At 41.0% G+C, this 72089-nt stretch overlaps 1 protein-coding gene and 1 pseudogene across 1 annotated transcript; one reads left to right on the top strand and one right to left on the bottom strand.

Annotated features, from left to right (window-relative positions):
• Positions 1–29689: 29689 nt before the first annotated feature.
• Positions 29690–40931, top strand: LOC103542893 (olfactory receptor 9I1-like; annotated as a pseudogene).
• A 17464-nt stretch (positions 40932–58395) lies between these two features.
• OR6Q1 (olfactory receptor family 6 subfamily Q member 1) lies at positions 58396–59349 on the bottom strand. Its single transcript, XM_008509819.1, has one exon. It carries the CDS (start codon positions 59347–59349, stop codon positions 58396–58398), a length of 954 nt encoding a protein of 317 aa, XP_008508041.1.
• Between the last annotated feature and the right edge of the window lie 12740 nt (positions 59350–72089).

Here is a 72089-nt window from a genome sequence, read left to right as displayed (position 1 = left end):
CATGTGTCCTTCTGTAGTGGCAAGGTTGTTCTTGCTGTAGGTGTCTAGAGAGGCTAGGCTGGCCCCATTGTAATGCTTAGCTGCATATGGCTGATATAGACCCTTTGGTCACTTTTTTGGGTGTTGGTAGCCCCAGCACAGTTGGCTACAAGGTCTAATAGCACATTCCTGTTGCAGTTGTTCTGTTAAGTGAGTAGGCACCCAGCATGGCTGGTTGCTAGGCTCAGGGGCTTACAATTGCTGTAGGCCTCAGACCTGCAAGGCTTTTGTCAACTCTCTCAAGGTTATAACTGAGTGCCACCAGCCTTAGGCATGGGAGCACCTAATTGTTTCAGGCTTTGGAAGATGGGGCTGGTCTCCTATGTGGCTTTTGATATTCACAAGTCTGCTGCAGCTGATAAGCCTCACAACTCATAGGGCTACATATCCCATCAACACAGTCCTTCCCCATGCATATGCCCCAACCTACTGAAGCAGACCCAGTCACCCCACTGCTGAGGCCCCACACACTCCACCAATGAGGCCTGTCCCTCACACACTCTTTGCCCTACAGAAGCAGATCCTCTTGCCCTCCTGCAGTTTCCATGCACCCACCCACATGGGCCCACAAGTTGCCTTAGGGATTGCTGTTGGGTAGGACCAGTCCCTAGGGTGGGCTGCTTGCTCTGAGTAAGCTGGATTAAATCTGTACTCCAGTGCATGGGACAGACCCCTGGGCCAACTAGCCAGGAAGAATTCCAATGACATCTGCCAGCATCTGTGTCAGCATGCCTGTACTAGGTCACAATAATGGCTATCACCAATGTCTCAGTCCCCAAAGAGGTCTCACTTCTCACCAAGATGCACCCAGAGCCTATCAAGAGAGGCTCTTTTCACCAAAGGACTGCGCATCTTTCTTTATGGTGATTTTAGGCTGCTTTCTGAATTGGGTGAATTTGTGTGGGGGCCCTTTAAGAGCTGGCTTCTTTTCCTTATGTCTGATAGCTTTTCTGGGGTTATTCTCCATTGTAGTTAATAACCACCAAAGCCAGATATTATGACACTTGTCTCAGTTGTGCTGAGTCCAAAAGCTGCTTATTGTGGTAACACTCCTGCACTCAGATTGCCCAGTCCTCCAGGGAAGGCTTCATACCTTAGGACAGCTCCTGGCCAGCTGTGAGGTGCCACAGCTTGAAGGTGGCTTTTTATTCTCTCCAGAAAGGAATTTTTGCCTCTTCTACCTCAGTCAGCACAGTCCCTTGCTGTGGGGGTTCTTTTTGTCCAGTTTTCAGTTCTCTCTCAGGGATAATTATTCCCAGAGTACTTGCAAATTTGTTGTGTCCACGGAAGGAGGTGAGTTCAGAGCCCATCTATGCCACCATCTTGACACTGTCTCCACACCTTTTTAAAGTGATTTTACTAAACTCTCCCCAAATTACCCAATTTGAATACACCATCTGTTGCCTATAGGGACCCTACCTGATACAGCCCTCTATCTCTCATCACACATAAAAATAAATTCAAAGTACAGTAAAGAATGAAATGTGAAAGGAAAGTAATAAAATCTTTATAAAATAATAAAGAATATTCTCATAATCTCTTTATATGGAAAAATTTCTTAAATGCAAAGCAAAAGTATTAATCACAAATTTTAATATCCCTAAGTGTGACATTCATAAAAGAGGTTCTGTTCATCAAAACTCATGATTAAGAAGATAAAAAGTCAAAACACAGAATGGAAGAAAGTATTTTTAAGACATACAATCAACAAGAATTTCTATCTTGTGTACGTGTTTGTGTGTGAACTTAAAAACCATTAAGAAAAGACAACACAGAGATTGAAACAGGTAATTCACAAAAAGAGTATCCAAATAGTCAATAAGCCTATGAAGAGATGCTTGCTCTCCTTAGTAATCTGAAAATGCAAATTAAAACCACAATATGCTCACTAGATAAGCAAAACTTAAAAAGTATGATACCACTGTGTTGTCAGGATATGAAAAATGAGTAGTAAAAATTAGTTTTCTAAAACAGTTTAGCATTATCCTTTAAAAATCAAAGATACACATAACCATCCAGCTATTCCAGTGACCTAGGTATACACAATGGAGAAATTCTTACCCATGCACAGCAGGATATGGGGGCAAGGATGTTCATAAAACATTGTTGTAATAACATAAAACTCAAAACACTTGCTTTTAGTTTTTTATTCTTCTTGTCTGGAGTGTTGATGTGATGGCTGGAGCCCTGGCAGCCATTGTGGGCCGTAAGTTGACCTTTAAGATGAAAGCCATGCACAGAAAGCAGCAGAGTAGAAAGAAAGAGAAGCCTAAGCCCCTGACGACATTTTTAATACACCATACCAGCCCTGGGTTGCCTATCTCCAGGCTTCTTTTATGAGGAAAAGAAATAAATGTTTATCTTATTAGAGAAAACAACTAGAAACAACTATACATATACAGTTTTATACATATATTTTCAAAAATAGGTTAAACTAAGCTATCCTGTTTAGGAATATAAAGACATATGACAAAACTTTAAATTAAACAAGTGATTAAAGCTATAGTCATTGGGGCCTGCCCACTGGCGCAGCGGTTAAGAGTACACATTCCGCTTAGGCGGTCCAGGGTTCACCGATTAGGATTCCGGTGTGGACATGGCACTGCTTGGCAAGCCATGCTATGGTAGACATCACACATACAAAGTAGAGGAAGATGGGCATGGATGTTAGCTCAGGGCCAGGCTTCCTCAGCAAAAAGAGGAGGATTAGCAGCAGTTAGCTCAGGGCTAATCTTCCTCAAAAACAAAAAACTACAGTCATGATAAAGGAGCAAAGGAGGGTTGTGATGAGGAAGGCCTCCACAGGAACTTCTGGAGAGAGGTAGTATTCCATTTATCTTGGTTATAGTGATTACCTGGGTGTTCGTTTTATAATTTTTTATTAAAATGTATCCATTTTTATGAACAGGTCTGTTTGTATATTATATTTCACAATAAAAATACACTAATATCTGAATCCCCACCCAACCCTAAGCTCACACGGAGGCTGGAGTCATGGCTTCTGTGCCCATATAAGACAGTGGGACCCCTCTCCTCTTTCCTTGACAACAACATAGTAGAATTTGAGGGGCTCTAGAGGTCTCTCCTCAGTAATGACTTTTCCCTGCTCTGTTGTTCTTGCTGGTTTTCCACCATTAAGCCGTCTTCCTTTATTTCAAAGTTGAACACTGTAGGACTGAATACCTCTCCCACAGAATATTCTAGGAGATGATTAAAGACTCTGCCACAATATAGAATAGAAAGGTAAGTGGTGTACGGCTCACTGAGGACAGAAGAACTTCTTCTGTGGGGTTCAGTCAGGCTCCCCAGAGTGGTGAGACTTGAAATGGGTCTAGAAGGAAGCAGAATCCTTGAGCAAAATAGGCTAATAGGTGAAACCAGCCTGATCAAACACACCATAGTGTGATATAGTCCCTCCTGATCTCCTGACCTCCTCCTCCTGACCATGGCCACCCTCCATCATCACTTCTTCTTTTTTTAATTGAGGTAACATTGGTTTATAACATTATATAAATTTCAGATGTACATGATTATATGTTGATTTCTGTGTAGATTACATCATGTTCACCCTCCAAAGACTAATTACCATCCCTCACTGTACACATGTGCCCAGTCACCCCTTTTGCCTTCCTTCCTCCTCCCTTCCCCTCTGGTAACCACCAATCTAATCTCTGTATCTGTGTGTTTATTTGTTGTTTCTATCTTCTACTTATGACTGATACTATACAGTATTGGATTTTCTCTGTCAGACTTATTTCACTCAGCATAACAGCCTTGCGATCCATCCATCTTGTCACAAATGGCAAGATTTCATCTCTTTTTATAGCTGAGTAGTACTCCATTGTATATGTATACCACATCTTTATCCATTTGTCCCTTTATGGACACTTAGGTTGTTCCAGTCTTGGCTATTGGGAATAATGCTACAATGAACATAGGGATGCATATATCTTTACGTGTTCCTGTCTTTGTGTTATTGGCATAAACACCCAAGAATGGAATAGCTGGGTCATATGATAGTTCTATTCTTAATTTTTTGAGGAATCTCTATACTGTTTTCCATAGTGGCTGCACCAATCTACATTCCCACCAGCAGTGTATGAAACCTGAAACCATAAAACTTCTTGGGGAAAACACAGGCAGTACACTCTTTGACATCAGTCTTAGCAGCATATTTTCAAAAACCATGTCTCACCAGGCAAGGGGAAAAAAAGAAAAAAGAAACAAATAAGACTACATCAAACTAAGAAGCTTCTAGACAGCAAAGGAAACCATCAACAAAACAAAAAGATAACCTCACAATTGAGAGAAGATATTTTCAAACTATATATGTAATAAGGGGTTAATATCCAAAATATATAAAGAACTGATGTATCAGAACAATGAAGAAACAAACAACCAATTAAAAAATGGGCAAAAGACCTTAACAGACATTTCTCCAAAGAAGATATACACATGGCCAACAGGCACATGAAAAGATGCTCAACATCACTAATTATTAGGGAAATGCAAATAAAGACTACAATGAGATATCATCTCATGGTTATAATTAATAAGACAAGAAAAGACAAGTGTTGGAGAGCATGTGGAGAAAAGGGAACTCTCCACCAACACTTCTGATCATCCCACAAACTTCAGCTGAGAAGCTACGTGATCTGATCTCGGGTGAGACACACGGCCCCTCTGGGACTGTTTCCTCATCTGTAATGTGTCAAAGTAGATCTGGATTCTCTCTAAGTTTCTTTCCAGCCATGGAGTAAGTGGCAGCAAGGTGACAATGTTAATTCCCTGAAAAGCACACAGAGGAACACGGGAAATGATATCATTCAGGGTCTGCCACTTGCCCTCCTGAGCCTTTTAATCCCCAGATCCACTGCTCTCTTAGCTAGATGGAGAGAGAGGAGCATATAATACCCCTGCAGTCAGCTCTAACTGAAGGGAGCTGGCTTCTGCCACAGATTTGAAACCTGGCTTCCTCATTTTGTGATTTTCAAGCAAGTCTGGGCTCACACAGTCCCCGCTGAAGGCAAGTAAATCATCACAGTGAATCGTAGAGAAAAAGAAAGAGTCTGTCTTTCATTTATCGTTATCATCTTCATACACAAGCATCATCTTAGTTGATATCTAGGAGATGTTAAAACCAGCAAAGGATTCAATTGGATTAGAAAACTCAATGATTCAGAAACAAGATGATCTTAATTGAGTTGTCTGAGCAAGCAGGCAAAAGACTTCACCACCTGGAGGACTTGTAGGTTGCAAGCTCTGAATTTCACCAGCAACACTAGATAAAACAGGGCACACAGTCTGGCCCTGCTACCTGCTGGGAGTGTATTCAAAGGTGCCTCCAGCATATGCATGAAATCAGCTCAAGGAAGATGAGGTAATTCCATTTTCTATGGTTTTCCAATCACCAAAGCAGTAATTTTCTCGGCCTACTCAGAAAACAAAAAATATCAACAGTGCTTCAAGAGCACAAGGACCAGCTCTTTTCCTATGAGCTAATGTAAATCCTGTAACTATGTTGGCAGATCGGATATATTCCAGAGACTATTAAATATGCTTTCCAAATTTTTTAACGCAATTTAAATTTTATCTGTGTGACCTTCAGGACAAGTTATCTTCTCAAAGCTGCAATTCTATCTTATATGACACAGACATATGACTATATAGCTCGCTGATAATTAAAGCAATTAATAACAAATATGTTGAGGGCAGGGAACAATAGTTGGCATTCAGATATTATTACTCCTCTGACACTCACACTGTTGAGTAACCAAGTATTTAGAGCATGGACCAAGAATGGGGAAAGTCTCTCTGAGGAGGGTGTCTCAGTTGTTGATGTCAGAGAGACAGTGGACTGAGAAGCTTTCGAGCAGATAATGTGAAAACCAATGTTACAGGCAGGGAAGTGCATTGAGGTAGGTGACAAGTCGGGAACTGCTGTGGCCTGGCCTCTGAGTGTCCCGGCTATGTGGTACAAATCCTCCCGTCCATGTGGCTCCATCCTGGACTTGTTAGTACTGGTTTGTTCTTTCATGACTCCGTGGCCTTTCCTGAGGCACCAAATAGGACGCTAGTGTTGAGGCCCCACTGAGATAGATAAATTCAGAAGTGTTTTCTGGCACACTGGGTTAAAGTTACATATTCTCTGGGCTTCAGTTTTCTTTTCTGCCAAATAAAGTGAACGTAGTAGAGCAGGTGCATTCAAATCTCTTTTTTACTTTGGAACTCCCTTTCTAAACAAAATGAAATGAAGCACCTGGTTGTTTACAAGAGTTGAAAGAATTGCTGCTTTGTTTGAAGCTGGGGCTGAGTTGGAAGCTCCCCACCGGCTCAGCCCCTCCTTTTCTTCCCACTGCTGTGACCCTTGAGGCATCTCCAAGGAGGCTGGGGCCTCTGAGGAGCAGAGCTGGAAAATCGCAGAACCACATCACAAGGTCCCTTCCACCTCCAGGGTTCTGTGTGTCTATAAAGTCAGGAGTCTCTGGTGAGGGTTGTGGGTAACTTTACCAAGTGTCAAGAGGAGCTTGTGAGCCACCGTTTTCAGGCTCTCAGATCTCACTGAGCCCATCCTGAGGACCAGGTACACAGTGACTCTGCAAATAGCAGAGAGAGAGAAACCAGCCACCCAGGTGCTCACCTGACATAATGCTACATTCAAATGACAGGCATCACAGAGACGTGGACACACAAACTAACAGACAACAGATAATAGTTCAGAGTTTCAAGGATGTTCTTATTGTGAAGTTCTCCCTTTGAGACAATCAATATCTTGAACAGATACAAGTTGTATCTGCCGCCATCCAGGAGAGAGCTGCCAGGTGAATGCATCTTTCTAGGATGATAACAAAGGCTAATTAGGGCATGACGGTGTTTGTTCTCAGGCTGTGAACTGTTATGCAAGTGTCATGAGACATGTCTAATGGCTGGACTGAAAGACCATGACCACTCTGGAAAAAAAGCTACAGTGATTGGCCAATCATGACAGCACAGTTCCTACTAAGCACAATCCTACTAAGATATTGCTAGAAGTTTACAGAGCATATGACTATTCAGAAATCTGAGTATACTGGTTATTTCATTCAAATATTGAGACATTCAGAGAAGTCTTTTAAGAGCCTCAAAGAAACTTAAATTTATAATCTTATGATTCAGGAGTAGATATAGCCTAAAAAGGGTCCTTGGAGAACATCTGGTTAATCCTGTTCTGAAGCATGGACTCCATATCTCTAAACTTCCATTTCTGTGGAAAGAAGAAAAAAAGTCTCTGTGGCTAAGTAAGGATGAAAATTCTGCCTTGAAAGAAGGCGTTATCAAGTCATAGAACAGAATAATAGATTTGAGTGCAAATTCAGGATGTCTGTACTAGAAATTTCCAATCCAAGTTATGAAAACAGTAAGAACAGATTTAGAAGAGATGTCACAATGCCAACTCCATCCACGGCCCAGCTAAAGGCGTGAAAGTTATGTTTTGTATCACATCCCTGTCCTTTTGGACACAGCAAATAGTTAATGTGTAGCCTGGCTACATATCTTCAATTTTTTATCTTTTCCTAGCCTCCAAAAAAAGGCAGCTGGGTAAATCAACCTCTCTTTTTGAAAAGAATTCTCTCTGCCATATGCCATTGTACACCTGGGCTACATAACAAGTTATTGCCGATACCCTACAAGAAAGGGACTCCAGATTGACGTCTTCCAGTCTTGATAGTTTAAGGTTCTCTGGTCTTGAAGAAAGCCCCAGATAATAAGCAAGTGATCCTTTTCATGCCCCAATTCCACCAACCTCATTTTCTCCAAAGCTACTAGTAGAATTTTATTAGGGTTAGATACAAATATGCCAAGATAGGTCAACTACAAATTCAAACAGAGAAAGAATTCTTACACATGAAATAATTAAAAAGCTCTATAAATTTATAACAATAAATGCCTTAGGGATCTAAATGAAAGAGCAAAGAACTTAGCTTTAAACTGAGCTAAATTTATTGGTAAGGGCCCTCATACCAAGACCTTTTATGAATCAACAGGAAATAATTGTGGCCATTTTTGCAATCTACCTTACAGAATATATACAATATCTTATCCACAAAGTCCAACACACAACAAAAAAATTACTAGATATGAAAAAGCAAGGAATTTGACCCAAAACCAAAAGAAAAATTGAAACAGATGCACAATGATCCAGAAGTAGAGATGAGAACTTTTCAATAACTGCTGTAAATGTTATTTTTTTAATTTTTTTTATTGCAGTTGCATTGATTAATAAGATTATATAAATTTAAGGTGTGCATCATAATATTTTAATTCCTGTGTAGATTACATCACATTCACCACCCAAAGACTAATTACAATCCATCACCACACATGTGCCTAATCACCACTTTCGCTCTCTCCCTCCTCCCCTTCCCCCCTGCTAACCACCAACCTAATCACTGTCTCTATGTAACTGTTTGTTGTTGTTTTTAATCTTCTGCTCATGAGTAAAATCACACAGTATTTAACTTTCTCCCTTTAACTTATTTCACTTAGCGTAATACCCTCAAGGTCCATCCATGTTGTCACAAATGGCCGGATTTTATCATTTCTTAGGGCTGAGTGGTATTCGGTTGTGTATATACCACATCTGCTTTATCCATTCGTCTGTTGATGCACAGTTAGGTTGCTTCCAAGTCTTGGCTTTGTGAATAATGCTGCAATGAACATAGGGGTGCGAGTATCTTTATGCTTTTGCGTTTTCAAGTTCTTTGGATAAATACCCAGCAGTGGGATAGCTGGATCATATGGTAGATCTATTCTTAGTTTTCTGAGTATACTCCATACTGTTTTCCATAGTGGCTGCACCAGTTTGCACTCCCACCAGCAGTGAACAAGGGTTCCCTTCTCTCCACACCCTCTCCAACACTTATTCTTTCCTGTCTTGTTAATTATAGCCATTCTGATGGGCATGAGATGATGTCTCGTTGTAGTTTTGACTTGCATTTCCCTGATAGTTAATGATGTTGAACATCCTCTCAGTGCCTGTTGGCCTTCTGTATATCTTCTTTGGAGAAATGTCTGTTCAAATCTATTGCCCATTTTTTAAATGGATTGTTAGTTGATTTGTTGTTGAGATGTATGAATTCCTTATATATTTTGGATATTAACCCCTTTTCAGATATATAGTTGGCAAATATCTTCTCCCAATTGTTTGGCCGTCTTTTCATTTTGTTAATGGTTTCCCTCGTTGTGCAGAAGCTTTTTAGTTTGATGTAGTCCCATTTGCTTATTCTTTCTATTGTTTCCCTTCCCAGTCAGACATGGTACTTGAAAATATGCTGCTAAGACTGATGTTGAAGAGTGTACTGCCTATGTTTTCTTCTAGAAGTTTCATCATTTCAGGTCTTTAAGCCATTATGAGTTAATTTTTGTGCTTGGCATAAGATAATGATCTCCTTTCATTCTTTTACATGTGGTTGTCCAGTTTTCCCAACACCATTTGTTGAAGAGACTTTCCTTTCCTCGTTGTATGTTCTTGGCTCTTTTGTTGGAAATTGGCTGTCCCACAGATGTGCGAGTTTACTACTGGGCTCTCAATTCTATTCCATTGATCTGTGTGTCTATTTCTGTGCCAGTACCTTGCTGTTTTGGTTACCATAACTTTGTAGTATATTTTTAAATCAGGGAGTGTGATATCTCTAGCTGTGTTCTTTTTTCTAAGGATTCCTTTGGCTATTCGAAGTCTTTTGTTGTTCCATGTAAATTTTTTTTTTTTTAAAGATTGGCACCTGGGCTAACAGCTGTTGCCAATCTTCCTTTTTTTTTTTTTTTTAAGGATGGGAAGCTAGGCTAACAACTGTTGCCAATCCTTTTTTTTTTTTCTGCTTTTATCTCCCCAAACGCCCCCCCTCCCCCCGCCGTACACAGTTGTATATCTTAGTTGCAGGTCCCTCTAGTTGTGGGATGTGGGACGCTGCCTCAACGTGGCCTGATGAGTGGCGCCATGTCCGCGCCCAGGATCCGAACCCTGGGCCACTGCAGCGGAGCGTGCGAACTTAACCACTCGGCCACGGAGCCGGCCCCTCCATGTAAATTTTAAGATTTGTTCTTTTTATGTGAAAAGTATTGTTGGAACTTTTATAGGGATTGCATTGAATCTGTAGATTGGTTTAAGAAGTATAGAGATTCTAGCCATGTTAATTCTTCCAAGTCAAGAGCACGGAATGGCTTTCCATTTTTTGTGTGTCTTCAATTTCTTTCAACAATGTTTCATAGTTTTCAGTGTACAGATCTTTCACCTCTTAAGTTTATTCCTAGGTATTTTATTCTTTATGTTGCAATTGTAAATGGGATTGTATTCTTAATTTCTCTTCCTGCTGCCTCATCGTTAGTGTATAGAAACATAACTGATTTTGTATGTTGATTTTGTAGCCTGCAACTTTACCGTATTCATTTATTATTTCTAAAAGTGTTTTGGTGGATTCTTTAGGGTTTTCTATATATAAAATCATGTCATCTGCAAATAGTGACAGTTTCACTTCTTCCTTTCCAATTTGTATCCCTTTTATTTATTTTTCTTGCCTGATTGCTCTGGCTATCAGTTCCAAAAGTGTGTTAAATAAGAGTGGTGAAAGTGTGCATCCTTGTGTGGTTCCTGTTTGTAGCAGGATAGCTTTCAGTTTTTCTCCATTTAGAATATTAGCTGTGGATTTGCCATATATGGCCTTTATTATGTTAAGGTACTTGCCTTCTATACCCATTTTATTCAGAGTTTTTATAATAAACGGATGCTGTATATTTTCAAATGCTTTCTCTGCATCTATTGAGATGATCATGTGATTTTTATTCTTCATATTGTTAATGTGGTGTATCATGTTGATAGATTTGCAGATGTTGAACCGTCCCTGCATCGCTGGAATAAATCCCACTTGATCATGGTGTGTGATCTTTTTAATGTATTGTTGTATTTGATTTGCTAGTATTTTGTTGAGGATTTTTGCATTGATGTTCATCAGAGATATTGGCCTTCTACTTTTCTTTTTTGTGTTGTCCTTGTCTAGTTTTGGTATCAAGGTAATGTCAGCCTCCTACATTGAGTTAGGAAGTTTCCTTTCCTCTTCAATTTTTTGCAAGAGTTTGAGAAGGATATGTATTAACTCTTCTTTGAATGTTTGGTAGAATTCACCAGGGAAGCCATCTGGTACTGGACTTTCATTTTTGGGGAAGTTTTTGATTACCATTTCAATCACCTTACTGGTGCTTGGTCTGTTCAAATTCTCTATTTCTTCTGCATTCAGTATTGGAAGGTTGTGTGATTCTAAGGATTTATCCATTTCTTCTAGATTATCCAATTTGTTGGCATATAGCTTTTCACAGTATTCTCTTATTCTTTTGTATTTCTGAGGTGTCCACTGTAATTTCTCCTCTTTCATTTCTGATTTTATTTATTTGAGCCTTCTCTATTTTTTTCTCAGTGGGTCTAGCTAAAGGTTTGTCAATTTTGTTTATTTTTCAAAGAACCAGCTCTTGATTTCATTGATTTTTTTCTATTTATTTTTAGTCTCTATTTCATTTATTTCTGCTCTGATTTTTATTATTTCCTGCCTTCTCCTGATTGTGCACTTTGTTTGTTCTTCCTTTTCCAGTTCCTTTAGGTGCACTATTAGATTGTTTATTTAAGATTTTTCTTGTTTGTTGAGGTAGGCCTATATTTCTCTAAATTTTCCTCTTAGAACCGCTTTTGCTGTATCCAAAAGATTTTGGCATGTGGTATTTTCATTTTCATTTGTCTCCAGGTATTTTTTTATTTCTCCTTGGATTTCTTTATTGACCCAATCATTGTACAGTAGCATTTCGTTCAATCTCCACATATTTGTGGCTTTTCTGATTTTCTTCCTGTAGTTGTTTTCTAGTTTCATACCTTTGTGGTCAGAAAAGATGCTTTGTATTATTTCAATTTTCTTAAATTTATTAAGGTTTGTTTTGTGGCCTAATATGTGATCAATCCCGGAGAATGTTCCATGTGCATTTGAAAAGAATGTGTATTCTGTGGGTTTTGGATGGAATGTTCTATATATATCTACTAAGTCCATCTTGTCTAATGTGTTGTTTAATGTTAAATTCCCCTACTATTATTGTGTTACTGTCTATTTCTCCTTTTATGTCTGTTATAATTGTTTTCTATGTTTAGGTTCTCCTATGTTGGGTTCATAGATATTTTTTACAAGTCTTATCTCCTCTTATAAATTGGGCTGTTCCTTTTATCATTATATAGTGCCCTTCTTTGTCTATTACAGTTTTTGTTTTAAAATCTATTTTGTCTGATATAAGTAATGCTACCTCAGCTTTCTTTTCATTGCCATTTGCATAGAGTATCTTTTTCCATCCCTTCATGAAAATATATTAAAGAATTTAGAAGAGAAAAGTAAAATGAGTGAATAGATGGTGAACTTCAATGGAGAAACAAAAAATCTAACAGAATGCAAGTTCTAGAACTAAACAACACAACACCTGAATGAAGCAGTTTGGATACGTTGAAACAAACACAAATACAGGTCAACAGAATTCATCCAAGCTGAAGCAGAAAGAGGAAAAGAAATTTTTTAAAAACGGAATGTCTGAAACATTTCAGAAAGTATCAGGTGGTCTAATATACACTTAATTAAAGGGAAACAAGAAGGCACAGAGGAAATGAGACAAAACAAATTTTTTTGATGTAATGACATTGTTAAAGTGCTAAAAACAAATATTAACCTAGAATTATATATCTAGTGAAACTATCATTCAACAATGAAAGCTAAATAGACATTTTGTGTAGAACTAGTCTTTCTTCCATGTACAAGTTTTGCCATATGTATACAATATTACCACAATCAATATAAAGAACATATCTGTTACCCCCAAATTTTCTTCATGTACTTTTGTAATTCATTTCTCCCAGCCTCCATCCCCACACAAACACTTATCTGCTTTGTGTCATTATTAGTTTTACATTTTCTAGAACTTTACATAAATTGATTTATAACATTTACTATTCCTTGACTGGCTTTATTCACCATAACTATTCTGAGATTCATCCTTGTTGCATTTACCATCAATTTCTATTTATTGCTGAGTAACATTCCATTAAATGGATACACCAGAATCTGTTTATCTATTCACTTGTTGATAAATTGTTTCCATTTTTGCCTAATACAAATAAAGCTGCTACAAACATTTGTGCACAAGTCTTTGTGTGTACACATTCATTTCATTTCTTTTGAAAAAATACCTGAGAGTGGAATGGCAGGGTTTTACGGTAGGTGTATGATTCAAGCTTTAAACAACTGCCAAACTGCTTTGGAAAATGATTTTCCATTTGACTTTCCTACCTGCAATGTATGAGAGTTCCAGTTTCTCTATACCCTTTTCAACACTTGGCATGATCAGAGTAAAATAATGTGACTTTGGAAAACTATTTGCCAACTTCTCATTAAATTAAATAAATACCTACCCTAGTCCTAGTAATTCTTTCTCTTTGGTATATACCCACAAATGCATATGTTTGCCCAAAACAACTTTTACATGAAAGTCCAGAGCAGTCTTATTCGCAACAGCTCAACATGGAAAACAACCCAAAAGTGTTCAGGAAGAATGGATAAACAGATTGTAGTATACACACACTCAGAAATTTAAAAACAAATGAACTATTTATACATGCAACAACATGGACAACTCTCAAAAAATATCAAATGAAAGATGGCAGACCAAATGATGTCCTTTATATGAAGTTCAAATAGACGAACTAACCTATGGCCATAGAAATCAGAATACTGGTTTCCTCTGGAGGAGAGGAGAGGAATGATGGTGAAGACAGAGACTGGAGGGGATTTTCTGGGGTATAGAAATCTTTTATATCTTGATCTGTGTGATGGTTATATATGTACATATATTTTATCAAAATTTATTGAGGTGTACACATAAGATTAATTTACTGTATTGAAATTATATCTCAATAAAGTGCTTTAGTATTAAAAAATCTGTATTTGGTGATCAGTTCTCCTGAAAGAAAAAATGACTTTAACGATTCAAAAAGAAAGAGAAAGGGAGAGAGAAAGAAAAGAAGTGAAGGGAGGAAGGAGGGAGAGGGCGAGAAAGGAGGGGAGGCAGGGAGGAAGAGTGGGAGCTAGGGAGGAGGGAAGGAAAGAAGAAAGGAGGGAAGGGAGGTAAATAAAAAAGGAAAGAAAAGTACATTTACAACTTCATGGTTTTCTCAAGACAGTTTCTATTTATACCTATTTTCCTGGCATCCTGGTCAATGCAGCGTTCGTCCCAGATTCTTCACTTTTTTATTATTAATAGTTCAATATACTTCCCATTTGTACTTCCAACTTCTGCCATGGTCAGACCAAGGAGTGTGTGGGACACAAATAAAGTGAATCAAGTTGTCGCTTTGACATATATTTAGATATGAAAGACAAATCAGTCATATCGTGTCTCTCTTTTCCTGATTCTTTCCAGAATGAAGTTTCTTGTCCAAGGGCAACACACAAGATGTCTCCTGTTTAAAAAAATAAGAAAAAAAATCACTTAGACACAAGGATATAGGGAGGGCTCATTTCTCTGGTCTAGGTTGATGGTGAGAGATGTATTCAACACTGCTGCCCCTGGCAGCCACAGTTGTACCAGCCAGCTGTATTGCAGCCCATGCCAAAGCACATGAAGCCAACAGGTGCCCATTAGCAGGCACTTAGGTATAAATGAAAAAGTGCAGAAAACAGGCACTAAGAAGTGCTGTGGCTGGGGGCCGGCCCCATGGCCAAGTGGTAAAGTTTGTGTGCTCTGCTTTGGCGGCCCAGGGTTTCACCAGTTCAAATCCTGGGCGCAGACATGTTACCGCTCATCGAACCATGCTGAGGCAGCATCCCACATGCCACAACTAGAAGGAGCCACAACTGAAAATACACAACTATGTACTGGGGGGCTTTGGGAGAAAAAGGAAAAATAAGATCTTTTTTAAAAAAAGAAGCGTTGTGGAACATTTAGAGAGTGGTATGAAAGGTTTCACTACAGTGATTTGGTGTATTTTTGTATGGTACAAAACCATAGCAATATATTTTGTTTGGTATCACTTTTATATTTTGCAATAAGCACTTCTGGCATCAATAAAATAAAAAAACAGAAATGCATGGTACTCAAAAAAGTTTATGATGAACGTATATTTTGCACAGGATGTTTCAGCACATTTATCATACATTGCGGGAGTCATGGTGATGTCCACGAAGATTCGAAAAGTAGAAGGTACAAATGTGATGAAGATGCATAACACACGCTTTCAAAGACTGTGCCTGACAATAATGATTTAAAATAGCAGGTGTGTTTACATTTCTCTCTGTGAAGTGTGACTTTTCATTCACATCAAAGGTAAGATAGCCCATTTATTTAATTCCAATATTTTGTGAACAAAGAAAAAGCAAAGCAATACTTGGTAATGCATCAGCTCCAATAGAAACAAACAGTCTTACACACAGTGAAATCGTGACAGCTTTATATCAGTGTCATTAAATGCTTCAAGAGGAAAATCATTTGTTATTCCAATAATTTGCTTTTTCACCCAATTCATCAAAGTAAAGCTGTTGAAAGTTCTTTCTATCAGCGAGGAGATATCTGACATTATTGGGAACGCTGTTGTAAATTCAGTATAAAACATCAGCCATGAAGACAACACTTCATGTTTTTGCAGTGATAATACAAATACAAATCTCAATGAAGTATAGCATCGTGATAAAAACAGTGTTCTTATTGAATTATGAAACCCATGGAACAGACATAGATTTGGAATCAGTTGTGGTACACATAATTTAGATTTGCATCCAAATAAGTTATGATAGCCTTTACATCAAAATAGAAGCCATAGCTGTTAAAATTTACAAATGTTTCTATATAGACACAATTAGAGAAATGGAGATACAACATTTTTTTGACCAAGATGAGAGTGAATACCAAAAACACAAAACAAACAAACAAAAATCTCTGCATGGCAGCTCATTTCTTTCTTGTTTCTTACCCACAGCTTTTGAAATGCTACTTTTTAATCAACTTAGGTGATCTACAATAATATTGAACTCATTTGTTAAAACTTTCTCAAACTTTTTATTGTATTTATTTAAAATCAGTTAAAAATCTTGTATCTTTCATCATAGCATGTAATGAATGGAATACAAAAGTCTTCAACTTTTGAAGGGTTTAGCAAGTTCCAAGAGATCTCGTCAAGAAGGCGGCATAAGCAGACTCTGAACTCATCTCCTCCCATGAACACAACCAGGTTACAACTATTTTTGGAAAAATTAGCCCGGATAGAAAACTGAAAACTGGATAAAAAGAACCCCCACAACAAGGGACAGTCCTAAGGCAGAAGAGGCAGAAATTCCTGCTGGAGAGGAAAAAAACCACCTTTGGGAGCAGCGGAGCTTCTCAGCTGGCCAGGCAGGATACACTCTAAGGTATGCAGCCCTCCCTGGAGAAGTGAGGTCCGGAACAGGGGCTGATACTACTATAAGCATCCTTCAGATTCACCCCAAGTGAAACGGGGGTCTTACTGTCTGGCATCACTGGCTATTAACTGCAACGAGGATAAGCTATCAGCCAAAAAAAAGCTAGAAAAGCTATCAGCCAAAAGCCAAAAAGATCTGGGTCTTAAAGGGCCTGTGAACAAACTCACTCATTGCAGCAACCTAAAATCACCAGAGAGAAGGCTGACAGCCCTTTGGTGAAACGAGACTCACCTGGCAGGCTCTGGGGGCATCTTGGTGAGAGGAGAGACCTCTCTGGAGACTGAGACATTGGTGGGGGCCATTGTTCTGACCTGGTCCAGACATGCTGACACAGACCCCGGTGGGCGCCACTGAGGTTCTTTCCCTTGGCCTGTTAGCCCAGGGGTCTGATACACACACTAGAGCACAGATCTAATCCAGTTCAGCCAGGGCAGGCAGCCCACCCTAGGGACCGGCCCCACTTAACAGCAACCCTCCGGCTACTTTTCAGCCTGCACTGACTGGGTGCCTTGATCCTCTACAGGCCAGCGAGTGTGTCCGCCTCTGTGGAGCAGGACCTGTGTGAGGACCAGGTGAACTGTGGGGGGCATTGGTGGAGGGGTGGGGACCTCTGCCGTGTGGCATCGGGGTATGCTCAAGGGGGTTGAGAAGTGTGCACGGACCAGGACTGTGTTGACAGTGTGTGTGGTCCTGTGGAGGATGAGGCTTATCAGCAGCGGAAGACCTGTGCTTCACAAATAGCCATAAAAAGGATCAGCCCCACCTTCCAAAGCCTGAAACAATTGAGTGCTCCTGTGCCTAGGGCCAGCCCCACTCAGCTGCACTCCTAAGAGAACTGACAACAGCCTTGTAGGCCTGAGGCCTATAGCAACTGTAAGCCCCTGAGCCTAGCAACCAGCTACACTGAGTACCAACCCAATTAAGAGGAAAACTGCAATAGGAGTGTGCTGATAGACTTTGTAGCCAACAGTGCTGAGGCTCCCCAAACCGGATTTACAAACAGCTGGCCAGGGAAGGAAAGACTCAACTCCCTGGGTACCTGCAATGGGAGCAACCCTGCCACAGCAGATGGACACAAATAGCCCACAAAGGGGTCACTGCTGGATCATTTGGACTGGTGACAAGAGGGAAGCACACTGTTGGACCTCATAAGACATCTCATACATAAGGCCACTTCTCCAAGATCAGGAGCCATAGCCGACTCACCTAATACATAGAAATAAGCACAGAGAAAACTGGTGCAGCCACTATAGAAAGCAGTATGGAGTATCCTCAGAAAATTAAGAATAGATCTACCATATGATCCAGCTATCCCACTGCTGGGTATTTATCCAAAGAACTTGAGAACACAAAGGCATAAAGATACCTGCACCCCTATGTTCATTACAGCATTATACACAATAGCCAAGACTGGGAAGCAACCTAGGTGCTCATCAAGGGACAAATGGATAAAGAAGATGTGGTATATATACATGATGGAATACTACTCAGCCATAAGAAATGATGAAATCTGGCCATTTGTGACAACACGGATGGACCTTGAGGGTATTATGCTGAGTCAAATAAGTCAGAGAGCAAAACTCAAATACTGTATGATCTCACTCATAAGTAGAAGATAAAAACAACATCAAACAAACACATAACAATGGAGAATGGATTGGTGGTTACCATGGGGGAGGGGGGGAAGAACAAAAGGGGTGATTAGGCTCACATGTGAGGGGATGGACTATAATTAGTTTTTGGGTAGTGGACATGATGAAATCTACACAGAATTCGAAATATATTATGATGTACATCCGAGAGCTATATAATGTTATAATCCAATGTTACTGCAATTGAAAAAAAATAAATTCTTAAATTAAATTTGAAAAAAAAAAAAGAAAGAAGCACAGAGAAAGAGGCATAATGAGGAGACAAAGGAATGCTTTCCGAGTAAGGGAACAGGACAAAACCCCAGAAAAGGGACTAAATGAAACAGAAGCAAGCAACCTACTCGACAAAGCATTCAAACAAAATATCATAAGGATGCTCACAGATATTGGGAGAAGACTGGATGAACACAGTGAGCTCATCAGCAAAGAACTGGATGATATAAAAAAGAACAAATCAGAAATGAAGACTACAATACTGGAAATGAAAAATTCATTAGAGGGACTCAATAGCAGAGTAGAGGAAGCAGAAGAACGGGTCAGCAAGCTAGATGAAAGACTGGAGGAAATCACCCAAGCTGAACAGAAAAGAGAAAGAAGAATCAGACAGAATGAGAACAGTCTAAGGAAACTCTGGGAAAATATCAAACGTGCTAACATTCAGATTATAGGTATCCCAGAAAGAGAAGAGAGAGACAAAGGGGCAGAAAATTTATTTGAAGAAATAATAGATGAAAATTTTCCTAACCTTAGGAAGGAAACAGACATCTAAGTACAGGAAGCACAGACAGCTCCAAACAAGATAAACCCAAAGAGGCCCACATCAAGACATATTATAATTAAAATTAAGGTTTTAGCAAGTTCCAAGTATTGAAAACAAATCTTGTAAACTGGAAGGCATTGAAATTTATTCCTTCCACTGGAAGGGAAAAACTAAACAAAATAAATGAACAAAAACAGTGTACAAGATGTAATTCTGAACTTAGATAATTGTGGCTTGGAATATATTGCCTTGTGGCAAGCCTCTTTCAGTGAAGCTCTTAATGCTAATTGGATAAAATTATATTCTGAGCTGGAACAAAATAACTGATAAAGTCATTTTTCAGCCTTTACATTTTTTATTGAGATCTAATATAAAAAATATAACATAAGTGGCCTGCCCCGTGGCCGAGCAGTTAAGTTCACATGCTCCACTTCAGTGACCCAGGGTTTTGCTGGTTTGGATCCTGAGCACAGAGATGGCACTCCCCATCAAGCCTTGCTGACATGGCATCCCACATAGCACAACCACAAGGACCTACAACTAGAATATACAACTATGTACTGGGAGGCTTTGAGGAGAAGAAAAAGAAAAAAAGATTGGCAACAGATGCCAGCTCAGGTGTCAATCTTTAAAATATGTATATATATATATATATATATATATATATATATATATATACACACACACATACATACAATAAAACATTATATTAGGTGTACAACATAATGATTTGATATTTGTATATATTGTAATCATTTAAATTTGATGAAACATTCCAAAACATCATCACTTTTTGATTTTTTCTTTTTTTATTTATTTGTTTATTTTCAGATGTACATCATAATATATTTCGAATTCTGTGTAGATTACATCATGTTCACCACCTGAAATATGATTTTTTTCTTATAAAAATTTGTCAGAGAATGATATTCTAACTGGAGGCAAAAAAATGCACATGGGCTGAAATATTTATACAGTTCAATGTGAAAAATGTTAGAATGCAAACTGGTGTAGACACTATGGAAAACAGTATAGAGAATTCTCAAAAAAATTGAAAATAGAAATACCATACAACACAGCTATCCCACTACTGAATATTTATCCAAACAACTTGAAATCAACAATTCAAAGAGACTTATGCATCCCTATATTCATTGCAGCACTATTCAAAATAGCCAAGAAGTGGAAGCAACCCAAGTGCCCATTGACTGATGAATGGATAAAGAAGTTGTGGTGTGTACATATATGTGTGTGTGTGTGTTTGCATATGTGTGTGTAAAGAATTGAATACTACTCAACTGTAAAAAAAAAAAAGACAAAATCATAACATTTACAACAACATGGATGGAACTTGAGGGTATTATGTTAGGCAAAATAAGTCAGAGAAAGACAAATACCATATGATTTCACTCATGTGTGGAAGATAAACAAATACACGAACAAAGAGAACAAAATTAGTGGTTACCAGAGTGGAAGGGGGTTGGGTGGTGGGCATAAGGGGTAAAGGGGAACATATGTATGGTGATTGACAAATAACAGTGTACAACTGAAATTTCATAATGTTATAAAATAGAAAAAGAGAACAAACAAAGCCCAAAGTCAATAGAAGGAAGGAATCATGAGAATTAGAGCAGAAATAAATGAAATAGAGACTAAAAAATCAATAGAAAGGATCCATGAAACTAGGAGCTGATCCTTTGGAAAGATAAACAAAATTGACAAGTCCTTAGCCAGACCCACTAAGAAAAAAAGAGAGAAGCATCAAATAAATAAAATTAGAAATGAAGCAGGAGAAACTAAAACGGATATGACAGAAATACAAAGAATTTTAAGAGAATACTATGAAAAACTACATGCCAACAAATCAAATAACCTAGAAGAAGTAGATAAATTCTTAAGACTCACACAACCTCTGAAAACTGAATAAAGAAGAAATAGAGACTCTTAATAGACCAATCACAAGTAAAGAGATTGGAACAGTAATCAAAAACATCCCAAAAACAAAAGTCCATGACCAGATGGCTTCTCTGGAGATTTCTACCAAACTTTCAAAGAAGATTTAATACCTATCCTTCTCAAACTATTTCAAAAAATTGAAGAAGATGTAACACTTCCTAACACATTTTATGAGGCCAACATCACCCCAATCCCAAAGCCAGACAAGGACAACACAAAGAAGAAAAATTACGGGCAAATATCACTGAAAAACATAAATGCAAAAATCCTCAGCAAAACATTGGCAAACCGAATACAGCAATACATTAAAAGGAATCTACACCATGATTAAGTGGGATTTATATCAGGCATGCAGGGATGGTTCAGCATCTGCAAATCAATCAATGTGATATATCACATTAACAAAATGAGGAGCAAAAATCACATGATCATCTCAAAAGATGCAGAGAAAGCATTTGACAAGAGCCAACATCCATTTATGTTAAAAATTCTCAACAATATGAGTATAGAAGGAAAGTACCTTGACATAATAAAGGCCATATAGGACAAACCCACTGCCAACATCATACTTAATGGTAAAAAATTGAAAGCCATCCCTCTGAGAACAGGACAAGACAAGGGTGCCCACTCTTGCCACTCTTATTCAACATAGTACTGGAGGTTTGAGCCAAAGTAATCAGGCAAGAAAAAGAAATAAAAGGTTTCCAAACTGGAAAGGAAGAAGTGAAACTCTAGCTGTTGGCAAACTACAGGATCCCATATACAGAAAACTCTAAGGAACCTACCAAAAATCTATTAGAAATAATCAACTACCACAAAGTTGTAGGATACAAAATTAACTCACAAAAATAAATTGCATTTCTATACACTAATAACTAACTAGCAGAAAGAGAAGTCAAGAAAACAATCCCATTTACAATCACGACAGAAAGAATAAAATATCTAGGAATAAATTTAACCAAGAAGGTGAAACACCTATACACTGAAAACTTTAAGACTGAAAGAAATCAAAGATGACATAAAGAAATGAAAAGATAGTCCATACTCATGGATTGAAAGAATAAACACAGTTGAAATGTTCATAATAACTAAAGTAATCTACAGATTCAATGCAATCTCAATTAGAATCCCAATGACTTTCTTCATAGAAATAGAACAAAGAATCCTAAAATTTACATGAAACAACAAAAGACCCTGCATAACTAAAATAATCCTGAGGAAAAAGGACAAAGCTAGAGGCATCAAAACCTCTGACTTGAAAATATACCACAAAGCTGTAGCAAGTGAAACAGCATGACACTGGCACAAAAGTATACATGCAGATCAATGGGAAAGACTTGAAAGCCCAGAAATAAAGCCACACATCTATGGACAGTTAATCTTCAACAAAGAAGCAAAGAATATACAATGGCAAAAGGAATGTTTCTTCAGCAGGGTTGGAAGACTGAAAAACCACATGCAAAAGAATGAATGTAGACCATTATCTTACACTGTGCACAAAAATTAACTCAAAATGGATTAACATTTGAATGTAAGACCTGAAATCATAAAACTCCTAGAGAAAATTATACGCAGTACACTCTTTGACATCAGTCTTAGCATCATATTTTCAAATACCATGTCTACTCAGGCAAGGGAAACAAAAGAAAAAATAAACAAATGGGACTTCATCAGACTAAAAAACTTCTGTAAGGCAAAGGAAACCATGAACAAAATGAAAATAAAATCCAATTGGGAAAAAAATTTGCAAATCATATAACTGACACGAGGTGAATCTCCAAAATATATAAAGAACTCATACAACTCCCTGACAAAAATCAAACAACCCAATCAAAAAAAGGGCAGAAGATTTGAACAGACATTTTTCCAAAGAAGGTATACAGATGGCAAACAGGCACATGAAAAGATGTTCAACATCACTAATTATTAGGGACATGCAAAACAAAACTACGCTGAGATATCACCTTACAACTGTCAGAATGACTATAGTTACCAAGACAAAAAACAGCAAATGTTGAAGAGGATGGGGAGAAAAAAGAATTCTCGTATACTGCTGGTGGGAAAGCAAACTGGTACAGCCACTATGGAAAACAGCATGGAGAGTTCTCAAAAAATTAAAAATGGAAATTCCATATGATCCTGCTATCCCACTACTGAGTATTCATCCAAAGAGATTTATGCACCCCTATGTTCACAATATTTGCAGCTTGTTCACAATAGCCAAGATGTGGAAGCAATCCAAATGCCCTTATATGGATGAATAGATAAAGAATATGTGGTATGTGTATATACAATAGGGAATACCACTCAGCTCATAAGAAAATACAAAATTGTCCGATTTGCAACAACACGGGTGGAACTTAAGGGTATTATGTTAGGCGAAATAAGCTAGATTATAAAAGGATACTATGAAAAGTTATACACTAACAAATTGGATAACCTAGAAGAAATGGATAAATACACAGAATCATACAACCTCCCAAAACTGAATCAAGAAGAAACAGAGAATCTGAATAGAGCAGTCACAAGTAAAGAGATTGAAATGGTAATCAAAAACCTCCTAAAAAAACAGAAGTCCCCAACCAGATGCCTTCTCTGGAGAATTCTACCAAACGTTCAAAGAAGATTTAATATATATCCTTCCTAAACTCTTCCAAAAAGTTGAAGAAGATGAATCACTTCCTAACTCATATTATGAGGCCAACATTACCCTGATACCAAACCCAGACAAGGACAGCACAAAAAAGGAAAATTACAGGCTGGTATCACTGATGAACATAGGTGCAAAAATCCACAACAAAGCATTGGCAAACCAAACATAGCAACACATTAAAATCTCATACACCATGATCAAGTGGAATTTATTCCAGGGATTCAAGGATGGTTCAACATCCACAAATCTATCAATGTGATACACCACATTAACAAAAAGAACAATAAAAATTACATGGTCATCTCAATAGATGTAAAAAAAGCATTTCACAAGATCCTACATCCATTTATGATAAAGAAAAAACTTTCAATAAAATGAGTATAGAAGGACAGTGCCTCAACATGATAGAGGCCATATATGACAAACCTACAGCCAACATCATACTCAATGAAAAACTGAAAGCTATTTCTCTGAGAACAAGAACAGACAAGGATGCCCACTCTCCACTCTTATTCAACATAGTGTTAGAAGTTTTGGCAAGAGCAATTAGGCAAGAAAAAGAAATAAAAGGGATCCAAATTGGAAAAGAAGAAGTGAAACTCTATTTGTGGATTACATGATTCTATATATAAAAAACCCTAAAGAATCCACCATAAAAACTATTAGAAATAATAAGTGAATACAGTTAAGTTGCAGGGTACAAAATTAACATACAAAAATCAGTTGCATTTCCATATACTAATAACGAACTAGCAGAAAGAAAAGTTGAGAATACGATTCTACTTATGGTCACAACAAAAGAATAAAATGTCTATGGATAAATTTAACCAAGGAGGTGAAAGATGTATACACTGAAAACTATAAGACATTATTGAAAGAAATAAAAGAAGACATAAGGAAACAGAAAGCTATTCCATGCTAATGGATTGGAAAAATAAACATAGTTAAAATGTTCATATTACCTAAAGCCATCTAGAGATTCAATGCAACCCCAATCAGAATCTGAATGACATTCTTCATGGAAATAAAAGAAAGAACACTAAGATTTATACGGAACAACAAAAGACTCTGAATAGCCAAAGCAACCTTGAGAAAAACGAACAAAGTTGGAGGTATCACTCTCTCTGACTTCAAAATATACTACAAGCCTATAGTAAGCAAAACAGCATGGTGTTGGCACAAAAGCAGACACATAGATCAATGGAACAAAACTGAGAACCCAGAAATAAAACCACACACCTATAAACAGCTAATCTGTGACATAGGAGTCAAGAACATACAATGGAGAAAGGAAAGTCCCTTCAATAACTGGTGTTGGGAAAACTGAACAGCCACACGCAAAAGAATGAAAGGAGAACATTATCTTACACAATACACAAAAATTAACTCAAAATGGATTAAAGATTTCAATGTAAGACCTGAAACTATAAAACTCCTAGAAGAAAATATAGGCACTACACTCTTTGACATTGGCCTTACTAGTATCTTTTCCAATACCATGTCTATTCAGGCAAGGGAAACAAAAGAGAAAATAAACAAATGGTACTACATCAGACTAAAAACCTTCTGCAAAGCAAAGGAAGCCATCAACAAAACAAAAAGACAACTCATAAACTAGGAGAAAATATTTGCAAATCATATATCCGAAAAGGGGTTAATTTCCAAAGTATGTGAATAACTCATACAATTCAATAACAATAAAATGAACAACCTGATCAAAAATGGGCAGAAGGTATGAGCAGACATTTTTCCAAAGAAGCTATGCAGATGGCGAACTGGCACATGAAAAGATGTTCAACGTCACTAATTGTTAGGGAAATGCAAATCAAAACTATAATGAGATATCACCTCACACACATAAGAATAACTATAATTAACAAGACAAGAAATAACAAGTTGATCTCAATAAAATAATTATCAAAAAAATTAAAAATAGAAATACCAGGGGCCAGCCTGGTGGCATAGTAGTTAAGTTCACGTGCTCTGCTTCAGCAGGCCTGGGTTCGTGGGTTTGGATCCCAGGTGTGGACCTACACACTGCTCATCAAGCCATGCTGTGGAGGCCTCCCACATACAAACTAAAGGAAGACTGGCACAGAAGTTAGCTCAGGGACAATCTTCCTCAAGGAAAAACAGGAAGATTGGCAACAGATGTTAGCTCAGGGTCAATCTTACTCACCAAAAAAAAAAAAAATTGAAATACCAAATGATCCAGCTATTCCATTACTGGGAATTTATCCACAAAACAAGAGATCAATAATTCAAAAAGAAATATGCACCCATATGTTCATCACAACATTATTCACAAGAGCCAGGACTTGGAATCAACCCGAGTTCCCATCTACAGATGAATGGATAAAGAAGATATGGTATGTATATCTATACAATGGAATACCTCTCAGGTATAAAAAAAAGACAAAATCGTGCCATTTGCAGCAACATGGATGGAGCTGGAGGGTTCAGTCAGGCTCCCCAGAGTGATGAGATCTGAACCGGGTCTAGAAGGAAGCAGAATCCTTGAGCAAAACAGGCTAATAGGTGAAATCAGCCTGATGAAACACACCATAGTGTGATAGTCCCAGTCTCCTCCTCCTGACCACAACCACCCTCCACCAACACTTCTGATCATCCTACACAATCTCAGCTGGCAGCTGAGAAGCTATGTGACCTCAGGTGAGACACGCAACCGCTCTGGATCTGTTTCCTCATCTGTAAGTTGTCAAAGTAGATCTGGATTCTCGCTCAGTTTCTTTCCAGCCTTGGAGGAAGTGGCAGCAAGGTGACATTGTTAATTCCCTAAAGAGCATACAGAGGAACATGGGAAATGATGTCATTCAGGGTCTGCCACTTGCCCTCCTGAGCCTTTTAATCCCCAGAACCACTGCTCTCTTAGCTAGATGGAGAGAGAGGAGCATATAATACCCCTGCAGTCAGCTCTAACTGAAGGGAGCTGGCTTCTTCCAGAAATCTGAAACCCTGTCCTCCTCATTTTGTGATTTTCAAGCAAGTCTGGGCTCACACAGTCCCCACTGAAGGCAAGTAAATCATCACAGTGAATCAGAGAAAAAGAAAGGGTCTGTCTTTCATTTATCATTATCATCTTCATACACAAGCATTATCTTAGATGATACCTACAAGATGTTAAAACCAGCAAAAGATTCAATTGGATCAGAAAACTCAATGATTCGGAAACAAGAGATCCTAACTGGGTTGTCAGAGCAAGAAGGCAAAAGAATTCGCCACCTGGAGGACCTGTAGGTTGCAAACTATGAATTTCACCAGCAATGGTCTATAAAACAGGGCGCCCAGGCTGGCCCTGCTACCTGCTAGGACTGTATTCAAAGGTGCGTTCCAGCATATACATAAAATTGCGCCGAAGAAGATGAGGTAATTGCATTTTCTCTGGTTTTCAGATCACCAAAGCAATAATCTTCTTTGGCCTGCTCAGAAAACAAAGAAACCTCAGCAGTGCTTCACAGAAATCGCTCACAGGAGCACAAGGACCAGCTCTTTCCCTATGAGCTAATGTAAATCCTGTGACTACGTTGGCAGATCAGATATATTCCAGAGACTATTAAATGTGCTTTCCAAATTTTCAAATGCCATTTAATCTGTGTGACCTTTAGAACAAGTTATCTTCTCAAAGCTGCAATTCTATCTTATATAACATGGACATAAGAGTACATATCTTGCTGATGATTACAGTAATTAGTAACAAATATGTCAAGGGCAGGGAACAATAGCTGGCATTAAGATATTATTACTCCCTTGACACTCACACTGTTGAGTAACCAAGTGTTCAGAGTGTGACTGAGAATGGGCCCAGGTCTCTCTGAGGAGGTTGTCTCAACTGGTGAGGTCAGAGAGACAGGGCAATGAGAAGCTTTTGAGAAGATAATGTGGAAATGGATGTTACAGGCAGAGATGCATTGAGGTAGGTGACAAGTTGGGAACTGCTGTGGCCTGGCCTCTGAGTGTCCCGGCTATGTGGTACAAATCCTCCCAACCATGTGGCTCCATCTGGACTTATTAGTGCTGGTTGTTCCTTCATGACTCCGTGGCCTTTCCTGAGGCACCAAATAGGACACTAGGGTTGAGGCCCCACTGAGATAAATTCGCGAGGAGTATTTTCTGGCACACTGGATTAAAGTTACTTCTTCTCTGGGCTTCAATTTCCTCTTCTGCCAAGTGAAGAGAATGGAGTAGACCAAGTGCATTCAAATCTCTTTTTAACGTTAGAACCCCCTTTGCAAACAAAATGAAATGAAGCACCTGGTTGTTTACAAGAGCTAAAAGAATTGCTGCTTTGTTTGAAGCTGGGGCTGAGTTGGCAGCTCCCCGCCGGCTCAGCCCCTCCTTTACTTCCCGCTGCTGTGACCCTTGAGGCATCTCCAAGAAGGCTGGGGCCCCTGAGAAGCAGAGCTAGAAAATTGCAGAACCACATCGCAAGGTCCCTTCCAGCTCCAGGGTTCTGTGTGTCTATAAAGTCTGGAGTCTCTGGTGAGGGTTGTGGGCATTTTCACCAAGTGTAGAGTGGAGCTTGTGAGCCACCATTTTCAGGGTTTCAGCCCTCACGGAGACCATCCTGAGGGCTGTGTGCACAGTGACCCCCTAAATACTGGAGAAAGAGAGAAATCAGTCACTCATATGCTCACCTGACATAATGCTACATTCAAATGACAGAAATCACACAGCCATGTGGACACACAAACTAACAGACAACAGCTAACAGTTCAGAGTTTCAAGGGTTTTGCTATTGTTAGGTTTTTCCATTGGTGCAATCAATGTCTTGAATAGATGCAAGTTTGTTGCCACCATCCAGGAGAGAGCTGCCAGATGAATGCATCCCTCTAGGCAAAAAGGTCAATTAGAGCATGATGGTATCTGTTCTCAGGTTGTGAACGAAGTTATGCAAGTGTCATGGGACATGTCCAATGGCTGGACTGAAAACTTATGACCACTCTGGAAAAAAAAGATGCTATAATTGGCCAGTCATGATAGTACAGATCCTACTAAGCACAATCCTACCTAGTTATTGCTGTAAGTCTACAAAGCGTATGATTATTTAGAAATCTGAATATACTGGTTATTTCGTTCAAATATTGAGGCATTCAGATTAGTCTTTTAAGAGCCTCAAAGAAACTTAAATTTATAATCCTATCATTCAGAGATAGATGTAGCAAGAAAAGAATCCTTGGAGAACACCTAGTTAAGCCTCTCCTAAAACACGGACTCCATATCTCTAAATTTCCATTTCTGTAGAAAAAAGCAAAAAAAAGACCCTGTGGCTAAACAAGGATGATAACGGCAGCCTTGAAAGAAGGAGATATTGAGTCATAGAGCAGAAAAATAGATTTGAGTGCAAATTCAGGATTTCTGTACTGGAAATTTCCAAACTGAGTTACGAAAACAGTAAGGAAAGATCTAGAAGAGATGTCACAATGCCAGCTCCATCCACAGCCCCGCTGAAGGCATGAAACCTGTGTGTTGTATCACATACCTGTCTCTTTGGACAGAGCAGACAGTTAATGTGTAGGTTGGCTACATATCTTCAATTTTTTTATTTTGTCCTGGCCTTAAAAAAAGGCAACTGGATAAATCAAATTCTCTTTTCAAAGAGAATTCTCTCTGGCATATGAGGCAGTCCCAGTGTACGCGTAGGCTATGTAACAATTTATTGGAGATATTCTAGAAGAAAGGACTCTAGATTGATCTCTTACAGTTTGATATTCTAAGGTTCTCTGGCCTTTAAGAAAGCCCCAGACAATAAGCAAGTGAACTTGAAGAAACGCTGGCCCAAAGTCTAGTTTCAGGAGACACACAGAGAAAAGTAAAAGCTCTCCATAGTAACTGCCAGTTGTGGATTCTTAAGATGGTAAACATCTTCTTCTCTCTCTGAGCAGAAAATATCTGAGATAGTCACTTAACATCTGACTCTGAAGAAAACAAAGGCCTTCATTTTAGAATCTCTAATTCCATTCCCCACCTTAGGCTACCCAGCTACACTGAGTCTATAGGCAAAAGAAATCTCATCACGGTGATAAAGTTCACAGATCACCCTGAACTGATGGTTCTACTCTTCCTAATGTTTCCCAGTTTACATCTAGTCACCCTTCTGCTAAATATGGGGATGTTTATTCTAACCCAAGTGGACACCCAATTCCACACCCCAATGTATTTCTTCCTGAGCTATCTTGCCCTGCAGCGTGTCTGCTGTGCCTTGATCGTTGCCCCTCAGATCCTGGCCACACTGACCACAGGCAAGACAGTCATTTCCTATGGCCAATGGGCTGCCCAGTTCTTTTTCTTCACCATCTCTGCAGGCTCAGAATGTTACCTGCTGTCAGTGATGACCTATGACTGCTTTGTCGCTAGTAGCAATCCACTGCACTATAAGGTGACTATGACTTCAAGGACCTCCAGGAGCTTGTTGTCCAGCGCCTATGTCTGTAGGGTATTAGGGGGCATCCTGAATACCACATGCACCTTCACCCTTTCCTTCTGTGATGACAATCAGATCAACTTCTTCTTCTTCTGTAATCCCCCACCCCTGCTGGAGCATGCCTGCCACAGCTCGCCTGCCACAGCATGACACAAAGTGAGATTGACATCCTCTTTTTTGCCAAATTCATGTTCCTGGCCAATGTCATAATCATCCTGATCTTCTGCATGTTCATCATCAGAGCCCCCCCGAGGGTGATGTCTGCTGGTGGGCAAGCCAAGACCTTCTCCACCTGCAACTCCCACCTCACCACTGTTGTTCTATTCTTTGGGACACTTGCCTTCATGTACCAGAGAAGTAACTCAGACAAATCCGAGAGGAAAACAAGACCATGCCTGTATTTTACACAGTAGTCATCCCTATGCTGAACCCTTTGATTTACAGTCTGAAGAACAAAGATATAAAAACTACATTCAGAAAAGTCATTAGTAAACTCCAATTCCCAAGGGATGTCGCTTTAGGTGAGTGTCCTTCATCCTGATCCATCTTCTCCCCAGATCTTCACGCTCTGATAAGCATCAAAACCATTTGGTACTTGCCCTCAAGAATGGACAGTAGGTGGCTTTCACTAGCTAGCACTTGGGAAATGGACAAGAAGGAAATCATGAGACTTCTCAGCCTCCGTAATTATGTGAGCCAATTCCCTATAATCAATAAATAAATATATACATATATAGATAAGATATGTGTATAAGAGATATAAATATATAAGGTAAGAGACGTAAATATATATAATAATATATATCCTTTTATCTCTTTGCTCATTGATATTGACTTTTAGTCTGCATGGAGGGTTATAGCTGAGAATCATACTGATGGGAGAATAAGGGGAGTTTTTCTTTTATGGTGTGGGTTACCTGCCAACTCTTTATGAGGAAGTTCATGAAAAGAACCATAAGCCCAGTGGAATTTCCCATTGGTACAGATTAAAATAGTAGAGGAAGAGTGCTTCCTTTAGGCTAGTCTTCTACTTATGTCTTCCCAAATGGTTCCCAATATCTCCAGGACTTTAATACCCGCCTTTCAAGTGGAAATTCTCTACATTCTGAATCTTCAATTCCTTTGTTTCTCCTCCTCCTAAACAGAGTGCCTGACTTGTGACAATTACTGCTGTCAATAAACTCATTCCCAGCATCTGCAGTCATAATGATGGACCTATAGCAAACAGTTGTAAATGGTATTACCTTCTCAGGTAATATCTCACCCTCTTAGAACATCAGTTTGCTCAAATCAAAAAAAGATTAATATTTCCTACTTGAAAGAATTCCTTTAAGGATTAAAGAAGATGCTGACAATCAATTTGGAATTTGGGATTAGTCAGAAGAGGCTAGATTTGCTGTGGTAACAATCTGGAATGGCAACATTAGGGAAGATTTGGGTGGCTCTAAGTACCCCAAATCTCAACCCCATAGAGCATCCCTTGCAAGCATCATCTCTTTCTCTGTCTAAAAGAGCTTCTTGTCTCTATCTCTGCTGGTACTTACCTTGCAATGCAAAGCTGATCCTCTTCATACCCCAATTCTCCCAACCTCATTTTCTCCAAAGCTACTAGTAGAATGTTATTAGCATTAGATACAAATATGCCAAGATAGGTCAACCACAAATTCAAATAAAGAGAATTCTTACACGCAAAATAATTTAAAAGGCCTATAAATTTATAACAGGAAATACCTTACAGTTCTAAATGAAAGAGTAAAGAACTTAGCTTTAAACTGAGTTAAATTTATTGTTAAGAGCCCTTAGACTGAGACCTTTTATGAATCAACAGAAGAATAAAAAAACAGGAAATGTGGCTATTTTTGCAATCTACCTTATAGAATATCTACAATACGTTATCCACAAAGTACAGCACACAACAAAAAAATTACTAGATATGAAAAAAAGCAATGAATTTAAGCCAAAACCAAAAGAAAAATTCAAACAGATGCATAATTAGAATTAGAGACAATGATTTTACAATAACTGCTGAAAATATGTTAAAGAATTTAGAATAAAAGAATAAAATGGATGAACAGATGGGGAACTTCATCAGAGAAACAAAAAATCTAACAGAATGCAAGTTCTAGAACTAAACAACACAATATGTGAAATGAAGCAGATTGGATACAGCAAAATAAACACAAATACAGGTCAATAGAAATCATCCAAACTGAAGCAGAGAGAGGAAAAGAAATTTTTTTTAACTGAATGTCTGAGACATTTGGTAAAATATCAAATGGTCAAACATATGTGTAATTGGGGGGACACAAGAAGGCACAGAGAAAATGGAACAAAAGAAATTTTTGAAGGTAACGACATCGTTAAAGTGCTAAAAACAAATATTACCCTAGAATTCTATATCAGTGAAAATATCATTCAGCAATGAAGGCTAAATAGACATTTTCAGAGAAATTAAACCACAAATAATGGTTGCCAGCAGACCCAAACTACAAGAAAGGAAAGAAAAGCACATTTACAACTTCATGGTTTTCTCAGGACAGTCTCTATTTACACCTGTTGTCCTGGCATCCTAGTCAATGTGGCATTTGTCCCAGATTTTTTACTTTTTCATGATTAATTTACTTATTTATTTTTGATATTTTTGGTAGACTTCCATTTGCACTGCCAGTTTTGCCATGGTCAGACCTAGTAGTGTGTGAGACACATATAGAGTGAACATAGTTGTCACTTTGACATACATTTAAATCTGAAAGACATCAGCCATATCTTGTCTCTCTTTTCCTGATTACTTCCAGAATGAAATCTCTTGTCCAAGGATAGCTTACAAGGTACCTCCTGTTTAAAAAAAAAAGAATAAAGAATCACTCAGACATAAGGATGTAGGGAGGGCTCATTTCTCTGATCTAGGGTGATGGTGAGAGAAATATTTGACACTGCTGCCTCTGGCAGCCACAGTTGTACCAGCCAGCTGTATTGCAGCCCATGCCAAAGCACATGAAGCCACAGGTGTCCCTTGACAGGCACTTAGGTATAAACAAAAAATGTGCAGAACAAAGGGACTAAGAAGTGCTGTGGAGCATATAAAGAGTAGTCTGAAAGCTTTTGCTACAGTGGTTTGGTCTATTTTTGAATGATGCAAAACCACAGCAATATTTTGTTTGGTATCACTTTTATATTTTGCAATAAGCACTTTTGGTATTAATAAAATCAAAAACCAGAAGGGCATGTTACTCCAGGAAGTTGATGATGAACATGTATTTTGCACAAGATGTTTGAGCACATTTATCATCCATTGAGGGAGTCACGGCGATGTCCATGAGGACTTGAAAAGTAGAAGGTGCGAATGTGCTGAAGATGCATAACGCTTGCTTTCAAAGACTATGCCTGACAGTAATGATTTAAAATAGCAGGTGTGTTTGTTTACATTTCATTCTGTGCAGCATGACTTTTCGTTCACATCAAAGGTAATTGAGCACATTTATTTAATTCTAATTTTTCGTGCATGAAGAAAAAGTAAAGCAGTACTTGGTAATGCATCAGCTCCAATAGAAAAGAACAGTTTTACGCACAGTGGAATGATGACAGTTTTATATCAGTGTCATTAAATGCTTCAACTGGAAAATCATTTGTTGTTCCAATAATTTGATTTTTTCACCTAAGTCATCAGAGTAAAGCTGTCAAAAGTTCTTTCTGTCAGTGACAAGATGACATTATTGGGAATGCTGCTGTAAATTCAGCATAGAATATCAACCATGAAGGCAACACTTCTTGTTTTTGTGGTAATAATACAAAAACAAATTTAGGTGAAGCACGGCATCATAATAACAATCATGTCCTTATTGAATTTTGAAACCCATGGAACAGACATATATTTGGAATCAGTTGTGGTACACATAATTTAGATTTGCATCCAAACAAGTTATGATGGTCTTTCCATCACAACAGAAGCCATAGTTGTTGATATTTACAAATGTTTCCATACAGACACAATTAGAGAAATGGGGTTACAACATTTTTTGACCAAGATGGGATGGAATACCAAAAAATTTTAAAAAACAAACAAAACTCTGCATGGCAGCTTCTTTCTTTCCTGCTTCTTATCCATAGTGTTGTAGAAGTATGTAAGCCTTGAAAAGCCTTTGAAATCAGCCTGGGTGATTTACGATAATATTGAACTCATTTGTTAAAATGTTCTCAAAATTTTTATTATGTTTATTTAAAATCTGTTAGAAATCTTGTATCTTTCATCAAAGTATGTAATGAATGGAGGACAAAAACCTTCATTTTGAAGGCTTTAGCAAGTTCCAAGTAATGAAAACAAATCTTGCAAACTGGAAGGCGTTGAAATTTATTCCTTCCATAGGAAGGGAAAAGCTAAACAAAATAAACAGCAAAAACTGTACAAGGTGTAGTTCTGAAACTACATAATTGTGGCTTAGAATATATTATCTTGTGGCAAGGCTTTTGATGAAGCTCCTAATTTTAATTAGTTAAAATTATATTCTGATCTGGAGTGAAATAACCAACAAAGTCAATCATTTTTCAGTATGCACATTTTTTATTGAGATATAATTGACATGTAACATTATGTAGTGTCAGGTGTACAACATAATGATTTGATATTTGTCTATACTGTGATCATCACTTAAATTTCATGAAACATTCCAAAAAATCATAATTTTATGATTTTGTCTTATAAAATTTGTCAGAGAAAGATACTCTAACTAGAGGAGGCAAAAAAGGCACATGTGAAAATACAGGGGCTGAAATATATATACAGTACAATGTAAAAAAATTACAATTGAGAATATCTTCCATTTAGCAAAATTTTCTCATAGCTTATTAAATATGTCTATGAAGAGAAAATACTGTTCCATCAAAAGTATTATAGTTTACTGTAACGATCTGGATGAATCTCACTAACATAATTTAAATGAAGAGAATCAGACACAAATGAGTACGTACCGTATGATTCCAGATCTAAAAAGGACAAAGGCAAGCAAATCCATCAATGCTATTAGAATTGGGAGTGATGAGCAGAATGAGCACAGAAGGGTTTCAGAATTGGTGATGTGTTGACTCTTGATCTGGTGCTAGTAACTCAGGTGTGTTAAGATTGTGAAAATTCATATATGATATTACTTTTTCTGAGTGTTTTTTGTACTTCAATGACATTGTTTAACATTATGGATCTTAAGGATATTCTTTCAAATGACCATATTATAATACCATTACCACGCTTAAGAAAATGACCAATGACTCCATTACCTAATTTAATATCTAGTCTACATTCACATTTTGTTTATTTATCCAAGAATGGATTTTATTTTATTAGTTTTAATCAGAATTCAACCTATGTTCAACCAATGTGTTTGATTGTTAAATTTTATTTTTACATTCTTTTAATCTAGTAGAGTTCCCCTTCCTTTTCATTTGCTCCAAGGCACTGATGGCTGTGTTATAAATACTCTATATTCTAGATTTGTCTGATTGGTTGCTAAGGTCTGTGGTAGATAGAATTTTTAAATGATCTCCAATGACATATGCCCTTGTATAATGTCCTCCCCTAGAATGAGGGCAGGACCTGTGAATATGATGAGATAACACTCCCATTATTAAGTTTCCAGATTTTGAAGATATAAGTAAGATCCCTAATCAGCTGACTCTGAGTCATCAAAAGGGAGATTATCCCAGGTGGGCCTGACCTAATGGAGAAAGCCCAAAAGAGAAATTCAAAGAAGCACAGACATTCCCTTGCTTGCCTTGAAGAAGTAAGCTGCCTCGTTGTGAGATGAGGGGGTCACATGGCGAGGACCTGAGGGTGGGCTCAAGACCAGTCCCTGGTCTGCAGCTAAGAAGGAAATGGGCACCACAATCGCACAATGGCAGAGCAGTAAATTGTATTGACAACCTGATGGGGCTTGGAAGAGGACTTTGAGTCTCAGATGAGATTGATGCCCCCCCACTGCCTTGATTTCAGTCATGGGACACCCTGAGCAAAGGACCCAGATAACCCATACCCTGACTCTTGTCACATGGAAATTACGAGATAAATTTGTGTCGTTTATGCGGCTAACTGTATGGTAATTTATTACTTTGCAATAGAAAACTAACATATGTCACTCTTCCCTGAATTTCTTATAACCCAAAGGTTTGTTTTAAAGCAGCATCCAATAAACGTTTTCTGTAAAGAACCAGATAGCAAATATTTTAGGCCTTGCAGGCTGAGCAGTCTCTGTCAGGACTACTCTCGTCTGCCATTGTAGTGAGAAAGTAGCCATAGGCAATACTACGTAAACAAGTAAGTGTGGCTGCGTTGCAACAAAACTTTATTTTAAAAAGCATGTGGCAGACCAGATGTATATTCATGGACCCTAACCTGCAATCCTGTATTTTTCCTAATCACTGGCGCCCCCTTCAGGCTGGCCAGTGCACAGTCCCTGCCCCCCTCCCAGTCCTCTCGCCAAAGCTGCTCTCTGGAGCGCCCTTGAGAGCTGCTATTGATGCTCATATGCTGTTGTTTCCAATCCTGGCATAACTATCTCTTATTTTTCACAGCACTTTAAAATTTACAAGGCTCTTTAAAATCCCTAATTATCACATTCAAGCTTTACAACAACCAAGCGAGCAAGGAAGGAATAATCGCTCCCATATTTCAAGAGATGAAAGTGAAACCTATGGAGACTGAATGTCTTGCCCAGCTCACACACCCAGGAGTGAGTGAGTCAGGATTTGAATCCTGGCGATGATCTAAGCTGTCTCTTGAGAGCCCACACTAAGGGTACCCTCCTACCTACATGGGCTCATTCCCATGGGCTGGAAGAGGGATGTTGGATCACCAAGGGGAAGCCTAGGCTTCAACTGCCAACCAGGCCAGAGACATAGTGCTCTGGGCCTCCTGGGGCTTTCCTGGAGCTCAGGGCAGGGTGTGCAGCGTGCTCTGGAGACAGCTTGCAGGGGAAAGGACATGGCTCAAGCTCCTCCTACCCGCCCCCAAGAGGAAATATTCCAAACACACGGGCAGCACAACTGCATCAGGAGCTTCATCCGACAAGTCAGCAGGTGACTCTTGCAGATGATGTCCTGTCCCACTTCTGCATGGCCACCTGTACCTCCCTGCAGGTGTGGGGCAGGGTCCAGGTGACTCAGGTTCTAGGCCCATATCTTCCATTTACTGCCTGTGTGACCCGGAGCAAATCACTCTGTCCCTCTGCTCTTCAGCTTCCCGTCTGTAAAATGAGCATGATAACTCCTGCTTTATGTGGACTCGCATGAGGACCAAATGGCAACTGGGTTCAAGGATGCTTTGTACACTACACAGCTGTCACTGTCCCCTGAAATGGCCCTTCTGAGGACCCTGCACCAGCCCTCCTCTTACCTGCCCTCAGGTGCTCACCTGGATCTCTCTGGAACCATGGCCTGTTTGTCCTGGAAACCAGCCTCTCTCAGCCAAGGTCAGCACAATCCATAATGAAACAAAGTTCCATTGGCTCTTAGTGTATTAATGGTTCTGCCCACTCAGTGTTCCTCGTCTCTGCCGGTGCACAGTCCACAAGCCTAAAACTTTTCCTTCTAGCCCGAGTCTGGACTCTCTATGCCCTTTCCTCAGCCCCAATCCCCCCTGGATAAAGAGTTATGACTATTCCGCGGGGCTGGCCCATGGCCTAGTGGTTAAGTTTGGCGTGCTCCACTTTGGCAGCCCGGGTTGGTTTCCCAGGCGTGGACATACACCACTCATTGGCAGCCATGCTGTGGCTGCAATCCACACACAGAATAGAGGAAGATTGGCACAGATGTTAGCTCAGGGTGAATCTTCCTCAAGCAAAAAAAGGAAGATTGGCAACAAAAGTTATCTCAGGGCGAATTTTATTCAGAAACAAAAAAAGAAAGAGTTCTGACTATTCCAATGCTCACCTGATCAGACTCATTTAAAAATTAAGAGTCAGACCTGAAAGGAGCCTTAGAGGCAATTCAGTGTCGTGACATCAAACTGTGGTCCTTATCAGTGCAGGACTATTTGAAGAGACCCAAGAAACCAGTGAGAGGGTCAAGGCAGAGCCCAGCAGGCAAAACTCAAGGCCACTGCCTGTCCCTACCACACAGAGGGCATCTCCACCCCTGTCTGGTTTTATTGAGCTTCTCTCATGTGTTAGGAAAGGGTTTGGCTGTTGAAATAGGGTTTGAGAACCACATGATGAATTCGATATTTTCCCATCACCAAAGAGAAAATTAAGGCCCAAGTCAGAGGAGGTGACTTGTCCAAGATCACTCAGAGCATTCATAGCAGAGCTGGGGGCAGAATTCAGGACAAAAACAGATTGAAGCTGAACGCTAAGGCCAGCTGTCCTCTGGCCCGTGCCTCGCTGTGACCATGGTGTCAAGTGCACCCATCCACAGGACAGACCTGAGAGAGGCCTGAGGCCATAGACCTGACGAGGCTGTGTTTGTTTTTCAGCCCCTCCCTGGAGAACTCCGGCATCTCCTGTGCATCACTGGATTAATTCTGGCTTTGAAGACTGTGGGATGTCAGCAGGCCTAGGAGGCCCCGGGGCAGGGAGGTCTGACTCCTTCATAAACACAGGCCCCCATAACAGGGTCCCTGGAAGAGAGGAGGTATTGATGGGCAGGGCAACCTCCTGCTCCCACTCTCGCCCAGTACCTCAGCCAGGAAGTAAGGAAAGTTGGTAGTTGTCAGGATATGAGAGGCAAGGATAGGGGCTGCTGGTGGCCAGGGCCGGAAGGGAGTCACATTGCCCCCGAGTACTCTGAAGGTATGGTCAGATAGGGCAAAGGCTAGGAGCTCAGCCATACTGGCTCTCCTTCTTTTGGGGGATCTCCTGAACACCCAGCAGTTGTGCCTAGAGCTTCCTGGAGGAAGCCATGCCCAGAAGGTCTGACAGCAGAGGACCCCTAGCCTCACACCAACAGGAAAGGAGAGCCCCCATGCCCTATCCAATTGTCCTTGTGGCCCTGCTCTCAGCAACGTCCATGTGCACAGTGTCCAGATCCCTCAGACATCTTCTCCACCAAAGGAGATGTGCTCACTGGGGCTGTGACCCCCTTACACACAGTGCTGGATCAGCTGGAAGTCATGTTCCAGCAGCCTCTGGAGCAGCCTTTGTGCCAACAGTGGGTTAGGCTCTTTATCCCTGGGGAGGAAGGGCAGAAAGAGGGAAGAAGGAGAGCGGCCTTCCTGATCACTGCTGCAGCTGGGGGCCCCAGATCTATTACCTATCCTCCAGGACTCCCTGACAGTGAGACCCTTGACAGGGTCAGCTCCTCGCTCTGTGCACCTGGGTGTTAGAGACTTGGTTCTAGTCCCAGCTCTCCTGAGTCACTCAGTAAGTGAAAGCAAGCCACTTTCTCTCTCTAGACCTTATGCCCCCCTCTGCACAATGCTAACGTTCCTTAAATTTGAAGGAAAGAAGAGCTCAGTAGCTTTAAGCCTGGAAATAGTTTCAGAATCATGGCAGTGGGAGCTATGGTAAGATGTATCCATGAGCATGTTCATGGGACCAGAGGGAAGGCAGTCCCAGGCCCACCGTTGTCAGCAACCCTCTCCCACGAGCTCATATCCACATATCTGAGCTATTTCCAAGGCTTAACTGGTTTCTAAACAGAGTTCAGTCTCTGAGCTTGCAGGGTCTATCCAGAGAGATACCCAGGAGGTATGTAGCCAGGGCCCTGTGTCACTACATGTCTGTCTTAGTTCTTCCCGCCTAAATCTCTGTCAAAAGCATTCTAGCATGCATCTTTTGCACCTACGTGTAGTTCTCTGCTTGTGTGTGTGGTTATTTGTCTTTGCAAGAGTTTACCTGTGCCTGTGCCCATCCGTCTGCCTGTGTATATGGCCACCCATCTCTATGTGTGTCTGTCCCACCATCTATAGTCTGTGTCACCTGTCTTCCTGTCTCATCCACTTGAATGCCTGCCTCTGTGTGTCTGCCTGTCTCTGCATCTGAGTGATCGGTCCAAGTCCACGTGTCTGCCTGTTTATGTGTCACATCCATTCTGTCTGGTGTCTGCCTGAGTTTGTGGACCCGATGCTATGTATATGCTTACATAGCTGTCAGCCTCTCTCTGCATGTCCACAACTCTGTGTGTGTATGTGTGTTTGTGTCACTATGTGTGTCTCTTTGTCTACCTCAGAGAAGCTGCCAGCTTTTCTCCATGTCTGTCTACTTGTGTCTTCTCTAGAATCTTCTCTAGAATCTCCAATCCCCTCAAGGTTTCTATCCTTCAGCAAACATACATCTAAATTCAATCCTATCTTACCTTCCCTCCCGCCACGGAGAGGCTCTCTGGGGCTATGTCTTGTGGCTCTTTAGAATACTACTGACTAATCCTAACTCCCCTGTCTTTTCCCCTCTCTAACATTCAAAGTCCACTTTTTCCTGGATTCCCGGGGCCTTCTCTTTGCTGTGGCCGAGGCAAAAGGGGACCCAGCCTTCCTGCCCAATGTCACCATGGGACTGCAAATCTATGATTCCTGTGTCTCAGGGATCTGGGCCCTGGGGGGCACCCTGGCCCTGCTGTCCAACCAGCTCCGGCCTGTGCCTAATGTCAACGGCAGTCCCCAGCAACTACTCCTGGAAGTGGTCAGAGGGATGACCTCCGCAGAGTCTGAGCCCATGGCTGAGCTGCTTTCTGTGTACAGAATCCCTCAGGTGAGAGACGCACCTAGGAAAAGAAAATCACTTGAATATTCTGTCTGGGTGCCGGAGGATAGAGCTCCAACCAGGTAGAAAGATCAACAGGCTGCACACCTGAAAATGTCACTTCCCTTCCCTGGGCCCGGGATCCCCTTCCACAAAATGAGGGAGCAGGTATTGGACCAGATTGGTGTAGTTCCGTAATGCTGGTCCATGAACTGGTGCTCATCTATGATGATGTTTTCTCTGGTTTGCAGCAAAATGACAAATGACATGGTATACACAGCTGTCAGTGTGAGGTTGCCAGCCCTCTTTACACAGTGGTTTTATTTTTCTAGCAAACTTTTGTGGCAAAATTAAAGTTTAGTAACTGTAGGCCAAACTCTCATAACTTTCCTGTTGATATGTTAAGCAGCCTGGAACACGTACTCTCTTGTAGCCCATGATCCGAGGGCTGATGAGAGCACTTACCTTTTATCACCCGGCCAGGATGAGCTCATTCTCTTTTCCATCCTTCTCAGAAAGCTTAAAAGTTGAACTAGTAACAGACTATGCTGCTGGATCTCTTGAGGTTTCTATGAAACATTTGCCTAGATTTGAGTTCTGCTTGATCATCAACATACAGCAAATGTTAGGCAGAGAAGCAATGTCTGTCAAATCATTTTCCAGGTGACAAATCTGTATTTTCCCCCAGTGTGCGTGGAAGGCACATGACTGCTTAATTGCGAGCTTTAGAAAACACCCCAAGAAATATAAAATATCTTCCTTTCCAGATTCTACTGCGGTCTCAAATGCCACAAATGAGAAATCATCCGATTTGATGCAAATACTTAGTTCTCAATAGCTATAATGCAGTGATGTGTAGCTATTATCAGTCATTCACACCCCAGAATAAATGAGTTTACCTTGTGCTTTCTTCTGCAATAGTAGCTGAGAGTGAATTAATAACAGCTATAGCTATCATTTACTGAATGATTACCACTAGTGGAAACCACTTTTTAGATACTTTGCTTGTATCAAAATTCTTATGAAGAGTAAATGATTTAATACACAGAAAACAGAAAAACGCCTGACTTATAGTAAGTGCTATGTCAGCATTTCCTGTTATTATTATTATTATCTTCATTTTTATTATCTTATTTAATCCTCACAACAACTCTGTGAGGTAGATACTATTATTATTCCCATTTTACAAATGATGAAATTGAGGCTCAAAGAGGAAATGTCACTTGCCCCAAATCACACAGCTTATAAGTAGTAGTTTGGGTTTCAAAACCAGGTAGCTTGACTCCTGGGGTAGAAGCTATAGAAGCAAGGAGGAGGGAACCTCATCTAAATGAGACTGCTGCCTATTTTGGGTCTTTGTTTATTCTTTCTAAATTTTGACTCAGCACAGTACCCATGGTGTGGAGCATTGTGCTACAGACACATTACCATGAGGCACACGTGGGCCGTGGCCCTGTGCTCAGAAACACTCACATTCTGGGCAAGAAGACAAACATGAACCCAGATAGTCCTTACACCAAGGCACCCACATGGCTCTCAAAGGGTCTGTCGTGGGAGGATCAGGGCAAAACAACTCAGCCTCAAGTTTCCAAATTGGAATGTTGGGTTATGTTGGCTGTACCTTCTGAGTCAGACACCAGGACACTTAGTTGACAGAGGATTGCTTTTCCTAGTTTTTTGTTTATATGAAAAGTCTCACATAGGTATAAAAATAAATCACTTTTGGGGACCAGCCAAGTGTTGTAGTGGTTAACTTCCACGCTCCACTTCAGCGGCCCAGGGTTCACAGGTTCGGATCCTACATGCTGCTCATCAAACCATGTTGTGGCTGCATCCCACATACAAAATGGGTGAAGACTGGCACAGATGTTAGCTCAGGGCCAATCCTCCTCAAGCAAAAAGAGGAAGATTGGCAACAGATGTTAGCTCAGGGTCAATCTTCCTCTCAAAAAATAAAATTAAATCACTTTTGTTAGACCTTAATTGCTTTAATTTCAAAAAGTTAAAATGCATGAAATCAATTCAGTCCCAATGGTTACAAACTGCTTTGAGGTCCCATTCCAGCATGGTGCATAGTGTTTGACCTGAGATCATCCTCCCCACAGTGTCACCCCCTCCCCAGTGGGGCCTCCTTCTCCAGCCCCATGGCCCTCATGAGACTGAGGTAGCAAGCATCATTCCTGGGTTAAGTGTCCCAGTGGCAGGGAAAGTAAAGCCTCATGATACATTCAGCATTCAGGTGCTAATTATTACAGTCTCAGCTTTGTAACTCTAGAAATATCACAGTTCACACTCATTCCATAGATGTTTTCTGAACAACAGCTACATGCCGGATCATATCCCCCAAGGTATTAGCATGAGTAAGACCCAGTTGCTAACCTCAAAGAGCTCATAGCTGAGTGTGGCACAAAGAGATGATGTTATAGTTCCAGGAGTGAAGTACCCACCCAGAAATGACTGGTATGGATGGGTCTGGCTCAAGCTGCCCAAAAAGCCATTCTCAAAACCAGACACTATTTGTTAACTCAGACTGAGAAATGTGACTCTCATTCTGCCTTGTGTTGGTTGGTCAGCATATACTCTCCCTGCAGAGAAGACTCTACCTGAAGACAAATTCTTCTCAGAAGGATAATCCATGAGCCTAGACTTGGAGCATAAGGAAGAGCCTGGACTATCGTTGCTATAAGACCAGATCTGCCCAGGCAACTAGAATGTTCGCTAGAATGAGATGCCCTCTCCCTTATAGATGACAGAAACACCCAGGCAAGTTGGGTCATTCTTTAATGATTGTATTGTCAACTATCTGGAAGAGAGACTCCCTTAGTTCCATTCCAGCCCTGAGGACACACTAGGCCCACCTCCTAGTTCTCACCAGCATCACAGCCCAATGGGTCACTTGTGAAGAGGTTAACCTCAGTCCATTTAAGTGAATTTTCCTCAGGACTAGCCTTGGAGGCCACACACTTCTGGGTCTAGAGCCCCAGGCACTGAACTCAGCGTGTGTATCTTCTCTCTAACAATGGGGACTCCACTTCTGTTGGGTGGTATCTTTATTTTTCTGAAATGTAAGGGAACTCCAAATTCATTACATCTTAAGACATTCTTGACCACTTGGCAATAGTCCTTACTTTTCCCAACTCTGACTTTGCAAAACCCCAGAATGCGTAAAATCAAAGAACCTGGTAGAGACTGTCCTTGTTTCACACAGATCCCAGAATGCGCACCAGCGGAGGGGACTGGACGGAGATGGGCTGGGAAGCAGGAGAGCTAGAAATTATGAAGGGCACTGGCTTGAAAGTCAGTTAACATGGATGTGAATCTTAACAACACTACTTACTATTTATGTGATCTTGACAAACTGAATCATCCCTTTTGAGCTTCACATTCCTCATCTATAAAATGAAGGTAAAAAAGATTAACCACGATGGATGTACTTCTTAGAGCTATCATGGGTGTTAACAATGGAATGACCCATGCCTGCAACATAATAAATGCTCATTACTGTTATTGTTATTGCTATTGCAAATAATGATGATAACAATGTAAACCTAGAAGGAGTAGCTAACTTTTGATAAAATCCAGTTCTCAAGTACTGTGTATAATTTTGCCTGGTCTAGGACCAGAGAGTCAGCAAAGACATTAAGTAAAAGAACTTGTCTGCACATACCTGGTGGGACAGCCTCCTTACAGCAGGCTAGGGAATGTCTGTGACAGCAGACTCCTGCTCTGAGTAACCTGAGGATCCTGTAGGAGAAGGGAAGAGGAAGGAAGAGGAAGAGGAAGTGAGAAAGAAGAACATGCATTTATTTATGCACTCAACAGCTAAGATAAATAAAATGGATCCTGCTTAAAGTCTAATTGGAGGGGAAAAGACATGAGCTCTAACAGTCTGAGGTGGAAAGAGCTCAGTGATAAAGTGATGATGGGGAGAATCCTAGGGCTGGAATGAACTGGTAGGCAAGAACTCAATCTCAGTTTGAGGAGCAGGAATCAAGGAAGGCTTTATGGGGTGGAACTCAATAAACAAGCCATATTTTTTTTAGTTCTTTTGTTCCTCTATGGAGAAAATAAATATTCTCTTAATTCCATAACTATTTCTTAGCTTTTATACTCACCTAACCCCAGTGCCATCCTCCCCTCACCCTGAGAAATCTTTTGCCACAACTGGGTTGAAGAAAACTTAGCACTTCTTATGGGTTCTCGTTTGGTCTGCCCATCAGAAATCACACTCCTCACTGACTGAGCCTCTGACCCCCCTGCTCCAAAAGCTTCACATCCTTCCTTAGGTCGGAGGGCTGGAGAGCCTCCAGGGCAAATGGACTCACCTAAGACTTTGATGGTACCCATCCCCTGATACTGAATTTTCCTGTTATTTTGCTTTAAGAGCATCTCTTCTAAATAGCAAATAAATGACTTTTGGATTATACACAATTTGACAATGTCTATTATAGTCAGAATCTTTACTCCAACTACCTTGTGTCAGGACAACTCAATCCTCCCCTCTTTGCCCTTGAAAAGGCAAAACACATCTAGATGCTCCAACGAAAGTGTGATGAAGGTGCTCTTTTCAAAGCAGTGGGGAGTTAAGGATGAAACACCTAGAGGACAGCCACAGTTGGAAGATACGCCCATTGGTGGGGAAGGAGGTAGTAGGAGAGGGCCTCCTGACCAGAGCTGTGGCTACTGCCAACCCATGGTTGAGCAGAGAGGGACCTGGGGACATGAATACCCCAATTGCTCTCTCCTCCCACCCCTGGTCTCCTACTGGAGACCAGGGAATCTCTTTGATGCAGTCCATAGAGGTCAGGCTACAGAGGGCCCAGAGGCTACAGACAGCTGTAGAGTTCATCTAGATGGCAGACAGAAAACACAGCTCACTCTTCTTAACTAGAGTAATTTAGCCTGTCACATTTACTGAGTGCTGATGAACTTGATGTTATTGTGCCCTCTTATAGAATTTTCTATTTATTTTGTTTTGTCATACCTTCCTGTTATTTATTAATAATAGAAATAATGAATAGAAAGCACTTTTACTTGTCATTTGGTTACAAGGTATTTCTATGCTTCCATTTATTATTTCTATTACTACAGTTTTCTGTTTATTGTGCTTTTTCTTGTTTGTCTTGTCTTGAAATTTCCTAATTTTTTAATCTATTATTTTCCTTCGGGTGTTTGGAAGTTCTATATCTTGTTTCTATTCTTCTAATGATTACTCAGTTTTAATCACTTGAATATGTATTTGTCAAACAATGTCAAGAATTATGCAATGTATAAAGACATACACTGAGCACATCTTCTCTGCTTCCTCCACCGGCACCCTCAGAGAGATTCTGTAGTCTGTTGCGTTCCCTCTTAAGGTGACTTGGCTTCTCAGGCTGAGCCCATAGGCTTTGGAAGGACCTGGACATAGTATATATCAGAGACCAGTGAGAGATTAGTTAAAAATAAAAGGCAGACAGACACAGAAGGACAAACACTCCATGATACTACTTATGTGATGAATCTAAAATAGTGAAACTTAGAAGCAAAGAATAGCATAGTGGTTTCCAGGGACTGGGAGGAGGGAGAAACGGAGATGTTAGTCAAGGGTACAATGTTTTGATTATACAAGATGAGGAAGTCCTAGAGATCTCCAGCATAGTGCCTATAGTTAACAATACTGTGTTGGATACTTAAAACTGAGCTAAGAGGGTAGGTTTTATGATAAGTGTTCTTATCACACAAAAACATAATGATAATAAGAGAGCGGGAGGAAACTTTCAGATGTGGTGTATAAGTTTATTGTGGCGATGGTTTCACAAGTGTATAGTTCTCTCCACTCTCACCGAGTTGTATATGTTAATTATGCACAGCTTTTTGTATGTAAAGACAGAAAGGGACAGAGAGGACAGGAATGAAGCCAAGCCACAGGGCAGCTCTGAGAGCTTCTGTGGGGACAGAGCAGGGGCAGTGGTAGCATGTTCTGGCCAGGAATTTACAGCCCCATTTCTTCCCCCAGATTAGCCATGGATCTCAGCACCCTCAGTTCTCTGATTGTTTCCAGTACCCATCCTTCCTCTGCACGGTGCCCAGCAGTGCCCACCAGCCCTGGGTTCTAGCCAAACTCTTGAATCACTTTAACTGGACCAGGGTAGGCCTTGTGGGTTCTGACAATGGCAACTTTGAGTGGCTGGATCAGCAGCTGCAGATGGCTATCAAGCATACGGGTGGCTGTGTGGCCTTCTCAAAGATGATCAGTTGCCAGGGAGATAGCATCAAGGGCACAGCCAGCATCATCACCTCAAGCCCTGCCACCACGGTCATCGCCTGTGACTGTTACCACTTTCACTTCAGACTTCTGGCTGAGGCCTTTTGGGAGAACAACGTGACCAAGAGGACATGGATTTTCTCCATCTCCTTCTCCTACAACCCGCTGGTGCAGAAGCCCAGGGCCAAAGACTTGCTGAACAGCACCTTGGAGCTGACCATAGCCTCAGGAATAATGCCTGGCTTTGAGGACCTCCTGCTGGCACTGCACCCAGCCATGTACCCAGGCAATCGTCTGATGAGGAAGCTGTGGGAGGAGCTGCATGGGTGCAGGTGGTCTGGATTAGAGGCTTCCACCCAAAGTGCCAGAGAAGGGACTCAGAATTGTACAGGGCTTGAGAACGTCCACCTGTCTGCCTTCAAACTTCCTGATCTGACAGCCACTTACCAAGCCTACCTGGCAGCCAAAGCCCTGATGGCCACCTATCACAACCTGCTGTCCTGTTCCCCAGGAGAAGGACCGTTCCTGGGAGACACCTGTGCTGATACACAGAGCACCAGGCCTTGGCAGGTGAGCAGCCAAGACCCCCTGCCCAGTCCTTGTCCACCCCAGCTTTCTGTGAGCCACAGACTAGCAGACAGGCAGCATGATCTATGAAAGTAGTACTCAATTTAGGGCCAATGTGACTTGGGCTCAAATCCCTCACTGTTGAAGACACCAGGGGTCGAGATCTAGAAAAGAGAACTGGCTCCTACTGGCAATGAGAGTCAGTTGTAAAATTGTCAGGAATTATACAAGTTGCTTGTTAAACCATGGAAATCAGCAAACACTAAAATCTTGGCTTTTTTCCCCAGAGAGCCAATTGTTAAACATTTAGCAGCACACCACTGCCAATGTCCAAGCAAAGTTATAGAAGTGAAGTCAGAGAAGAAGAAAAGTCCTCTTAACATTAAAAACAGTCTTCAAACTAGGCACAGCTTCTTTAAGGTGGGTTTTAGGTAATTTTATCAGTATTTACGTTGTATGAGTTCTTAAAGGCTGTAAGAGTAAAAACAGTTAACACTTTTTGAGTGCTAGTCTGTGCCAAGTAATGTTCCAAGCACTTTATATGTGTTAATACCTTTCATCTTTATGATGATCCTCGGGGTAGCTTCTCTTTTTGCAGACAAGAATATTGAGATAGAACAACATAGCCAAAATCACACAGCTGCTTCAAGGTAGAGTCAGGAATCGCACCAGGCAACCTGACTCCAGAGTCTGGGCACTGGGCCACTGCTCTCTACTGCCTTCTATGCTGAAGAATTCAGGAATCGTTCGGCATTCTAGACCCAGCTCTGCCTCCCCACCAAGTGATTTGCTCAAACTTCCTCCTATAGTCTTACTGGGCTTCTGTGGCCTAATTCAACAAATGTATGCTTATACCGCAAGTATTTACTAAGCAATTTTCATGCATCTTAGAGCAATGGGGGATACAGAAACGGGCAAAACGTGTGCTTGCCTTAAAGTGTTTACACTCTAATTGGAAAGAGTAATAAATAATCATATATACCAGGTATTGAAGGATATGGCATGAACAGGTAGGAAAGTTATTCAGTAGGCTCAAAGCTTGGGATAGACTAAGGAAAAAAATAGTGTAAAGACAAGATTGCAAGGGCAAGGGGACCCTCAAAGGTCTTCTAAAAAGTTTCCTGGTATCTGGGAAAGATCGCAATCCATTTTCCTAATCACAGCTCAAAGACAATCCCATCTTTCAAAGGTGTTCAAAGAACCACTCACTCTCAAGTCTCCAGTGGACTCCCGAAGGCACTCTGCCTGTCCTCTCTTTTCTACTACTTACACCATCGCCAGAAGGGAATGATAATAGGACTCTGATAGTCACATAATCTGAGGTTCTCTCAGCCATGAAGAGTTTGGAATACATTGAAACATTCATACTCTTCAGTCCACAGTCCACATCTTCTTTTAATCAAAAAACATTTTCTATCAACTACACTGCTGAGAAGCATTTGAAGGCAGGATTGAGCTTTTGTATCCAACCTATCAATCATGTCTGGCACAAAGAAAGACCCTAAGTAATTTGTGTGGATGGTTGTTGGAAATTGGAAGAGCCTGTTTGTGAACTGATCTTAGGGAGGACCTAAGACTTCCAGACTTCAGTTAACTCGACTTTCACCTCTACCTTTCACTTTCTTACCCACGTAGATTAACACAAACTTGGGAGATGAGAAAAACAGAGCACTTTTTTCATAAAATGTGCAGAGATAAGGTGTCTTCCTCCAATGGCTGGCAAGTGCAAAAGTGAGAGAAAGGTCCAGTGATGTGGAGGAAATCCCCCCGCCTGTTTTGCTCCTAACCGGTTTCTTTCCTTCTATTTTCTGTCCCTGTCACAGGTACTCCATTACACTCAGAAGGTTCGCTTCCATACCAGAGCCCAGAAAGAGATTTTCTTCACCGAAGATGGGGAGATACTGGCAACACTTGACATTAAAAACGTGTACATCCTCCCAGATCAGAGAGGACAGGCAGCAATTGTTGGACATTTAGATTTCAGAGCACCTTGTGGAGAAGAGCTACTGATAAACAACAGTGCTATTATCTGGAAAGAAGGAATCTCAAAGGTGAGAGCTGAGAGCTCCCTAAGGACCAAGCCAACATAGCACCTTGCACCTCTAAGCACCCAGCAGTATTTGTTTTGTTGAACTGACTCAGGATACTTGCTCAGAGGGAGAGTAGGGTGGATTATTAACTTACTTAACTCTGAGGCTGTGCAGCAAATAAAACCTTCCAAAACTACTCCCTGGCTCCCAAAACTAAGGAGCTTGCTAAAGGCAAAGGTAATTCATGAGCAAATGGGAAAGTAAATTATCTATAATTGCCAGTTCAAGTTTACCCTGAGATAGCTATTGTGTCTACCTGGAGCTACTACTATTTTAGCCTTGCAGCCTTACGTCAAGAAACGGATAATTGATGCCAAACTTTTTCAAACAATGGAAAATAACCCTTGGAATCCCATTAGTCCTCTCCCAGACCCCTAAGTATCTAAGGTGACCAGGTGGAGACTTCTAATTTAAGTGCTGTTGCATCTCAACTATCACACCAAGCCTCCTGCAGTTTTCTCCAACTCACCTAGGTGCAGTTAAGCCCTCCCTTCTCCGAGCATCTAAAGCATTTTCCGCATATATCTATAATAAGAACAAGAGTAAGAAAATTGCCATACCAGGGATAGTATGTTTTAGCTCCATCCTCAGTAACTGCAAATTGGCTCCTTCTGGTCTCACCTTAGACTGGCAATTCTTTTTGCATTCCCGCAACTGTCACTCCTCAATGTCCAAATCCCTCACCCTGGGAGAAAGCAATAGATGGCCGATGAGCAAGGGAGCAGAGTAGAGTTCCAGGGAAGGATGGGCATCATTGCTCCACAGACAAAGGGCTGGCCCTTGGTTGTTGGGTTCTTCACTCAGGACAGTTTCAGGCATCTTCTCACTCACTTCCCCTTCCCCTGACCACGTAATCCTTTTATCACATCTTTCCAAGAAAATTCATTCTGCAAGCATGATCTGAATCTCAGTGGTTCTCAACTGGGAGTGATTTTGCCTCCCAGGGGACACTGGCAGTGTCTGGAGACATTTTTGGTTGTCACAATTTGGCAGGAATACTGGGCATCAGTGGATAGAGCCCAGGGATACTGCTAAACATCCTACAGTGCACAAAACAGCCCTCCATGCCAAACGATTATCCAAATATTACCCTCCGTAACAAATACTGCCCAGCCAAATGTCCAGTAGTGCATAAGGTTGAGAAACCACAGACTAGTGGCTTAGCTAGTGTTTGCAGCCTTTGTTTCTGACTCACTGGCTCAGTTCTGTTTGGGCTCGGGGGAAAGTGAGTCCCTCGAAATAAAGTGAAGGGATTTGGTGAGCTCAGAGTGGAAGACAAACTGAATATTCAGAATATTATCCTGCTTCACTAGCATTTGTTGTGAACTCACAATTTTCCAGGCACTGTAACATGGGCTTCACTTACATCGTCTCATTTAATACTCACACAGTCTTCAAAATAGACATTATTACTACTCCCATTTTATTCAAGAGAAAACTGAGGCTGAGAGAGGTTAAGCCCAAGGTCATTCAGCCTATAAATGGCAGAACCAGAATTCCAACCCAACAGCCAGCGGCCAGCCCTTTGTCTGTGGAGCAGTGGTGCTCATTTCATTCTTTTCAAGATTTCATGGTTCCCCCCACCAGACTGTGAAATCCTAAGCGCTCATTTTTTCCTACTGATATTTCCCTAACACCCTGCACAGTACCGGATACACGGAACATATTGACAACTATTGAGCAAGAAAGGGAGAGACGGGAGAGAGGCAAGGGAAGGAAAAGGAGATAAAAAGGGTTTTGATTTAAAAAAGAAAAACAAAGGAGAGGGAGAAAACAAGAACTTAGGGAGGGAGCCAGTAAGTGAGAATGATGCTCTAATTCCTCTAAGACCTGACAGCACAGACACTCTTCAATCTCTCCCACAGTCTCACCAATGCTCTCTCTCCTCTCATGTGAGGTCCCTCCCTCCATCTGCAATGAAAAATGCCCTGTGGGGACCAGGAAGTCCACCCTATCTGAGAAGTCAAACTGCTGCTACAGTTGCCTTCCCTGCCCCAAAGGGGAGATCGCCATGACACCAGGTAAAGAGGGAGGCTGCCCTTGGTGTCCATCCTCATTGTCGCAAATGACAAGATTTCCTTCTTTTTTATGGCTGAATAATGAAATGGTTTTCTCTATCCATCGATGGACACTTAGGTTGTTTCCATATCTTGGCTATTGTAACTAATGCTGCAGTAAACATGAGGATGCATATATCATGGAAACAATTATTCTAATAAAGTGTACATTATTCTAATGTAGGAGGACTTTTCACTGAGGAGGGTGACATGGGATGTAGGCCTTGAACAACAAGTGGAGTTTCAAAGACAATGAGGCATGATAAGGATAGTCGAGGCCAAGGAGTAACTTAGTAAAGGGAGGCTCAAGGCATAGAAGCGAGAAGGAGTCAAGAGTGGCTTGTGTATAGACTGTGACGGGAGATGTAAGAAGCAGGTAGCTAAATCACAGAGGGCCTTCCTTGCCACACTCAGGAGCTTGGACTCTATTCTGTGGGAAACAGGGAGACATTCAATTACTTAAGAAGAGAAGCAGTGTACATTTCAATATGTGTTTGACGGAGATTAATAGGCAATGAATGCAATAAAAAGGAACAAGATTTGATCAGGAAGACCAGGCTCAGAATCCAGGTAATTGTTGAAGCCACCTGTTTGGACAAGGTGTCTTCTCACACGGAAAACTCTCAGTGCCAGCAAGTGAGGACTTTGAGGATAATTTATGCCTATTTGAAGAGAAAGGCACTGCTGAACGAAGCTGAGGAGGAGCCACAGGATGCTAAAAAGAAGATGATGGAAACTATATATAAGAAGAAATCCCTTGGACTTGGAGATTAGTAGGAGATGGAATCAAAGTATCTAGGAACATGGAGATATAATCAAATCAAGGAATGAGGTTAAATGAGAATATCATAGTAAGCACCACATAAACATTCCTTAAACAGGCTGATGAATTAATAAATGCATAAAGTAGCTGTGACTATGAATTATGCCATTGCCACAGTTGTTGTTCAATTCAAACAGACGAAGCCTGGCTAGGAGTTGGAGCTTCCATAGGTTGTTGTGTCAATGACATTTCACTATAGTCTGATGCATGATAAGCAGCTGCTGTCAGAATTTCTGCTATCTGTGTCTTTGGCCCTGAATGTAAGGACATCAAGCAATCTGGAAGGCCGGTAGTAAGAAGACTGAAATACACTGAACCTACTGGAAAAGCCATCACAACTTGTACAACTGCTTTACCATGGAAAGTTCCAGAAGGTTCTCCACTCTGTTCTCTGACCCAGTTTCTCTTTCTCCCTTCAGATAGTGCTGCATGTGAGAAGTGCCCTGAGGACCAGTGGCCCAATGTGGAGAAGAGTCAGTCCATCCCCAAAACCCTTGACTTCTTGTACTACCGTGAGCCCCTCGGCACAGTGTTGGCTGCCTGCACAGCCCTGCTGTTTCTTCTTTCTCTGGCCATCTTAGGTGTCTTCATCAGGCACCACCACACCCCCATCATCCAGGCCAATAACCACCAGCTCAGCTACCTTCTGCTGTCCTCCTTGGCCCTCTGTTTCCTCTGCCCCTTCATGTTCATTGGGCATCCAGGGACCTTCACCTGTGCTGTGCACCAGGCAGCTTTTGGGGTCACCTTCACACCCTCTGTGTCCACTGTGCTGGCCAAGACCATCGTAGTGGTGGCAGCCTTCCATGCCACCAGGCCAGATGCCCGGATTAGGAAGTAGGCGGGGCCAGTTCTCCCTAGCAACATCCCCATTGTCTGTTCCCTGCTCCATGCAATCTTGTGTGTGCTCTGAGTGACCAGATGGCCCCCACAGCCTGTGAAGTCTACGGAGCCTGGGTCCACAGTGACTGTAAAGTGTGATGAGGGCTCCTTGGAACTGTTCTATACCATGCTGGGTTACCTGGGTTTGCTAGGTCTGGTCAGCTTGTTGGTGGCCTTCCCTGCCCACCGCCTGCCCAACACCTTCAGTGAAGCAAAGGATATCACAGTGAGCATGTTGCTCTGCTCCTGTGTCTGGGTGTCCTTCATCCCTGCCTACATGAGTGCCCAAGGCAAAGACACAGTGGCTGTGGAGGTCTTTGCCATCTTAGCATCAGGAGCAGGCCTCATGTCCTGCTTCTTCTTTCCCAAATGCTACATCATCCTTCTCCATCCTAAAAAGAACACAAAAGAACAAATGCTTGGCAGGTATCATCTCTAGTGAGAAAATCAGAAGTGGACCATAAAGAGTGCTGCTTTCTCAAGGATGCCTTCCCTAAGCTCACCACCAGGAAAACTTTCCTTCCTCTGAGCCCCATCACACTGGTCTGAACTCCTCCTGGTCACTTAGCTCCTTCTATTTTGCATTTCATTCTACCAGAGGGAGATGAGACATGTTTACTAGTAATATTGTACTTGATGGAAGCATCTGGTCTAATTCATCCTGCGGCCCCTCAGCAGAGAGCCAGTGCCTGGTGCAAAGAGGAGGCAGAATAGTTGGTTGATGAGTGAATAAATCAACTTATGCAAAGTTAGCATTGGAAGAGATCTTCGAGAGGAAGCATCGAGGTGGTATGGTGGAACAGAGTCAAAAAGACCTGGTGCAGATTCTCCTGTCTCCTCCATGTTGTAGCTATGTGGACTTTGGCATGTTACTTAACCTCTTTGAGCCTCAGTTTCCTCCCATGTGAAGTGAGCTAAGCCTTCCTCTCCAGGTTGTTATGACGGTGAAATGAGAAAATGCATGAAAGTGCTCAGCACATATTAAACAAATGGTAGCTATTTGAAGTCATCCAGTCCACCCTGTCCTTTTACAGATAAAGGACCTGATGCCAAGAGAGAGGACCAATTTACCCAGGGCATCATTGAGAAGATTTTAAGAGTCAGATGAATAAATTTCAAGCCCTAGCTCTGCCATTTACTTAGCTGTGTGACTTTGGGCAAGTTATTTAACTTCTCTGTACCTCCGTTTTCTTGTGTGTAAAGGAAGATAATAATAGCATCGACTTTGTGGAGTTATCAATGGGAGTTAATGAATTAATATTTATAAAGCATTTAGAATAGTACCTGGGACATAGTAAGACTTAAAAGAATTTGTTAAATAATTCCATAAAATTATATGTAATAGCAAACCTAGATCTCTTAATTTGTTGCTGAATAACCAAAATTTTTGTGGGAAACTTTCTCCAAGCTAGGTCCTGGAGAGGGACCTTCAGAGATGGTAAAGTATAGTCCTTACGAACAAAGAGCTTGTGACCTAACATTTCCAACCTAACTTGATCAGAGCAAACTGAACATATCTATTGTGAGCCTGTTTTATAAGTGAACAACCTGAACCTGCTCTTGTTAGCTGCCTGTGTTTGGGTAGATGAGGACAGATGACTGTCACACACCCAGTCACACACCAGAGCAACCACCAGAGCAAGGTCTGCTCTAAATGAAGCCCCTCCACCTCCATGAGAGTGTGAGGATGCTAATGAAGCCCACAAAAAACTGGGCATCAGTTAATTAAAAGATGGTGCTCCTGGACTGCTCCCTGGGGAGGGATGGAGACGACTGGTGATGCTCAAACTATCTCAAGGTATCAAGGCATCCATGTTTCTGGGCAATGAGATCCATTTCAAGTTCCTGCCAAATTGGGTTCAGAATGCTCCTATCTTGCCGTGGCTGGTCAAGAATGTTATTTAGACCAATGACAATAAAGCCACCAAAGGAAACAAGGATATAGATAAAGAAGACTCAATTTAGAGAAACAGAGAGCTGTAGCATTCCACAGCAAAGCCCGCATTTTGACAAATGTAGCTTACATCAACTGCTTAGGGCTTGACATGTAAAAATCGAAAAGCAAGAGACCAAACAAAGACTAAGGACCCTGAAAAAAGAGATAGGAATCCCCACACAGGTACTAGGGATAAGAAGAACATTAGACCATAGAAGGGGGTTCAGATGGGCCTTCTTGAAGTAGGCCCGGGGTCAAAACCTTTGATGATGTTACATAAGAGTGCACAGCAAATGGTAGAGTTCTATTACAGAGTGTAGACCCAGTCCTTCTCACCAAGTCCCAAGTCAAAGGACCTTCTCCAGGATGATTACCAGGTAGTCCTAGCTAACAATTAAGCCAACATCCTAGTACTCAGAGTGGGCAAGACAAGATCAGCAGCACTCATAACAGAATTCTGTCTTATAAGTTTTGATTCTCTCTGGAATGACTCCCTGTGACGGTCTCTGGGTACTAATGAAGTAGTGTCAATGTTAAGCTAGCACTCACGTGTCTTGCCTTTCACTCTATAAATAAATATACCCCCAAAGAAGGATTATTTTCTCAGAAATTGCTTATTTACAGAAATATGCATTTTCCCTGACATGATTTCATAATTTATCTTCATTGCAGATTGATCTACCATTATTAGTGACTTTAAAAATTTTAGCTGTCAATACCTATACATATCATGCACCTTACCAGCACCCCAGATTCTGGTAGGTAGGTCTGTGTTTTAAGGAGTGATTGTTTAAAATGTAATAATCCCATTCACAAAGGTCTTTTTTTTTTCAGTTTAGTTTCTTACATCAGATTTTATTAAATCAAGATTCACTTTTACACTTCTAAGATGCTTTTTAAGAGAACGTCTCAGAGTTTTCACCATTCTATGTAATTTATCTCAAAAATATAGATTTCTTCAAGAAGCTTAAAATTGTAAGCTTTACTGATGCTTTCCATAGAGTTGTTTTTAGAGTAGTTTCCCAAATCCAGAAAACATTCCCTGTGTTTGAGTTTGAATTCTTTCTGCTACCATAAGTGAGACCTACGGAGCCCAGGGTGATAGTTAATATTGTGTCAACTTGACTGGGCTAAGGGATGCCCAGACAGCTGGTAACACATTATTTCTGGGTGTCTGTTAGGATGTTTCTGAAGAGATTAGAATTTGAAAAGGTAGACTGAGTAAAAAAAGAGGGACCTCACCAATACAGATGGGTGTCATCCAATACACTGAGGGCCTAAATTGAACAAAAACGGCAGAGGAAAGGCAAATTTGCTCTTTGCTTCAGTTGGACCCTCCCTCTTCGCCTGCCCTCAGACGTTAACACTCCTGGTTCTCAGGCCTTTGGATTCAGACTGAATACACCACTGGTTTTCTTGGTTCTCCACCTTGCGATGGCAAATCATGTGACTTTTTGGCCTCCATAATCACATGAGCCAATTCCTGTAAGAAATACATAGATGTGGATATATCCTGTTGGTTCTGTTTCTCTGGAGAACTCAGACTAATAATATACCCAATGTTTTGCTTTCTTTCCGTCAGCCAGAAACCCAAAAGTCAAACTTATCTTGTGTTCAAATCTACTCAGGTCAGGTGCCTGAAAGTATCTACTCTTTCCGTTTTACTCAGATAAATTCTTATATTTGATCCAGAAGGTTCTCATCATTGAACTGTTTTTGCATCTTACTGTTATTCAAAAAAACATTACTGATATAGCATATTACTGATATAATATTCAATAAATAAAATGGTTTTCAAAACGTGGTTTGTGCCCTCTGTTAACTATTAAAAATGCAACCACTAAGATACTGGGTTGTGGGGTGGGGGGCAGGGGAGTGTGGTAGAGACTGTGATGCTCACAGGCACCATCACGTAATCTGCTCTTTATTGGCCGCTTGAGAAATAACATCACAGAAAATCTGTCCTTCCCACAGACCCATTCCCAAGCTCAGCATTTGCCTCTTCCACATACTATAGCGTCTGGAATCCACATTTAAATGATGATTGGCAGTATCTTTAGGAACGGACCTGTCTACATGTTGGGAACTACTTGAATTATAATTGTTTTTTTAAGCCTTACTTCAAGTGAGCTGACATTGCCATAGAGATCTTCTTAAATCAATTTTCAAAGCACCATTTGGTATAGAGGGTGGATAGGTCTGTATTTCAAATAAGAGACTATAGATACACAGGAGATAAGTGCATGGATCACATGGAAAATCAGCTGTGACTCTGGGGACTTTGTGGTAGAAACTGCTGGTTGTCTACCATAATTTGTCCTCCTCTTTTTCATGATAATCACATTGTGGGTGGGTATCTGGCTGCCTAGCTGTGGACTATTTTTAGCACTCTTGCAATTAGATGTAACCTATGGCTAATTTCTCCCCAATAAGGGTGAGTGGACATGATGATTGCTGCATCTAGTGGAGAAACTTTAAGACACAGAGTGTGTCTCCTCTATTCTCTATACTCATCCTTCTTGCCCACTGTTACTCAATGTTGACCATGTAAATAATCAGAAAGCCCTAGATTGGGGGTGAACAAATGGTCTCTGTCACAACTACTTAATGCTGTCATTGTAACACAAAAGCCACCTTAGACAACACTGTGTTCTAGAAAACTCGATTTATGGACATTGAAATTTTAGTTTTATAAAATGTTTATGTGTCATGAAGTACTATTCTACTTTTGATTTGTTTTCAATCATTTAAAAGTATAAAAACCATTCTTAGCTCAGAGGTCATTAAAAAGAAGGGCTGAGCTGGATTCAGCCTGCAGGCCTTAGTTTGCCAACATCCTAGAGGATGTTGACCCTACAAGATGGAAGGAACTTGGATCCTTGAATGCCTTTGAGCAGAGCCACCCACCAACCTGGAGCACTCAACTTAGACTCTTGTAGGAAAGAGAAAATCTTCATTCTTTAGCTACATTGTAATTAAGTCTCTCTTGTTATAGCAGACTAGTGTTTTACTTTAACTAATACTTAGTCCATGAGTCCTGACTACCCAGGCTACCACTCCATTCCATAGTCCTCATCACTCTCCTTCTAAAGAGCCAAGGCAAGGAAACTCAGTCCCCACCTGCCTCCTCACTGACCTTTCCAAGACTTGAGAGAAAAGGCTCTGCCCAGAGCGCCCTTCACCTCCTTGTTGCGAAGACTGTAGATGAGGGGGTTGAGCATTGGCGTGACAATGGAATAGAAGACAGACACCACTTTGTTAAAGTTTATAGAGGAGGCCAGTTTGGTCCGGACATACATAAAGAAAAGCGTGCCATAGAAGAGGCTCACAACAGTCAGGTGAGCCGCACAAGTAGAGAAGGCCTTCCAGCGCTCTGCAGCTGAGCGGATGTGCAGCAGGGTCCAGACAATGTTGCCATAGGACACAGCAATGACTGTAGAAGAGGCCAGGAGCACAGCCAGAGAGACCAGGAAGTCTACGGTCTCTTTCAGGGTGACATCTGAGCAAGACAAGGCTAGCAAGGGTGACGCATCACAGAAGAAGTGGTCAACAATATTGGGACCACAAAATGTCAGCTGGGACATAAGGTAGATGGGCAAAACAGGTGTGAGGAAGCCCACCAGCCAACAAGCAGCTGCCAGATGGATGCAGGTGCCCCAAGACACCAAGGCCCCATATCGGAGAGGCATACAAATGGCCACATAGCGGTCATAGGCCATGGCAGCCAGTAGGAAACACTCAGTTGCCCCAAGGAAGGTGAAAATGAAGAGCTGAGACAGGCATCCAGCAAATGAGATATTCTTTCCCCCATCCACCCCAACTAAACCAGCCAGCATTTTAGGCACTGTGACTGAAGTGTACAAGATTTCAAGGCAGGACAAGTGTGTCAGGAAGAAATACATAGGTCTACGTAGCCGGTGGTCCAAGCCCACTACCAAGATGATGGCCAAGTTCTCCACCAAGGTGAACAGGTACATAGTGAAGAAGAGTGAAAAGAAGAGGAGACGTGCCTCATGCACCCCAGCAAAGCCCACCATGACAAACTCTGTTACCTGGGTCCGGTTTGGGGTATGTGGCTGCATATGTGGGAGTGAGAGCTCAGTAGACTCATAGCCTCATAGATAATGACAGTTCAAAGCAAACCTGTAAGGATGTTGGACTGAAATATCTTTCACTTCAGAAAAGGAAAGGGAAGTCAAGACAATACCCCTACCCTCAAAGAATGTATAGTCTATGAAGGGCAAAAGAAAACAGACAATTTCAGGACAAAATGAAAAGTGCTGGATAGCAATAAGACAGGATATTATGGGAGGAAATAGTGGAGAAGCTCAACCGGTCTCGAGGAATCAGAGAAATCTTCCTGGAGGAAGGGCTGTCTAAACTGGAACCTGAAAAATAAATATAAGTTAGTGAGATAAAAGATAGTTAAGTAAAGAGGATGTAACAAGTATGAAATCCGAGACACCAGAGAGAACATGATGCATTTGGAAAATTTCAGGTAGATATAGTTTACCATGGAGATTAAGAGCTTGGCTTTCTGATCAAGCATATCTAGCTTTTTTTTTTTCTGGATTGGCACATGACCTAACATATGTTGCCAATCTTCTTTTTTTCTTCTTCTTCTTCTCCCTAAAACCCCCCAGTACATAGTTGTATATTCTAGTTGTGGGTCCTTCTGGTTGTGCCGTGTTGGACACCTCCTCAGCATGGCTGAGCTCCCACTGACAACCAGCACGAGCATGCCAGCCAGGTGAATGAGCCACCTGAGAAATAAATTCTCTAGCCCCCTAGTCGAGCTGGCCCAGCAGACACCAGCCTTCCCTGGGAGACCCTTCCAAAATTGCAGATTCATGAGCTAAATAACTGATTGTTGTTACTTTAAGCCAGTAAGTTTTGGAGTAGCTTGTTAAGCAGCAATAGATAACTGAAACAATTATGTACTGGTTCTGTAATCTTGGGTAAATTATTCAATATCTTTGATTCTTTGGAGGAAGAAATAGTGTTTTCCCTATGGTCACAAATGCCTGAACTGGAATTTGAATCCAGGTTTGCCAGGATCTAAAACCCTTGCTCTTTCCCCTAAAAAATAAGCAGATTCCTTCTGGCTTCAACGTTCCATGATTTCCTGGCATTGAAAGCATGGAGAGATACAAAATCAGGAAATGATCAAAGTCTTCAGATTCCTTCATGTATCTTCACTGTGCCTAACTCCATTCTTCAACATCCCTATAACAGGCAGTCCGTAAACACTGGCTTCCTGACCAAATAATTGCATGGCAGCCCAGACACTTGCTTCTGCTGGCTCCAGGAAATTTCAGGGCACAATTCCTGCACACTTCTCCCCTTTGCAATTTGGCTTATAATGTAACAGCCTAGGAACAGTGCTCATCTTTCCTAGATGCCTTTCCTAACAGAGACACTCACTGCACATACACACTGTAGAAGCCTGGCTTGACTTGCTGTGTTATAGACAGGTTGCACAGTACAGTTTTCTGAAATGTTCATTCTTTTTCATAGTCACTAAGAACATGAGAGTTAGAGTCAAGAAGATCTGGGATCAAGCCCTGGTTCTGCAATTTACTAGCTTAGTTGCCTCATCCATGAATTACTATTGTTTCTAAATCTTACTTGTCCTTCTAGCTGTCACTCAAGATTGATAGTCCCAACTTCACTAGGAAGACTGCCTTCCCTCATTCATCCAAGCTTGTATGCATGCCAGGCCAACAAATGCACAGGGCACCTGCTCTGTATCAAGCCCCATGATGGATGCTGAGGGGCATCCTGGTACAGAACAGGTGCCCCCCAGCATCCACCATAGTACCTGGTACAAAGCAGGTATTGTCTTATAATAGTTTCAGTTTTATGATCCATGACTTAGAAAGAAGATGCCCAAATCTGAAGAAGTTTGTAATCATGTCCAAAGAAGTTGAATTGAAAGAACCTGCTTTTATTATTCAACAGCTGAAGAAGTGGTAAAGAAGTGGGATATTTCTCACACACACCCCCACACACACAGAGTACAGATTCACGCTTCCCCTTCCTCCGTGTGGGGTAGCTGTTGGGAGTAGCTGCCCCACCAGAGGTGACAATCCCGCCCCCTTGCATCCGGACAGTGATGCATTTCACCATGGGCTGAAATATTTAAGAAGCGAATGTGCCTTTCCCACTATCTCTTTCCCCATTCACAGGCTGAATCGAGAAGATTTTGAAACCTCAGTGGTGGTGGAACCATGAGACCAAAGGAGCCTGGATCCCTGAGGAAAGCTACTTATGCCTCCTAGAGCCAGGACCCAAGAACTTTTTCTGTAAAGGGCCAGAGAGTAAATATATTAGGTTTTGCAGGCCACATGAAATCTCTGTCACAAAGTCTTCTTTGGGCTTTTTTTGGGTTTTTTTCCACAACCCTCTAAAAATCTAAAACTCATTCTAAGCTCGTGGGCTATACAAAAAAAAGCTGCAAGTCAGACTTGGCCCACGGGCTGTAATTTGCCAATCCCTGTCTCAGACCCACACTGGACTGTTACATGAGCAAAAAAGAAGACTATCTTACTGTGTTAAGCTATACTGAACCTACCTGATGGACACACACACCACCCTGCCACCACCTAGCAGCCAAACCATCCCCAAACCATCTGCTGTCTCTTGATCTGCAGAGAGATGGGAGGGGACAACTGATACCCAGGAATGTATAGGTTGGAACATGGGCAAATGCACCTGCCCAGAAGCCAAGCATCCCTCACTTTCATCTTTAATTAATAAAGTACAAGGGGGCCCTTTCTTGAATTCCAAATCAAAAGCCCAATATGTCAACTAAATGACGCTAAGGATCATTCAACCAGCTCTTCCTCTGCTGCCCAATATCCAGTTGCATTCTTTGAGAAACCCAAGAGATTAACTCATGCTGCCAAATGGATTGAATTGTTATATTGAGAAAAATATTCAAAAAATTTAAATGAATAAAAATAATTGAATGGATGGCCTCCTACTTCATTTACTAACATATATGAATTCACTTTCATTCATTAAAAGAAAAAGAGAATCCCACAATTATCTGACCCTTGGCAAACTTTGAAACCAACAGCATTTTGAACCTATTAATTTGTAATTTACTGCTTTGGCTTAACCAGACTTACACGCCTGCCACTTCCTCATTCCAACATTCATCAAGAAGCCCCTGGGCGTCAGGCACTGTGCTAGGCACCAGGCCTATAACAGTGAATGATTTAGGAGCCCTGCCCTGGAAGAGCCCACAGTCTTTCAGGGGAGAAAGAGTAGTATTCAAGTGCCACAGAAGGAGCGTGAGGAGTTAGTTATTGCATATGTGGGAGAACAGAGCAGGGGGCAGTTAATTTGGCCCAGAAGGAAGACAAGACAGGTGAGATCAGGAAACAATTCCCCAATCAGAGCACAGTGTGCAGGGTGAGGGAGTAGTTAATTCTTGACTGACAAAACCAAGTTCACCTGGAGGAGAGTGAGGCGTTCCCAGAAAGCCAGGGAAGAAAGGTGTGAAAGTGGCTAATAGGCCCAGATGAATCTGTGAGCAGAGATTGTGAGGTCCATAGGGAGGCAGGAGGGCTAAGTGATTAAGACCATGGTCAGGCATTAGACTACCTGGTGTCTTCAAATCCTAGTCCCACCCCTTCCTAACTGAAATGCCATGATAAAACCTAGATGGTGGGCGATGTCCAACCCAATGGAATGAATTTCTGATAGAATGATTTAAGTCACCAGAGATGAGTTAAACGAGGAGAACTTTCTGGGCAAGAGTGTCAGGATGGACTGAGCCTCACCTCAGAGTCTCAAATCCTACTCTTCGTCCACCCCACCTCCATGCATCATGTGTTGGTAGGCAGATGAGCCTCCCTCTGAAAAAGGGAGAAGTGAGTAGTGTTTATTGAGCCCCTCCCAAGGGCTAGATTCCGCTGGGCTTATATCACCCCATTTAATCCTCACAACAGTGCTTGATCCTATGATCTATCCTTCATAAAGGTGTGATTTGTCCCGGGTTTCACGCAATTGGAAAACAGGCTCAGAGACAATGAATAACTTGCATCAGATCAGAGAACTAGTACTCCGCAGAGATGGCATTCAAACCCCAGTGTATTGACACAAAAGCCTGTGCTTTCCCCCCACACCATGCCATCTCCCTCTGTCACTTTTTTCATTTCACAGAATGACACACCCGCAACCTTGGCTGACGGGCCTGCCTGTGAGGTTAATTTCTCTGAGGCTCACAGCCCCGCTAGAGGATCCCCACAGGCCCCGCAGGTCACCGTGAGGCTCCCAGACCTACTAACAGCATCAGCCTCCTCTCCAAGGTTGAGAGAACTTTATCAACCAAGTGTCACATAGGGAACAAGTGGCCAACAGGAGAGGGTCATGTATTTCAATCACTGAAAAAGGGAGAGGCCGCACAGGGACTTGGCCTAATTTGATGTCCTCAAAAGATAGTGCTCCCTTGGCTAAAATTTTCCCTAACAATGTGGAAAAACAGTTTAGGGCCCACACAGGAAAATGAAACCTTGGTTACTGTAGCTATTTGCTTGTGCAGCTACGTGCCAATTCTGCTGAAAGAGGCTGGATTTCTCCCCGATTCAGTTCCCTCCACCAGGCCTCACCCCAAAGGTGAAGGGAATTTGAAAATGAATTTAGTAAGATCCAGACAATGATTTCAGAAAACCATCACCAAACCAAGGCGAGCAGGCAGTGGGCTGGGGGCCATGAGGCAGACAGGAGGCCCTAGGAGATGCCCAGGAGCGAAGCCCGGGGTCCTGCTCTTTGGTTCCCCTTTGCTCTCGCTCACCCCACGCCTGCTTCCCTGATTCCACTGCAAAGTGACAGCAATAGTGTTTCTCACTCTTCGGCATGCAGACGGCCCCCTGAGTTCACAGCACCATCTCTAGAATCAGAGGAGCTGAGTTTGACTGGCTTTGTCAGGCACTAGCTGTAATTTGGAGAAAGTCGCTTAATCTTGTTGAGCCTCAATTTTCTCATCTCCAAATCGGGGGCATAATGCGTACATTTGCAGAACTGGTCTACGGGGTCGAAGGACACAGCCATAAGTGAAAGTTCAGGGCCTTTGCTCTTACTGTTCCCTCTGCCTTTCTGTGTGTCTTCCTCCTGCACTTCCTTCAATTCTCTGCATAAAGCCATCTTAACAGAGAGCCCCTTTCTGAGCACCTATCTGAAAATGCAACTCCCATCATTCTTTGACCCCCTTCTTGCATAGATATTTTTGTCACAGCCTCATTGTCATCTGTTAGGTGTTTATTTGTTTGTCTACAATATCATACATACCTGCAAACACACAAAAGTAAGCTCCTTGAAGACAGTGCCTTTTTCTGTTCATCACTGTGTTGTGAGTACCAAAAAGAGTCACTGGAATGTATTCTGCATGCAATAAATATGTTGACATAATTTTAAAAAATGGATACATGCTTCAAGCATCATGTCGACCCAGGGTGCTGTTTCCTTTCCACTCCCAACTACCTGCTTCAAGGAAACAGGAAGGAAAGGAGGCCCACAAATACTTACAGAAGAGCCATCCAATTTGGGTGTCAATGTCCGTGCATCCTCCTGCCAATCAGCTCCCAGACTGAAGATGCTGGTGTGGATGATGCCCTGTGTACCTGGAGTAGCCCACTCTCACTGGCCTTGTATGGGAAATAGGTTGAACTGATTTTTACATATAATTTCTTTTTCTTAAGCTACTGATTTTAATTTTAAATTTCCTGAAAAACTGTACCATAACAGCTGTTTTCAAACTCTACTCCACCAAGCCCTGGATTTCCTCAGTTGCCAGGTATTTGTGAAGGCAGAGGAAGGGACCTAGCACGTGGGGCTCCCACGACCCTTGCTTCAACCAGCTAGTAATTGACAGAGTCCAGAGGAGAATACAGCCTAATCTGATGCCGGAGCCCACCATCTTTCCACCACAGCACCTCCCTGGGGGTTGGCATTCCTAAAACCAAATCTGATCAGCTAACTTAATACTTCTCTCGTTATTCCAGGGGCTTCAATACTGAGCAGGCATGAGCTTCTCCTCAAATCTGCTCACGTATGTGTCCTCGTGAAGGTAAAAAATGGGAAATGGAAGCATAAGAAAAGAAATGGGAAGTCTCTCCAGTCATATGTGCAACAGAGACCCCAGTCCTGAGGCAAGCTGGAGAGTCATCTATAGTAGGAAGGAACTGAGGTGGGAATCTGGCACTCGGAGCTTCTAGCTCCTAATATCTACAAAGGAATAATACTCACTCTGCCTGTCTCCCAGGGTATTATGTGAATCAATGAGAAAACGGATATACAAGTTCTTTGAAAACTTTAAAGATACGCTCCGGGAAGGCCATCTTATTATCTTGCTTCCATTGCTTATGAGCTATGTGATTACTGCAGAATTTCAATAAAGGAAAGCCTGGGGGATGGCGTTCTCAGTGGGGCCCTGGGGATGGCCTTGAAGCTGCGCTTGAATAACAAGCAAATTGATTGTTTAGACTGTAGGCTTATTTGAGGGGGCTTTAGGGGGCAGATGGAGATGGAGGGAACTAACACCCCTTGGCACTCCTACTCCATGTGAGCTTAGGCAAGTCAATTGAATTCTGTGAGCCTCCATTTCCTAGCTTGAAAAATGGGTTGATATTTAAAACCACAATGAGTCTGTAAAAGAGGTTTTGAAAGTAAAAAAACATGAGATAACATATTGGGAAAACTCTGAAGAAAGGATTGGTTATACTGAAGTCAGCAATTCTTACTCTGGATCCTGTATCTCTGATCAATGATGTTCTTTCCACACACTGTATTTTGTGTGCTTTGCATATGTGCTTGTTAGTCAGTTACTTAGTTAGTTAGTTAGCATTGGTGTAAACTAGAAGCTAAATAGCCCCTATCCAGTGCTCAGAGGTCTCTAGAAGAGCCACTCACCTGCCCCCTGCTAATTCTCCGTCTCTTCTCTGTGTAGAACGCAAAGACCCAACATGCTCAGAATCTTGGGGCTGGTGACAAACGCAGCTTATTGGATCTCATTGTGTAACAAGGACCCCAAATGCAAGGATCATAGTGTCTCTAAACCAAAGGGAGTTGGCAGAGATGCACCATCACCTGAACTGGAAAGGAAAGAAGCAGTGGTTGCAACTGGCTATAAAAAGACTCCTACCCCACGTATGTGCCTCTAACATCCTAGGGATGACCCATGGGATCATGTCTCTACAGAGCTTTGAAGCATTCAGACGACAAAGGAAAGAAGATAATAATCATGGAAAACTCTTCCCCAAGGGTGTGCACAAGCTACATGGGAGTCCCACTTGTGTAGACTAGCTGGACAAGTGCCGGTGGAGCATGAGGAGCCAATCAAGGAAGATTCCAGGCCAGCTAGACACTTGGCCAAGGTCTCTGACTCTGAACCACTCTGGAATAGGATGAAATGAAATCTCAAGAGCTCCAGATTTATCAAGGATGCAATGAGGCCTTCCTCTGCTAGGGTGGGTCAGATATCCACCACTTAACCACCTGCCCTTTGTCCCCAGGCAGGGATAGCCTACAGTGATAGCAATGGACATTACTGATCAGCACTCAGGGCCAAGCCATGTGCAATACAGATGTGAGATACCCAGCCTCAATCCTTAAGGAGCTGCAATCCCCTAGAGGCTGTCTCTAAGGGTCACTTTTATCCTGAATGTAAATGTGCCCAGTTGCCTTCCTTCCAAAGAACTTCCTCCAGAGCATTTGATGATTATCTACAGGCTGAGTAATCTTTTTCCCCAAAAGAGAAATATGGCATCATTTCACTATAAAGCAAAGGAAACACAAGGGATGGTGAGTACCCGCTGCATTCAATTGTAGGAGACAGCTGAGCCAAAATTCACAGGGCCCACGGACCCTGTAGAAAATTAGTCTTTTAACATATCCTAAACACACAGGATCACTTCCCTTGCTTTCGTGTGACTTGGGTCCAGCCTTAATGTTCCAGGCGCAGACATCTTGTCTTCCCAACTAAACAATAAAGCTCCTTGATGACCACATCTTGTAGTTTACTGCATCCCACAGAACCTAGCGTGGTGTAGCTCAGTGTAAAACATCATAGGCTTGGATTTGAATCCCACATAAGCCTCTTCATGGATGGGCTACCTTGGACAAGTCAATCCCTCTGAGACAGTTTTCTCATCCCCAAAGTTAGGAAAATAATACCGGACAAGGATGTGATTAGAGATAAATGGGGTAACAAAGACGAAGGTTTCACTCAGCTAACAGCGGACCTGAGATAGTTGTACTATAACACTTTGTGCTGCTCTAAGAAGGGAGGATGTTGAACAGTGTCATATTCATGTCCCTGCTCAATGGAAAAACCCCTCTTCAGCTCTGACTCGGTTTGACCCAATCTGACAGAGACTCTTACTCCCCAAAAGTGCAAAGCGAAAAGCCCCCGTCTGCAAGAACAGGCGAGGGTGATCAAAAGCAGCTAAGAAGACCGCCATGCCAGGAGGCCAGGGGCATTTAGGAGGAGAGAACAACCCGGAGGACCAAGGAAACTGAGACAAATGACAAACCGCTGCTCTGAAAGCCAGGCCCCACTGGCTCCTGTCTTTCTCCTCCTCTCCTCTCACCTTTCAGAACATCTTATTTCTCTTCTGTCAGGAATACACTGCTTACAATGTAAACCAGTCCAGCTTCACTGATTTCTTAAGTTTGGTTACTCTATCTAATGTCCCAGTTTTACACCACAGAAGTCCAAATGTGAGCAATTAAAGGCAGAATTCTCCTCTGTGAGTGAGGGTAATAAAAGAGGCTTTGAAAGATCATGTTCCTTCTATTTTCCTCTTGACAGAGGAATCAAATAGCCCAGCCAAGCCCAGAAAGCAGGACACGTAGAGGGGAGTCAGCAGAACGAAAACTGACAAAGGAAGAGGAACGCAGACTGGAGAGAAAAGCCAAGGGCCTTCACCGCTCTGCTGAGAAGGGATTTGAAATCTCTGCTTGTACTTGTAATGTTTGTATATCATTACGACGAAGTGTACGGAATTATATTTAGTTCTCAGTCCACTATAGAGTCTCTGACTTCTCAAAATGATGTTTTTCAAAGACAAAGTCTGGCGTGGTATTTTACAGGTATTCTTTGTAATGCATTTTTATCATGAAATAATTCAAATTAATACACGAGAAGGAACATAATACAATAATAACTATGTACCCAGTACAACTTTATCAAATGTTAACCTTTGGCCATTGTTATGGACTGAATGTTTGTGTCTCCCCAAACTTCTTACGTTAAATCCTAATGTCCAGTGTGACAGTATTAGGAGGTGGGGTCTTTTAGAGGTAATTTGGTCAAGAGGATGGAGCCCTTATGAATGAGATTGGAGCCCTATAAAAGGGACTCCAGAGAGCTCTCTTGCCCTCTTTCCACCGTTTGAGGACACAATGAGAATTTGGCAGTCTGCAGCCCAGAAGAAGGCCCTTGCCAGAACCTGACCACGCTGGCTCTCTGACCTCAGACTTCCAGACTCCAGAACTGTGGGAAATAAATTTCTGTTGTTTATAAGCCACTCAGTCAATGGTATTCTGTTATAACAGCCTGAACTCAGGCAGCGATATTTACTTAAGGTCGTTTTTTGTAAAAATTCAATAGATTGGTAGATTAGAGAGAGAGAGGTAAAAGCAATGCAGATACAGTGGAGATCCTCTGTTTACCCATTTTCAATGCCATCACCCCCAACTCCCTCCTCAGAATTAACCAATATCATAAATTCAGTATTATCCTGCTCAGGTGTGATTTATACCATTTGTTATCCATAAACATTACATTATTTTGTTCTGCATGTCTTTAAAATGTATCTAGAAGGTATAAAACTCCATATATCACTTTGCAATTTGCTTTTTTGATAGAACATTGTTTTTAATATTTTTTTATGTTATACTTGCATCTCTAGTTTGTTCATTTTAATTTCTATGTCTGTTCTGTTGTATAAAAAAACGCAATTTACTTATTCATTCTCTTGCCGATGAGCAATTAAATCGTTTCTAATTTTTTGTTATTCCTAATAATGAACATTCTTGTACGCTTCTCGTTGTGCACATCTGCAAAAGGCTTCTAGGGGAGTGGTTCTCAAAGTGTGGTCCCATCAGCAGCATCACCTAGGAATGTGTTAGAATGCAAATCCTCAGCTCCTTCCCCAGGTCTACTGGATTAGAAACTCTAGAAGTGGGGCCAGAAATGTGTGCTTTACGGAGCCGTCCAGGTGATCTTGAGACAAGCTGAACTTTGAGAACTGCTGCTCCCGGGTGTCTACCTAAATGAGCATCTCTCCAATGGGGTCGCCCCCACTGTATTCCCATCGGCAGTGTTTGAGAGTTACCTTATTTCTCATACAAAACCAACACTAGGTAATGCAACCTCTTGCAGTTTTGACCATCTGAGGATAAAGCATCACATCAAATGCTTATTGACCACATGGATTTCTTCCCCCGTACATGCCTGCCTTCCTTTTTCTGTTGAGTAGTTTCTCTTTTTTAATAACTTGTAGAAATTCTGTGTTATTTTCTAAACATGACTGCTTTGTTATATAATCAATATTTCCCCAGTATTTTAACTTTGTTTATGCCCCATCTTTAAATTTTATGTAGTAAAATGCACCTCTTTTCCTGTATGGTTTGTACTTTGGTACCCTAACTAAAATGTATTCTAAAAATGTTTGGGTTTTGCTTTTTACACTTAGGTCTGTAACGCAGCTGGACCTGATCTTTGTGTATGCTATGAAGTAAAGATCTAACTTTAGGTTTTTTCCCATATTGATAATATCCTTCCCCATTAATTGATAATGCCACTTCTGTCGTATAACTAGGAGGATATTCAAAGAATTGAACAATCTCATGGTTGTCAACGAAACTTGTTTTCTTAATATTACTTATTTATAGTTCTCTTTATTTCTTGAATAGTCTTGCTAGAGATTTAACTATTTTATTATTTTCCTTTGTTTCTTTTTTCAAAGAACAAACTTTTGGTTTGGGGTTCTCTCTAATTTTCTATTTCATTAACTTCTTCTCTTATATTTATTATTTCCCTCCTTCTACCTTCATAGGTTACTTTACTGTTCTGTTTTATCTACATTTTTAGTTGAATACAACTCATTTATTCTCACTTTTCTTGTTTATAATGAACTCAATTAATCTCTATATTTTCCTCTAGATACCACTTTAGCTACATCAAGTAATTTTTTATTTTAGTACATTTATTATTGTTCAGCTATAAATATTTTATTATTATGGCACTTATTTCATCTTTATTCAGAGCTGCATTCTCAAGTTTCCCAATAAGTGGAAAGATGGAGAGAGTAAGGATATTAAGCTACTTCTTATGATTTAAATTTCTAATTTAATTGTGTGGTAAGATATTGGGGCTACTATGATATCAATTATTTGAAAGTTGTTGAGATTTCCTTTTTGACTTCATGGTCAAATTTTACAAAGATTCTATCTATATTTGAAAAGAATATAGGTGCATTTGTGGGTGCAAAGTTTTCAGATACATATACATACATATTAGATCTCACTTGCTAATTTTGTTATTCAAGGCTGCTAAATCCTTCCTAGTTTTTGTCTGCTTGATTTATGAATTGTGTCTATCCCCAGCTGTGGTTTTCTGACTTTTTCCTTATAATTCTCCAATGTTGCTTTATTTACTATCATGCTATAATATATGACATTGTATTGGGTGCATGACATTTCAGAATTTTTATGTCTTCTTGGTGTGTGGTGACATGTATTATTTTGTAGTTTCTCTCTTTATCTCTATTAATGTTTTTTGCCTTAAGATCCATTTTGTCTTTGGTTAATTTTGCTACGCTAACTTTTTTTTTAGTATTTATGTTACACATCTTTTTTCATTCTTTTATTTTCAGGCTGTGTGTGTGTGTGTGTGTTTTCACTCTGTGTCTTATAGGAATCATAGAGCTGCATTTTGTTATCTATCTGATTGCTTCTGTCTTTTAATAGATGAATTCAATTCATTTCCATGTTTTGTAATTTAGTAATTTAGACTTGATTATATCATTTTGTTTTCTGTTTATCATCCTTTGCTTTCCTGTCTTCTGTTTTCTGTTGTTTGATAATGTTTATTCTCTTCTGATTTGGAAGCTAGAAGTCTTATTTTAACAGCTACTCTGAATGTTTTAACCTATATATTTAACTATAAATTTTCTGACAAGACTACAACTATTTAATTCCTCTCAACTTCAATAAATCTTTAATGTGCTTTAAATACCTCCTGCCTTGAGTAGTTCCCCACCTTGTTATTATTGTTTCATAAAACAAACAAATAATTTTTAGACTCTAACCATTAGTTAAAATTTTCAACATGTTTTATTAATCTCTTTGTTCACTAGAACAACTCACTTGGTTTAGTTGTGTGTGGGAATAACTGCTGTTTAGAGGATATCTGCTTCTTACATTCCACATTCTCCTTCTGGTTTCACTTTTCTATTTCTGAAGCAAATTTTAATAGTCTTTCAGTGAGAATCTGTGTGTAGTAATGTATTTAGTGTTTGCATGTCTAAAAATGTTTTTATTTAACCCTCCATCTTGAACAAATTTTAGCTAGTTGTAAAATTCTAGGTTGATAGTTTTTCCTTCAGCACATTAAAGTTATTATTCCACTGTCTTCCAATGTCTGTTATTATTGATAAGAAGTTTTCTGTCAGTCTGTCATTCCTCTGTATATAACTCTTCTTGCAGTTTTTATCTCTACTCTCTGTGCCACATTCTGAGTGAATTCCTATAATCTATCTTCCAAATTCTCTACTTCTTTCTTTTCCTCCATCTGATCCAGAGTTCATCC

The sequence above is a fragment of the Equus przewalskii genome, chromosome 11 (assembly GCF_037783145.1).
Source record: "Equus przewalskii isolate Varuska chromosome 11, EquPr2, whole genome shotgun sequence".
Lineage (NCBI taxonomy): Eukaryota > Metazoa > Chordata > Mammalia > Perissodactyla > Equidae > Equus > Equus przewalskii.
The sequence above is the reverse complement of the archived record's forward strand: the minus strand, read 5'-3'. Positions and strand labels throughout refer to the sequence as shown.

Bases quoted from the DNA above. Each gene is read 5' to 3' on its own strand.
- OR6Q1 (XM_008509819.1), bottom strand. From the start codon at position 59,349: ATGCAGCCACATACCCCAAACCGGACCCAGGTAACAGAGTTTGTCATG.